A 72089-nucleotide genomic window follows, 5' to 3' on the forward strand; every position below is an offset into this window, starting at 1 on the left:
CATTTTACGCAAAAATACTAAATAAACGTTATTACCAAATTTATAAACTCTTAAAGTTTTTAAAATAACAAGGTTTTCATTACATATATAACATGCATATAAATTATAATATGTATAATTTATGGGCCAGTTCACAATATTTATCATTATAAACATGTATATGGAAAAATTACAGTTTTATTTACTAAAAGGTTTTTCACTATATTACTGGTGAACTCGTTGAGGCAATAAATTTGTGAGACACATCTTCGAGTACTTACCTAAGTACCAACAGAAGTCCTAGCTTATGAACCAGAGTCTCCTGGAGGGAGAGCGTGAGTTTGGGTATAGATCTATAAGGTACTGACAATCCTACACCTTGACTGTTAGCTATAGTTGTTGTAACACCCCCCTCTGGCACGTATCACAATATTGTCCGCTTTGGGCCACTCGGCACGAGGACTTCCCAGGGGGTCACCCATCAGAGTTCTTATGGGATCTGCTGCCCTCACGGCTTTAAAACGCGTTGTGATAGGGAAGGAAACCACACCCCTTATAAGGAATGCTTAGTTCTCCTTTCCAGCCGATGTGGGATCAGATCTAACCCACTTTCACCCCCCATTATAGGGTTCGACGTCCCCGTCGAACACATCGACCCGTGCCCTAGCTCTGATACCATTTGTAACACCCCCCTGGCACGTATCACAATATTGTCCGCTTTGAGCCACTCGGCACGAAGACTTCCCAGGGGGTCACCCATCCCGGTACTACTCCCGCCCGAGCACGCTTAACTGCAGAGTTCTTATGGGATCTGCTGCCCTTACGGCTTTAAAACGCGTTGTGATAGGGAAGGTATCCACACCCCTTATAAGGAATGCTTAGTTCTCCTTTCTAGCCGATGTGGGATCAGATCTAACCCACTTTCACCCCCCATTATAGGGTTCGACGCCCCCGTCGAACACATCGACCCGTGCCCTAGCTCTGATACTTAAAGTGGGTTAGATCTGATCCCACATCGGCTGGAAAGGAGAACTAAGCATTCCTTATAAGGGGTGTGGATACCTTCCCTATCACAACGCGTTTTAAGGCCGTGAGGGCAGCAGATCCCATAAGAACTCTTCAGTTAAACGTGCTCGGGCGGGAGTAGTACCGGGATGGGTGACCCCCTGGGAAGTCCTCGTGACGAGTGGTCCAAAGCGGACAATATTGTGATACGTGCCAGAGGGGGGTGTTACAAATGGTATCAGAGCTAGGGCACGGGTCGATGTGTTCGACGGGGGCATCGAATCCTATAATGGGGGGTGAAAGTGGGTTAGATCTGATCCCACATCGGCTGGAAAGGAGAACTAAGCATTCCTTATAAGGGGTGTGGATACCTTCCTTATCACAACGCGTTTTAAAGCCGTGAGGGCAGCAGATCCCATAAGAACTCTGCAGTTAAGCGTGCTCGGGCGGGAGTAGTACCGGGATGGGTGACCCCCTGGGAAGTCCTCGTGCCGAGTGGCCCAAAGCGGACAATATTGTGATACGTGCCAGACGGGGGTGTTACAGTTGTTTTGGGGTGACAAATATCATTAACGATACTGACTTCCAAAGAAGGTCGTATCACGTTATCCGTCATATTAGTATGGTTATAAGAACTTACATGTAGAAAACAACGACTCACTCACGTAGTAATATACTCTTCAAACAGTCTTAAGGGTTGGTAACTATATGATTATAGTATATACACCAAGGTTATATGCAATTAATGTGCAGTAGGCAGTGGAATGTGTGACTTTTGCCTCATTTCCTGTTCCTTGTTTGGTTATGGGCTTAGGGAAGAATCACTCATTCGACTGTCTGTTCCATCTTGATTTTAAATAACTCGTATGAACTAAGTGACCATAGGAGGGTATTAACATCTGTCACACCCCCAAACCTGAACGACGGAAACGTTCAGGGGCGGATGACTTCATGTGGTAACATAACAAGTGAATACATAGTAAAGAAAGCAATACAACCATCATATATATATAATTGAAAGTTTACATTTGTCAAAAGTTACATGTTCAAAACCAATTACAAATATGATGTCAAAATATGAGATTTAAATTGGCGCCGCAGCATCTCTTCATCAAAAGCATGATGATACCTGTAGTTACTGAATCCCTGGGACATACAAGTAATTTTGAAAGAGTAGATCAGCATTTAAGCTGGTGAGTTTCATAAGTATTTAATGACAATGTTTGTATGAAACGAAATATCTTGTCCTTGTTTGTTTGTGTTTAGAAAATCCTGTATTTTCAACTAGTATAAAAGTAGTCTTCCTTCCAGACCATAGTTTGTTTCCAAAATGTATGTAAGTGTAAAAGTAACCAATATGTTTGAAAACCTCGTAAATCAATGTATTTTTAATACCTCCTGTGAGCTTTATAACCATACTATTGACTCGAAATGCCTATACACAACGTTCTTCAGGCGTTGGAATGTTATGACGTTTGTCACCTCAAACGGTGGACTGTAGCTAACAGTCAGGGCGCGGGTTGTCAAGCCCGTATAAATCTATACACAAACACCATGCTCCCACTCCAAGGGATTCTGGTATATAATACAGGACTTGAAATGTGTACTCGAACGTACGTGAAGTAAATGTTTCACAGAACCGTAGTATAAAAACATATTTACGTGTTGAAATGTTCGTTTGTTATTGTTCATGAAAGTGATTTCTTGAAAATCGTGTTTCTAGTATGTAAAAGTTAACAATATCCTCATAAAACTATACCTATTATAGTTTTCTAAAAGTGTGCCTCATTTGTTTTAGAATATCTAGAAAATGAATCACTTGTTATGAAAGCATAGATTTTTGTAGAGTCTAAGATAGACACATATACATTAAATCTAGGAAAAATGTTTAGTTTATACATGCATTACAACAATTTATAGTTTCAAAGATAGAATGCTTTTGTAATATATTTTGTATACGGGAGTTCCCTATAAAGTTTATAAATCACCTATGATTCTACTTAATAAAAGTGTATAATAATCTTTATATATAACACCTGATAGTAGTCGTGTGTTTTACTTGTATTCCCCCCCTTAGAAAGCATATAAAAGTGTTTAGAATATTTAAAAGGGTTAATTAAGGGGTATGAACTCACTTGAAAGTTTGAAGATAGCGAGATGGAAAACCGGGCAGAGTTTCGTCTCGAGAAACGGATTTTTCTCGGGATTCTCGGGAATCTCGGGAGTAAAATCGACCTTCGGGACTTGCACAAAATGACCAGGGCTTCGGGGTAGTGCGGGCACGGAAAACAAGGTAAACGCAAGAAAAGTGAGAGAGAATGAGCAAATTTTCCGGGAACCCTCGCATCCTATTTATAGGAGGCTGGAACCGCCTCGGTACGCGGGGCGTACGCTCGTACGCGGGGCGTACGCGTACGTCACGCATGACCGAGTCCTCGACTGCCTCAGACTTCGGATGGGACAGGCTAGCTTCGCATAGACCGGGACGTGGACGATCCGAGGCCGTGGCCTTGAGTACGCGGGGCGTACGAGGGTACGCGGCACGTACTTCTTCCCTATCTGCTGACTCCTTCGGATAATACTAAGAGTTTATAATTAAATAAATATATAATTTATTTAATAAACTTCAAAAATTCATATCTTCTACATACGTACTCCGTTTTCGACGTTCTTTATATCCCCGCGAAGGTGAGATTACGCTCTACAACTTTCGTTTAGATTCCGTCGGCAAATTCCGAAATTATTTTTATTATTTATTTATTAAAATGACGTGATTAAGGAATTTCTTTAAAAATTCATAACTTCTTTATCTGACGTCGGTTTTTGCCAGACTTTTTACCGCTGAAAAACCATTGTCGAGATCTTCGATTCTCGTTTAGGTCATTCCGGTCAAAAGTCGCTCGATCTCCGATTCGAGTTTTCAGTTGTCTGTTGCTAAGCCGAAATTTGGAAAAATCTTAATTTCAATATACGAAGCTGGGTTTGGGCATTCTTTTTACGTACGATCCCGGTTTAATGATATAAAACATAGTATGTAGTTAAATAGAAACTTTTTGGACATTTTATTATTAACTCAAAAATGGTTACAATACTTGACCTATTAGGCCATTACAAAGAGTTGAAATATTGGGTTGTCACATCATCCCCTCGTTAGAGGGAATTGCGTCCCGAAATTTAAAGTAGTGAGGACACTAGTGAACATGAAAGAGATGAGGGTACTTTTCTCTCATCTGATCTTCGCGTTCCCATGTGAATTCAGGTCCCCGCTTGGCGTTCCAACGAACCTTCACGATGGGTATGCGACTTTGTTTTGTTTGTTTGACCTCTCGGTCCATGATTTCTACTGGTTCTTCCACAAAGTTAAGGCTCTCGTTGATCTCGATTTCGTCAAGTGGAATAACAAGAGTCTCATCGAAAAGACACTTTTTCAAGTTTGAGACGTGGAAGGTTGGATGTGTGTTACTAAGTTCACGCGGTAGGTTAAGCTTGTAAGCCACAGGGCCGATTCTGGCAAGAATCTCGAAAGGCCCTATGTATCTTGGATTTAGTTTCCCCCGCTTTCCAAAGCGTATTAAACCCTTACACGGTGAGACCTTTAATAAAACGTGGTCTCCTACCTGGAATTCCAAAGGTTTCCTCCTTTGGTCAGCTTAGCTTTTCTATCGGTCTCTAGAAGCTTTCAATCGTTCACGAATCTGAACGATCTTCTCTGTTGTTTCTCGTATGATTTCCGGACCGGTGAGAGTGCTTTCAGGAACTCTTCCTTTAGCTAACTGGGTATCGCCAACTTCAGTCCATCACAGAGGGGATCTGCACTTTCGACCATAGAGGGCTTCGAACGGAGCAGCCTTTATGTTGGTATGATAACTATTGTTGTATGAAAATTCGACAAGGGGTAAATGGATATCCCATGCCTTTCCAAAGTCAATCACGCAGGCTCTCAGTATATCTTCTAAAGTCTGTATCGTTCTCTCACTCTGCCCGTCTGTTTGTGGGTGGTAGGCTGTACTCATGTCTAACTTAGTCTCCAGGGAACCTTGTAGTGACTGCCAGAATCTTGAAGTGAATCTACTATCTCGGTCGGAGATAATGGATATCGGAACACCATGCAGTCGCACTACTTCCCTTAAGTAAGTTCTTGTAAGCTTTTCCATTTTGTCAGTCTCCTTGATGTGTAGGAAATGCGCGGATTTGGTCAACCTGTCGACGATGACCCATATGGTATCGAGTCCACCGTCGTCTTGGGCAACTTGGTTATGAAGTCCATAGTAATCCGTTCCCATTTCCATTCTGGTATCTCTGGTTGTTGTAGTAATCCTGACGATTTTTGATACTCGACCTTAACCTTAGCACAAGTAAGGCATTTACTTACGAAGGTAGAAATTTCTTCTTTCATGTTAGGCCACCAGTACAAGTTCTTAAGATCCAGGTACATCTTATCTGAACCCGGGTGAACGGAATACCTCGTGTTGTGTGCTTTAGTCATTACTACGTCTTTGAACCCGCCATATTTCGGCGTCCAGATTCGGTTCATAAGATAATATGCTCCGCCATCCTTGACTTCTAGATTCTTTTCATTCCCCGCAGGGATTCACCCGTCACATTTTCAGGTCGCAAAGCTTCCATTTGTGCCTCTTTAATTTGTGTGGATAAGTGGGAATCGATAGTCATAGTCAGAGATCTGACCCTCCGTCCAGTGTATTCCTTTCGATTGAGGGCGTCAGCTACCACGTTGGCCTTGCCAGGATGATAACGAATTTCACATTCGTAGTCATTCAGTAACTCAACCCATCGTCGTTGCCGCATGTTGAGTTCCTTCTGATCAAAAATGTGTTGAAGGATCTTGTGATCGGTGAAAATAGTGCTCTTTGTTCTGTATAAGTAGTGTCTCCAGATCTTCAGAGCAAATACTACTGCTCCTAACTCAAGATCATGTGTCGTATAGTTCACTTCGTGTGTCTTAAGCTGTCGGGAGGAATAAGCAATAACTTTCCCTCTTTGCATAAGAACACAACCAAGTCCTTGATTTGACGCATCGCAATACACTACGAAGTCTTCTATCCCTTCGGGGAGGGATAGTATGGGTGCGGTGCAGAAGGCCTGTTTCAGTGTTTGGAACGCCTTCTCTTGTTTTGCTTCCCAGTCAAAGGCCACGCCTTTTTGGGTTAATGTAGTAAGAGGTTTCACAATGCTAGAGAAGTTCTTTATGAATCTGCGATAGTAGCCAGCGAGACCTAGAAATTGACGAATTTCTGTAGGTGTCTTTGGTGCCGACCAGTTCTCGATGGCCTTGATTTTGGAGGAGTCCACATGTATCCCTTTCTCGCTAACCACGTGGCCCAAAAACTCGACTCTTCGAATCCAAAATTCGCATTTAGAGAACTTCGCATAGAGTTTCTCTGATCGCAGTGTTTCTAAGACTTTTCGTAGGTGTTGACTATGCTCTTCCTTACTTCGGGAGTAGATAAGTGTATCATCGATAAAGACGATGATGAACTGATCTAAGTAGGGACGGCATACCCTATTCATTAGGTCCATAAATACTGCTGGTGCGTTGGTTAATCCAAATGGCATTACTACAAATTCGTAGTGTCCATAACGAGTTCGGAAAGCTGTCTTGGGAATATTCCCCTCAAGTACCCGTAATTGGTGATATCCGGATCGTAGATCTATCTTTGAGAAGTAGTTTGCTCCTTGAAGTTGATCAAACAAATCATCAATGCGGGGTAGAGGATAACGGTTCTTGACAGTAAGTTTGTTCAGCTCTCTATAGTCGATTCACATACGGAATGATCCGTCTTTCTTCTTTATGAACAAGACCGGTGCTCCCTAAGGTGAGAAACTTGGTCTTATGAATCCTCTTTGCAGGAGTTCATTAAGTTGACTGGACAGTTCTTGCATCTCTGCTGGTGCTAGATGATAAGGAGATTTCGCTAGTGGGGTAGCTCCTGGAACTAAGTCGATTCTGAATTCGACTTGGCGTTGTGGTGGTAATCCTAGTAGTTCTTCTCGAAAGATATCGGGAAAGTCGCGTACTTCTGGAATGTTCTTGATGTCCTTCAGTTCCTGGCTTGTATCGACGATGTGCACTAGGAATGCTCGACAATCCTTCCATAAACACTTTCGAGCCTGGATGCACGAAATGATACGAAGGTTCGTACTTGATTTGTCGCCGTAAATCACTAATGTTTCGTTGTTAGGGAGATTAAGACGAACTGCTTTTTCAAAACACATGATGTCGGCGTGAAGTAGACTTAACCAATCCATTCCGACTATGACATCGAAACTCTTAATAGGAACCGGCATGAGATTGATTGGGAAAGAATGACCGTCTAAAGTTAACGTACAGTCCTTGTATATGTAGTTAGTGTTTTCGGTTTTTCTGTTGGCCATCTCTACAGTGAATGATTTTTCTAGTTTGCTAGGTTTAGGTTTAAGTAAGTGAATAAAGTTTTGACTCACGAAGCTTCTCTCCGCTCCACTATCGAATAATATGCATGCATATGAATTATCGAGGAGGAACGTACCAGCAACTACAGTTGGGTCAGCTATAGCTTCGTCGTGGCCTATAGTCAAAACTCGTCCCACACCGCCGGTGCCTGCTTCTTTAGGGCAGTTCCTCCTATAGTGGCCCACCTCGCCACAACCGTAGCAACTCTGGCCTATACCTGCACTGGGAACTTGAGTGATCGGCTTTGCGGGCTCCTTGCAGAAACGGGCTGTGTGTCCCTTTCTGTTGCAGTTGGCGCACTGCATTTCCTAACAAGGTCCATGGTGGTGGTAAGTGCATTTGGTGCACTTTGGACGGTTACCTTCATAAGGTTTTGTTGGGTAGGTAGTTGTAGGAGTTGTAGTAGGTACCGTGGCAGCATTCACCGAAACCAATTGTTTCTTTGCGGATTCTTGGGAGGACCCACCCTTCCCTTTATTCCATACTCTCTTCCTATTGTTGTTTTTGTTGTTGTTGTTGTTGTTGTTGTTGTTTCCTCTCTGTGGTTCTGGTCCAGAAACGGTTGAGTTCCGATGGCCTCCGTAGTCAATCAGAGATTGTGCTAGTTCCTTAGCACTTTCAAAGGTGTCAGGTTTGGAAGCTAACACGCTTGACCGTATTTGGGTCGTCAGTCCCCATATGTACCTCTCTATTTTCTTGCTCTCAGGAGCAATCATATGTGGGCAAAGGATTGCCAGCTTGCAGAATCTGTTGGTATATGCTGCGATGTCGGTACCAACCATTCCGAGAGTCCAGAGTTCATGTTCGAGCCTTTGAATCTCTCCCCTTGGGTAGTATTCTCTCATCATCATGGCTTTGAGGCTCTCCCAACTTATGGAGTTTGCCACAATTAGAGTAAGTACTTTAACGTGGCCGTTCCACCAAGTCAAAGCTCTATCAATGAGTGTGAAGGTTGCAAATTTGACCTTGCTATGCTCGGGGCAGGAGCAGATTTCAAAGACTGAATCTGTCCTTTCAATCCACTGTCTCAGAGCCATCACACCACCAGTTCCATAAAACATACGGGGTTTGGCATTAGTAAAGTCCTCATAAGTGCATTCTCGGGGTTGCCCATGACTCTCGCCATGGTTGGATAGGTGTGTGCCAGTTCTCGAGTCATTAGTACTCAAGTTATTTAGCTGTGACATGGCAGCTGCTACCGCTGCGGTGACTGCTGCTTGGAACATGACAGCATCAAATTGAGGAGGTGAAGGTGGTGGTGGTATCAGTGTTTCATTGATAGGGTTACGTTTGGTATTCCTGCGTGGCGGCATCTTTAACTATACGTTTAAAAGATGATGATATGGATAAGAATAAGTGACAAATGAATGTGTCTCATGAACCAAATCGCCATGGTTCAACAACAAAATGAATAGTGTGACTAGATGAAGGTGACAACATTTGGATAAAAATTTCCATATGATTAGATATCTGTCAATAATACTGGGATTACAGATGTAACAAGTTCAGGGAAAATGGCCTACGAGTAGGCCTTACATCAACCAAGATAGGAAAATTTTTGGCAAAACTATGACTAGATCAAGACCTAACAGGTCTAAGATTTACAAGGATAGGAAATTAGTCCAAAGTTTTTAGATAAACTAGGTTATATCCAAATGATGAGTTGACGAGATTCTATCGACGACGAGAGCTGCTAGCATGAGTCCTTGATTTTGATAGTAGACGTTCTATGTCCCTCATAAGCCTGCCAGTTCTTGCTTGCTGAGCTCGAAGTTCCCTAACATCAGCTCATGTTTCAGTAAGTTCCCTCTGCAGGGCTATAATGCGGGCTAGAGTTCTTTCGTAAGTAGACTCCAGTTAGCGAATGCGAACAGTGTTAACGCCAGAGTTGGCGTCAACCTCTAAGACTTGGTTGATAGTTGCTTGAACCATTATCGTGTTTCGAGAAATTCTACGAACCATGATTGGTAGGACTCTGTCAGCAATACCTCCTTTAATGAGGTTGTAGAAACTTCGGTCTCCATCGTAGGGAATGGGTTGACCTTGTTCCTGGCTCCATGTATTTAAGTTCGTGGCCCACAGAGGTGTGGGTCCTTGAAATGCGGGACGGGGATTCAGGTTTGGGTTTTGAGCAGCTAGGGGTAGGTTGTTGACTTCAAGCTCCGAGTCTGAATTATCGGAAAAACCCTCAGCATGGTGGTCATCCAAAGGGATTGGGTGATCATTTTCTGGTTCTTCCTCTAGCCATCCAACGTTGCCTTGTTGTGGGTAGTAGGGGTCTCCATGCAGGTGAAATCCAGCCATTTGACTATACGAGAATAGGGTCATAAGATTTGAATAAAACTTAAGACATGTAATACTAATTAATCTAGTGTATGCACCAAATACTCCTATAGTATTTAAATTCTTGTGTTTGATCTTCGTGATGTTTTTGGTAAGTTTTGACTTGTTGCTCACTACGAGCATTCCTCAATATACATTGGTCCAATTTCGGGCAAATATAGTTGATCACGCTATATTTGTCCCAAATCTGATTAGATATATCGAGTCTTAATCGTAGGGTCCAACTTGTCTAAATACTTGTTGTATAGTTAATAAACATGAAAATAATGTGTTGTATGCATGTATTTGTACTTGAATGAACTAACATTTTTAAGTTATACGAAACGCGTCTTAGGCGTAAATAAAATCGTTTTTTCAGAGAGTATTAGTCCCTTAAGCATTTATAGTTTGTATATCTTATGTGGTTCGATATACTTAGTTCACTATAAACATTTCTCTGATACAAATCTGTCAAACCCCCAAACCTGAACGGCGGAAACGTTCGGGGGCGAATGACTTCATGTGGTAACATAACAAGCGAATACATAGTAAAGAAAGCAATACAACCATCATATATATATAATTGAAAGTTTACATTTGTCAAAAGTTACATGTTCAAAACCAATTACAAATATGATGTCAAAATATGAGATTTAAACTGGCGCCGCAGCATCTCTTCATCAAAAGCATGATGATACCTGTAGTTACTGAATCCCTGGGACATACAAGTAATTTTGAAAGAGTAGATCAGCATTTAAGCCGGTGAGTTTCATAAGTATTTAATGACAATGTTTGTATGAATCGAAATATCTTGTCCTTGTTTGTTTGTGTTTAGAAAATCTTGTATTTTCTACTAGTATAAAAGTAATCTTCCTTCCAGACCATAGTTTGTTTCCAAAATGTATGTAAGTGTAAAAGTAACCAATATGTTTGAAAACCTCGTAAATCAATGTATTTTTAATACCTCCTGTGAGCTTTATAACCATACTATTGACTCAAAATGCCTACACACAACGTTCTTCAGGCGTTGGAATGTTATGATGTTTGTCACCTCAAACGGTGGACTGTAGCTAACAGTCAGGGCGCGGGTTGTCAAGCCCGTATAGATCTATACACAAACACCATGCTCCCCCTCCAAGGGATTCTGGTATATAATACAGGACTTGAAATGTGTACTCGAACGTACGTGAAGTAAATGTCTCACAGAACCGTAGTATAAAAACAGATTTACGTGTTGAAATGTTCGTTTGTTATTGTTCATGAAAGTGATTTCTTGAAAATTGTGTTTCTAGTATGTAAAAGTTAGCAATATCCTCATAAAACTATACCTATTATAGTTTGCTAAAAGTGTGCCTCGTTTGTTTTAGAATATCTAGAAAAGGAATCACTTGTTATGAAAGCATAAATTTTTGTAGAGTCTAAGATAGACACATATACATTAAATCTAGGAAAAATGTTTAGTTTATACATGCATTACAACAGTTTATAGTTTCAAAGATAGAATGCTTTTGTAATATATTTTGTATACGGGAGTTCCCTATAAAGTTTATAAATCACCTATGATTCTACTTAATAAAAGTGTATAATAATCTTTATATATAACACCCAATAGTAGTCGTGTGTTTTACTTGTATTCCCCCCTTAGAAAGCATATAAAAGTGTTTAGAATATTTAAAAGGGTTAATTAAGGGGTATGAACTCACTTGAAAGTTTGAAGATAGCGAGATGGAAAACCGGGCAGAGTTTCGTCTCGGGAAACGGATTTTACTTGGGATTCTCGGGAATCTCGGGAGTAAAATCGACCTTCGGGACTTGCACAAAATGACCAGGGCTTCGGGGTAGTGCGGGCACGGAAAACGAGGTAAAACGCAAGAAAAGTGAGAGAGAATGAGCAAATTTTCTGGGAACCCTTACATCCTATTTATAGGAGGCTAGAACCGCCTTGGTACGCGGGGCGTACGCGTACGTCACGCATGACCGAGTCCTCGACTGCCTCGGACTTCGGATGGGACAGGCTAGCTTCGCATAGACCGGGACGTGGACGATCCGAGGCCGTGGCCTTGAATACGCGGGGCGTACGAAGGTACGCGGCGCGTACTTCTGCCCTATCTGTTGACTCCTTCGGATAATACCAAGAGTTTATAATTAAATAAATATATAATTTATTTAATAAACTTCAAAAATTCATATCTTCTTCATACGAACTCCGTTTTCGACGTTCTTTATATCCCCGCGAATGTGAGACTACGCTCTACAACTTTCGTTTAGATTCCGTCGGCAAATTCCGAAATTATTTTTATTATTTATTTATTAAAATGACGTGATTAAGGAATTTCTTTAAAAATTCATAACTTCTTTATCTGACGTCGGTTTTTGCCAGACTTTTTACCGCTGAAAAACCATTGTCGAGATCTTCAATTCTCGTTTAGGTCATTCCGGCCAAAAGTCGCTCGATCTCCGATTCGAGTTTTCAGTTGTCTGTTGCTAAGCCGAAATTTGGAAAAATCTTAATTTCAATATGCAAAGCCGGGTTTGCGCATTCTTTTTACGTACGATCCCGGTTTAATGATATAAAACATAGTATGTAGTTAAATAGAAACTTTTTGGAAATTTTATTATTAACTCAAAAATGGTTACAATATTTGACCTATTAGGCCATTACAAAGAGTCGAAATATCGGGTTTTCACAACATCACATGCAGTTTACAGGGCAAACACGTCTTCAGCTAGTTTGAATAATAATAAAGCTACACATCATTAATTTAAGTATGGATAAATACTTTTACTTTTCGGTCTTGAAATATTAAAGACTACAACTCACTTTTATGGAAAATATAGGATTTTCCAGGATAAACATAATTATTTTACAAGCAAACAATTTACAATCCAACTTTCTGGAAACAAATACGATTACTTACTCTTCGGTAAGGACCATTAGGGTAATATATAAATAATATCTGATATGTAGTGGAATGTGTGTTTTCCGCCTTACTTCATGTTCCTTGTTTGGTTGTGGGCTTAGGGCAGATACACACATTTAGCTGTCCGTTCAATATTAGTTTATATATAATTAGTATACACTAAGTAATCATAGTAGGAACCAATATGGGTCACATTACTTATATAAATTCAAAGCATCATATTTCATTGATTTATGCATAAGAAACATATATATTTTGGTCTTAAGGCTTAAAGACTACATTCCATTTTACTAAGAAAATATAGGATTTTCTGAAGAAACATACTCATCACATCTAAAAGCATCATAATTGTGAACTCTATGATTAACTAGTGAATACGTTAGGGTTATGTATAATAAAGATCTGATAGACAGTGGAATGTATGATTTCCTCCTTACTTCTTGTTCCTTGTTTGGTTGTGCTTAGGGAAAATCCTCAAATTCAACTATCCATTCGATCTGGATTATATATAACTTGTATTCGCTAAGTGATCGTAGAAGGAACTGGTATGGTTACATTACTTATCATTACTCATTAAGAAAAATATAGGATTTTCTGGAGGAACACACAAACATTTTCAAGAAACAAAGAACTTACTTTCTAAAAACAAAATGATTATGAACTCACCAACTTTAATGTTGACACTTTTTCAAACCACTTGTATTCTCAAGAAAATTAGTAGACAGGTATCCTCTCAGGTGTTACGAAGACGGAGCATAGTAGCATTGCGTCTTATCTTTTGTTATAGCTTTAATGTTAAACAGGTAATGTTTTGAACACAATGTAAATTATATATTATCAATATAATGGTTGTTGTTGCTTTGATTACTATTATACAGTTGTTGTGATACTATACATAACGTCCTTCACCGCTGAACGTTTCCACCGTTTCGGTTTGGGGGTGTGACACTTCTTGTGGCCATGCTGACTGCAATGAAAGCAGATCAAGTCTGATCCCTAGGTGGTGGTAGCAGTACAATCCTTGCTATAATGACCGATCTGGCCGCACTTGAAGTAGCCAGAATCACCACCACTGCCACCCCTACACGCACCCTCGTGTGTCCTGCCGCACTTGCCACATCGGCTATGGTCTTGATGACTCCTCAATCTAGAATCCAATACCTTGGGCATCTTACCCAATCTCGTGGATGTCTAAACCCCGTCTGGCTTTCTCTTCCTTTTCGCCTCCAGTTTGATCTCCCTCTCTATAGCTCGAGCGATCATATCCTCCAGCATCTTGCAGCTGAACCGACTCACAAACAATCTGATGTCGCTCCTCAGCATCCCGTGATATCGGGCCTTCTTCATCTCCTCATCCAATACATATTGCGGGACAAGAAGGGCCCTCTCCCTAAACATAGCTGTTATCTCAGCCACCGTCTCCTTAGTCTACTAGAGGTCCTGGAACTCCCGTGCTAGTTGTTGCACCTCAATCACTGGTGCAAACTCTACCCTGAACCTAGTCGGGAAGTCACTCCATGTCATCCCATCAATAATGGCCTCGTCTCCAAAAGCATGTCCAACCTCCTCCCACTAATCACGTGCTCTGTCCTTCATAAGACAAGAGGCGAGTCGGACCTTGTCCCCCTTGGGACACCGGCTAGTACGAAAAGTGTTGGCAACATCTGCCAACCATTGACTGCTAGCAATGGGGTCCTTAGCCTCATGATAGTCTAGAGCTCCACAAGCTATGAACTCCCAGAATGTCAACGTGCACGACCCCATCATGGCCGCCATCTCAGTGCGGAACGCACTCAGCCTCTCATTAAGAATCTCCAAGATACCCTCCTTGATTGTACCATAGATCACAGGAGTCTGGTCAATGATACTGCATGTAATCTCAGTTGAAATAAACCCTCTCATCTAATTATCAAGTTGTCCGGCTCCAGAGCCCGAGCCTAATCCCTCTCCAACACTAGAATTGCCAATTGGTCTAGTACGTAGCATCACCATGCTGCAACATATCATAACAACCATCAGAAGACTCATCATTTTCGAGGGATCACACATGTACTACAAGTTTCCTGGTTTTATCTCAACCCTCCTTGACTCGAGTACGAATCCTCTACTTTCAGTAGTACGGGCCCATACTACCTTCTATATCTATCCATACTTTCCTCAAGAATTGACTTGACTCCACCAAGTCCCTTTCATAGAATAAGCCTTCTAGCTCATGTTTATGGCATATATTGCCCTAGATGCCATGCATGGGCATAAATTTAATGACTTTACGTGATGTCTAAGCCCCATGAGTGTAGATCTGGAGTTTAGGAAGAGCTCAGGCCTTAAAATCGTATGTATGCATGTGAGTCTGAATGGAATCGTCGAGTCCAGCTGCTGACTCGGCGAGTAGCTAAGGTTTGTCCCGAATACCCGAGTCGCGTAATGACTCGATGAGTTGGAGGGTTGACCCGTCGAGTTGGTTCAGCCAGAGGGCCCCTGAGACTCGATGAGACTCAGCGAGTCACTATATGCACTCGACGAGTTAGGTAAAAAAGGAATGTTGACCAAGTTTGACTTTCGTTGACCTTAGGGTTTGGTCAACATTAGTAATGGAGATTTCGGAGGAATAAAATGGTCTTTTATTTTCCCCAGGAGTTAAGAAGGAAGAGAGATTGGTCCTTGGGGTATTTGAGTAAGATCAAAGTAATAATTATAGATGTATAATCTTTGTGTTAGGCGAAGACTAGTTTGAGATGTCCGAGTACAAGATTACCTTGGTTGACTTATGAGGTGAGTCTTCTCACTATACTTTACCTAGAGTGGTAATTATGTGTGACCGGGAGGATGTTATATGATATGCAGAGTAGGGCTGTGCAAAAAACCGCACAAACCGCCCGCACTGCACCAAACCGCACCGCATAATGCGGTTTAGAATTTCGCGGTGCGGTTTGCGGTTCATCATTTTATCAAACCGCACTATGCGGTGTGGTTTGCGGTTTGTATTTATAAAACTGCGGTTCAAACCGCACCGCACCGCATGTTATATATATACTTATTTTTCTTTATTTTGTTATAACTTCAAATCACGATTTAGAAATGATGTATATAAATATATTTCTTACAATAACCAAATATCTATAACGTAACACTAAATCACTATTAGATCAAGATCTCATGGTTTACAAGAATATATCAATTATAACGGCAATATAAAGCAATAACAATGATACTTACAAAACTATAGTAACATGAGTTACAATTTATTAAAAACGATTTAACTCGAAAATTGTATTTGTTTTTATCAAATGAAAGCAATCATTTTTTTTAATCCGGTCAGGTTTTTGGTTTTTTGATAGATTTAATGTTAAACAACTCATCAAACCGCACAAACCGCAACTAAACCGCATAAACCTCCCGCATCAAACCGCACCGCATCATGCGGTTTTGAACATCTGTGGTGCGGTTTGTGGTTTCTAAAATATTCAAACCGCATATGCGGTGCGGTTTGCGGTTTGACTCGAAACCGCACCGCGCACACCCCTAATGCAGAGTATGTGATATATGTTGATATGTGATATGTATGTGTTATGTTATGTTATGAGTAACATGGAATGGACTGGAAGGTCATGATGATATGGACCAGGAGATCAACAGGGTATGGACCGGAAGGTCAATATGAGATGGACCGAAAGGTCATTACGGGTAGGACCGGAAGGTCTACCAGGGCTGGGATGGAAGTCCCCTGAGACACATGGATCGGAAGGTCCCATAGAGCTATGGCCTTGAGTGGCGTATGTGTTGTATGTGGTATTTTGGAGAACTCACTAAGCATTTATGCTTACCGTGTTATGTGATATATGTTTCAGATACTAGCAAGGATCGCGGGAAGGCGCTGACATGATCTGTACACACTGATGAAGATTTATGTACTTGGGTTTCTGGGATTGTTTATTGAGATAATATGTGATACAATGGGTTTTGGAAATTGTTCTTATGAAATTTATTATGATTAAAAATGAAAAATTGTTTTGGAAATTCACGTTATTACATTATTCATTCTGGTTTTTTTGGAACTTTTAAAAACACCACTCAATTATGGAAAAATATTGGATTTTCTAGAAACAAACTCGAATTTCTTTATACTAAAAGGCATACTATTTGTAGCACCTGGTTTCCGGTATGTGAATTTTATTTGAGCATTGCCCTATTTTGGCCTTGGACTCGGCGAGTCATAAGGTCCGACTCGCCGAGTAGGGACGAGACTCAGGACACGTTTAAGTGGGCGACTCAGCGAGTCCATATCCTGGACTCGGCGAGTCACCGCTGCTGGATGAAACCCTAAGTTTCAAGGGTTTGCACCCTATTTAAACCCTCATTCCGCCCCAACTCGTCCCCATTCACCCCCAGAACTCCTCCAACATCGTTTTCCCTTATTTCCTTAAGGTATTGAAGTGTTCTTGGTGTGTTGTTGAAGGTTTTGAGGAGAAAGAGGAGTAGATCAAGAAGAGGAGAAGGAGATCAGCCATCTTTGTGTCATTTCAACACTTTCCTTGAGGTATATCTCGTTTTTCCCCTGTTTCTATGCTTAAGATTCCATTTGAGACACTCTTGAGCAATTCTTCAAGCTTGTTTGTGCTTAATGTTTCGTAATAAATGGATTAACCTTTAGATCTAGGCAAGATTGAGCTCCAGGAGCTCAGATCTGGTAGCTTTATGGCCCCATGTGGCTTGTTCATCCTAGATCTACCCTTTTGAGGCATTTTGCACCCTAAAATCCACATTAGTGAATATCCACACGTAAAGTTGGAAACTTTACGTGTGATTTGTGTCCTAGAAGTCCAGATCTATGAATGGCATGGACTGAAATCGAGTAAATCGGTGTATTTGGTGGATGCATGGCGGCGAGTCGTATTGGCGACTCGGCGAGTCTGGTCGCGAGTCACCGATTTGGTCCCTTCATGATGTATCGAGTTGAGCCGTGAGTCACAGGGGGGTGACTCGGTGAGTTGGGAGCTGAACTCACCCATGTTAGGACTCGGCGAGTCAATGCCCTGACTCGGCGAGTCCAAGGCAATCTTCATAGATTAAGAACAGACTCGGCGAGTTGTTCATACAACTCGGCGAGTCTTAGCATAAAGTGTTCTTCGGATGAAGATGAACTCGACGAGTTGTTCATACAACTCGGCGAGTAGGATGAAGAGGTTGAACGTCAGTTTAGAAGGTGAACTCGTCGAGTCATAGCCCAACTCGACGAGTAGAACCAGGGACCCAGGACAATAGTTTGCTAGGGACTCGGCGAGTGGAGATCCACTCGGCGAGTCGGGTCAACTGAAAGTTGACTCTAGCTTTGGCTTAGAGCTAGACCGGGGGTAAAATGGTCATTTTACCTAAAGGACAGTTAGCAGTGTTTGATTGAGTATGTTGTGGGAATTGCAGCCGGAGGACTCCCGGAGCAGCAGCAGTCAGTTAGTTCCCGATCAGTTCAGCAGCTACTTTGAGGTGAGTTACCTTCCAGTAGCGGTGGGTCTAAGGCCACAATGCCGGCCCACCAGTAGGAGACGTATGATAGATGATTGTCTCTGTGAAATCATCTAGGTTTGCTATTACCTGTTATGTTATATGCTATCATGATACGTTATATGCAATAGTAGTAGAGTTCGGTTGTTAGGACCGATGGGTAGTCAGACACCCCAGAATTATCTAACTGTATGTGATGGTATGCTTGTATGATTGGTCTGTTATGTTATGCGATAGAGGTAGCGGGAGGGGACCAGTCCCCGAGGATCGGTTGTTAGGACCGATGGGTAGTCAGCACCCCAGAATGGCTTGACACGGGTAAGACGGCACCCCAGAATGGCCGTATGGGTAGGTCGGCACCCCAGAATGGCCGTACCGGGTAGTCAGGCACCCCAGAATAGCCTGGCAGTGCGTATATTATGTGTTTGTGTGGTATGTGGTACGTTGGGGGAACTCACTAAGCTTTGTGCTTACGTTTACAGTTTTGTTTTCAGGTACCTCCGCATCGAAGGGGAAGGAGCCGGCGCGGTAGCGGCACGTCATACACACACTCTTCGGTTTCCGCATTTACGAGATTCACTGGGATTGTACTCTGATATTTTGATGGGATGTATGGTTTGACCTTTTAGAACATGATTGCGATGTGTTATGGTGTGATCAAACAATGTTTCTATTTATTAATGTTTTCTAAAGTAATATTTTAAAATGAAATTTTCGGACGTAAAAAAATTGGGTCGTTACAAGTTGGTATCAGAGCCCTGGTTTGAGGGATTCGGACAAGCCTTCGGGAGTGTTTGGACTCAAATCGAGGGATTGAAAGATTTTCCAAAAGAAATTGTTTTTTTTAAAACCCGGAAAAGAGTCATAAGAAAGAGCAAAGTGTGTGACGTGCGCGACCGGCCGAGCTCAAGTAAGTATTCCCCATAGTACCCATACAAGTTTATGTTATGTTTATCAGCTTATGTAGAACTGCATGCTAGAATAGGCTAAGGATCTAGGAGTGATGCCTTATGTGCCTGCTTATGTGTTACAGCTTTATGAATATTGCATGCTAGAATTGAGTAGACAGCAGTAGGATAGCCTGTTTAGGTTATGCCTGATAGTATGAGCTTAGCATCCTATGTTAAGTGTCGTTTCTTGTTATAAGAATAGTTTTGGCTTGAGTTTGTTTTTCCCTTATCCGAATGCTGCTTGCTTCGTGCTTGGAGGGATTCTGAGTAATGGTAATTAGCCACTAGGTAAACACGTCACACCACATGTAATCAGGGTTGAATAATCCCAAACTGTTGGAACTGGCCCTATTGCGCAGCTCTTGTTTGAGTCCAACCGTTGTAGGGACGGATCTTTTACTTGAAGGATTATCTAATCCTCATCACATGTGATGGTGTTTAGGTGGTGGCTAACTGGCATTATGAGGAGACCTACAACAGCTGAGGACCAGTCGTGTTGAACTTGAGTTTTCCCTAGGGCAAGCCTAGGATGAGAATAACAGAGAGTAGCAGTAGTAAAGGGGAGCTGGTGGAGTCGAGGAATTCCTCGGAGAAGGTACGGGTAGATGTGGAAGGTAGTATGGGCCCGTACTACTGAAAGTAGAGGATCCGTACCCGAGCCGAGGAAGACCAAGACGAGACCAAGGAACCTGTAAGTAGTTGAGATCCCTCAGAAAGTCGCAGTACCACTAATGATTATTATGATGTTTTGCAGAATGGTGGTACTTCGACCGAGACCGACAGATGGCGGGTCAGGAGAGGGGTCGGGTTCGGGATCAGGCATCGAGCCGATTGATGAGAGGCTACGTGAGTTCATCACGTCGGAGATCACTAGGGGCATCCTTGAGTCGACCCCCATCATCTTTGGGTCGATCAAGGAAGGGATCGTGGAGTTGATGGAGGATCGCCTACGGGCATTCAGGAGCGACTTGGCCTCTAACCAGTCGGGATCTCGCACACTGTCCTTCAAGGACTTCAGGGGCAGTGGTGCGCCGGATTTCCATGGGGTGAAGGACCCCATTGTCGCCAGGCGGTGGATTGCTGATATTGAGTCCGCCCAGTTGACCAGCTTCTGCCTCGAGGGGTCGAAGGTGAGGTACGCAGCAGGGTGTTTACGGGACCGAGCCCGGGATTGGTGGGAGTCAGTGGGTGACTTGTTGGGAGCCTCGGCTATCGAGGCAATGACCTGGTCGGACTTCGTGGCTAGGTTCAGGGCAGAGTTTGCGCCAGCGGTCGAGCTTCAGCAGCTGGCCAGAGAGTTTCTAGACATGAGGCAGACGACAGAGACCGTGGCGGAGATCACCGCCAAGTTTCGGGAGAGGGCTTTATTGGTGCCCCAGTATGCAGGTGACGAGGATATGAGGAGGACTCGTTACCATGATATGCTACGAGCTGACATTCGGGAGCATGTTAGCTTTTCGGCTTGCCCTACCCTGGACTCCATGATTGCCAGGGCTAGAGAGAGAGAGATAGATTTGGAGCACATCCGGAAACGGAAACTTGAGGACGGTCACGCAGCAGGGGCTTCGGGGAAGAACCCCAAGGGATCAGATGGGAGGCCGAAAGGCCAGTCGGGACCGAGCCGCTGCAGGAGGTGCGGCAGGCCACACGAGGGGGCGTGCAGGATGGGATCGTCAGGCTGCTACAAGTGCGGCAAGTTTGGGCATATCAGCAGGGATTGCACTGCTCCTGCGACAGTTATTCAGACATCGGAGTTGCTGTGTTTCCACTGCAACCAGAGGGGCCACAAGAAGGCCAATTGCCCCATGTTGACAGTTTCAGCGCCAGTGAAGGCGCCAGCTCCAGCGACCCTGCGGATCACGGATGGCCGTCAGGGCAAGGCAGAGGCTCCAGTGGTGAGGAGTCGGGCATTTCAGTTGACTGCCGAGGAGGCACGCGCCGCGCCCGATGTGGTGACGGGTATGATTCCTTCCTTCTATCTTTTATTTTACGTTGTTATGATATTGATATGTGCTCCGTAAGTATACATGTGTATTAGGATCGTTCCATGTGAACGGCATCCCGGTTCAGGTACTGTTCGACTCGGGTGCATCCCGATCGTTCGTTTCTCTTGCTCTTAGCAAGAGATTTCATGGGACTTCAGGCGAGTTAGATTGCCCGTTAGAGGTAGAGATTGCTGACGATCGATCGGTGCGAGCATCGATGGTGTTTCGAGATTGTGTTCTGCGACTGTTTGAGGAGCGTTACCTGGTAGACTTGGTTCCCATTCCATTGCGTGGGAACAAGGTGATTATTGGTATGGATTGGTTGAGCCCTAATGGGGCAGTGATAGATTGAGCGCAGCAGCTAGTGCGAGTCAGGACCCTAAGCGGGGGAGAGATAGTGATTCATGGAGAGCGGCCGCAGTGTGGACCCACTGTATGTTCAGCAGCGAGGGCTAGGCGCTGCCTTCAGCAGGGATGCGTGGGTTATGTCGCGTATGTGATGGATACCCGGGAGGCGGGTAAGGCGACCGTGAGCGAGGTCCCGGTGATTCGAGATTTTGCTGATGTTTTCCCGGAGGAACTACCTGGGATACCTCCGGAGCGACAGGTGGAGTTCAGGATTGACCTCATTCCCGGTGCGGCTCCGATAGCCAAAGCACCATATCGGTTGGCTCCTCCCGAGATGCAAGAGTTGTCTATGCAGCTGCAGGAGCTGCTGGACAAGGGATTTATTCGGCCGAGCAGTTCACCCTGGGGAGCCCCGATTCTGTTTGTAAGAAAGAAGGATGGGTCGCATCGGATGTGTATAGATTATCGGGAGCTGAACAAGGTAACGGTGAAGAACCGGTACCCGCTTCCGAGGATTGACGACCTATTTGACCAGCTTCAGGGAGCATCTTGGTTCTCCAAGATGGACTTGCGTTAGGGTATCATCAGATGAGGGTTAGGGAGGAGGATATGCAGAAGACTGCGTTTCGGACACGCTATGGTCATTACGAGTTCATGGTGATGCCGTTTGGGCTCACCAATGCTCCTGCCGCGTTCATGGACCTCATGAACCGCGTGTGCAGACCGATGCTGGATCGGTCTGTGATAGTCTTTATCGATGATATCTTGGTCTATTCCAAGACTCGGGAGGAACACGAGGAGCATCTGAGGGAGGTATTGGAGACCCTGAGGAGGGAGAGCTTGTATGCCAAGTTCTCCAAGTGTGAGTTTTGGTTGCGCGAGGTGCAATTTCTTGGACACCTCGTCAACTAGAACGGGATTCTGGTTGATCCGGCCAAGGTCGAGGCCGTGATGAGATGGGAGGTCCCGAAGTCTCCATCCGAGATTCGGAGCTTCCTGGGATTGGCGGGCTACTATCGGAGATTTATCCAAGATTTCTCCAAGATAGCCGTACCCCTGACACGACTGACAAAGAAAGTCGTGGTCTTTCGGTGGGGACCCGAGCAACAGGCTGCGTTTGAGATGCTGAGACAGAAATTGTGTGAGGCACCGATCCTAGCCCTGCCTGAGGGCGTACAGGATTTTGTGGTTTACTGCGATGCGTCCATTTCACGGTTGGGCGCAGTTCTGATGCAGAGGGGGCATGTCATTGCCTACGCTTCGCGGCAGCTCAAGCCTCACGAGGCAAATTACCCGACGCACGATTTGGAGTTGGGGGCGGTGGTCTTTGCCCTCAAGATTTGGCGGCATTACCTCTACGGGGTTCGGTGTACCATCTACACAGACCACAAGAGTTTGAGGTACCTCATGGACCAGCCGAATCTGAATATGAGGCAGCGGCGGTGGTTGGACGTGGTGAAGGATTATGATTGCGAGATCCTTTACCACCCGGGGAAGGCCAATGTGGTGGCCGATGCGCTTAGCCGCAAGACGGTGCCGATCAGGGACGTCTGTTTGAGGATGACTGTGGTGACTCCCCTGTTGGAGCAGATTCGGGAGGCTCAACAGGAGGCTATCAAGGAGGAGCATCGGAAGAGCGAGCGTGTGGTGGGTCAGGTTTCCTCCTTTGATTATGATGGCAGAGGACTTTTTACATTACACCGTAGGGTGTGGGTGCCGTATCACGGTGGCGTGCGTCAGATTTTGATGGAGGAGGCGCACAAGTCCCGATTTTCTATTCATCCCGGGGCCACGAAGATGTATAGGGATCTTCGTCCGGATTATTGGTGGCCTTGCATGAAGCGGGATGTGGCATGGTACGTCGAGCGGTGTTTGACCTGCAGGAAGGTCAAGGCCAAACATCAGAGGCCGCATGGCAAGATGCGGCCGTTGGACATTCCACTGTGGAAATGGGAAGATGTCACGATGGATTTTATCACAAAGCTTCCCAGGACCGCACGGGGAGTGGATTCAATTTGGGTCATCGTGGATATATTGACCAAGAGTGCTCACTTTATTCCAATTCAGGAGAGCATATCGGCCGAAAAGTTGGCCGACATCTATATCAGGGAGGTTGTAGCACGGCATGGGGTGCCAGTATCGGTGATCTCGGACAGAGATGTGCGTTTTACTTCCAGATTTTGGAGCAAATTCCATGACGAGTTGGGCACTCGTCTGCATTTTAGCACCGCCTTTCACCCGCAGACATATGGTCAGAGTGAGCGGACCATCCAGACTTTAGAGGACATGTTGCGGGCGTGTGTGCTGGATTTCGGTGGTAGCTGGGATACCTATCTTCCCTTGGCTGAGTTCTCCTACAACAACAGCTATCACGCGAGCATTGACCGACCACCGTTCGAGATGTTGTATGGGCGGAAGTGCAGAACCCCGATATGTTGGGGGGAGGTGGGCCAGAGAGTCATGGGAAGCACCGAGGTGGTGCTAGAGACGACCGAGAGGATCCAGCAGGTTCGGAGCAGACTTCAGACTGCACAGAGTCGGCAGAAAAGCTACGCCGATAGACGTCGATCCGACTTGGAGTTCCAAGTCGGGGATATGGTCCTCCTGAAAGTGTCGCCTTGGAAAGGTGTCATTCGATTCAGGAAGCGGGGCAAGTTGGGCCCAAGGTTCATCGGGCCGTTCAGGGTTGCAGCCCGGGTGGGCAAGGTGGCGTATAGGCTGGATCTGCCAGCCGAGCTCAGTCAGATCCACAGCACCTTCCATGTTTCGCAGCTGCGGAAGTTCCTGGTGGACGATTCAGCAGTAGTACCGTTGGAGGATATTCAGGTTGATGACAGCTTGAATTACGTTGAGCGCCCAGTCGCAATACTTGACAGAAAGACCAAGACGTTGAGAAACAAGAGGGTAGAACTAGTAAAGGTGCAATGGCAGCACCGCAAGGGTTCGGAATGGACTTGGGAACCGATGGACGAGATGATGGAGCATTAGCCCGAGCTGTTTTAGGACCGGGCAGCAGACTTCGAGGATGAAGTCTAAAATAAGTGGGGGAGATTTGTAGCACCTGGTTTCCGGTATGTGAATTTTATTTGAGCATTGCCCTATTTTGGCCTTGGACTCGGCGAGTCATAAGGTCCGACTCGCCGAGTAGGGACGAGACTCAGGACACGTTTAAGTGGGCGACTCGGCGAGTCCATATCCTGGACTCGGCGAGTCACCGCTGCTGGATGAAACCCTAAGTTTCAAGGGTTTGCACCCTATTTAAACCCTCATTCCGCCCCCCAACTCGTCCCCATTCACCCCCAGAACTCCTCCAACATCGTTTTCCCTTATTTCCTTAAGGTATTGAAGTGTTCTTGGTGTGTTGTTGAAGGTTTTGAGGAGAAAGAGGAGTAGATCAAGAAGAGGAGAAGGAGATCAGCCATCTTTGTGTCATTTCAACACTTTCCTTGAGGTATATCTCGTTTTTCCCCTGTTTCTATGCTTAAGATTCCATTTAAGACACTCTTGAGCAATTCTTCAAGCTTGTTTGTGCTTAATGTTTCGTAATAAGTGGATTAACCTTTAGATCTAGGCAAGATTGAGCTCCAGGAGCTCAGATCTGGTAGCTTTATGGCCCCATGTGGCTTGTTCATCCTAGATCTACCCTTTTGAGGCATTTTGCACCCTAAAATCCACATTAGTGAATATCCACACGTAAAGTTGGAAACTTTACGTGTGATTTGTGTCCTAGAAGTCCAGATCTATGAATGGCATGGACTGAAATCGAGTAAATCGGTGTATTTGGTGGATGCATGGCGTCCACTCGGCGAGTCGTATTGGCGACTCGGCGAGTCTGGTCGCAAGTCACCGATTTGGTCCCTTCATGATGTATCGAGTTGAGCCGTGAGTCACAGGGGGTGACTCGGTGAGTTGGGAGCTGAACTCACCCATGTTAGGACTCGGCGAGTCAATGCCCTGACTCGGCGAGTCCAAGGGAATCTTCATAGATTAAGAACAGACTCGGCGAGTTGTTCATACAACTCGGCGAGTCTTAGCATAAAGTGTTATTCGGATGAAGATGAACTCGACGAGTCTTTCATACAACTCGGCGAGTAGGATGAAGAGGTTGAACGTCAGTTTAGAAGGTGAACTCGTCGAGTCATAGCCCAACTCGACGAGTAGAACCAGGGACCCAGGACAATAGTTTGCTAGGGACTCGGCGAGTGGAGATCCACTCGGCGAGTCGGGTCAACTGAAAGTTGACTCTAGCTTTGGCTTAGAGCTAGACCGGGGGTAAAATGGTCATTTTACCTAAAGGACAGTTAGCAGTGTTTGATTGAGTATGTTGTGGGAATTGCAGCCGGAGGACTCCCGGAGCAGCAGCAGTCAGTTAGTTCCCGATCAGTTCAGCAGCTACTTTGAGGTGAGTTACCTTCCAGTAGCGGTGGGTCTAAGGCCACAATGCCGGCCCACCAGTAGGAAACGTATGATAGATGATTGTCTCTGTGAAATCATCTAGGTTTGCTATTACCTATTATGTTATATGCTATCATGATACGTTATATGTAATAGTAGTAGAGTTCGGTTGTTAGGACCGCTGGGTAGTCAGACACCCCAGAATTATCTAACTGTATGTGATGGTATGCTTGTATGATTGGTCTGTTATGTTATGCGATAAAGGTAGCGGGAGGGGACCAGTCCCCGAGGATCGGTTGTTAGGACCGATGGGTAGTCAGCACCCCAGAATGGCTTGACACGGGTAAGACGGCACCCCAGAATGGCCGTATGGGTAGGTCGGCACCCCAGAATGGCCGTACCGGGTAGTCAGGCACCCCAGAATAGCCTGGCAGTGCGTATATTATGTGTTTGTGTGGTATGTGGTACGTTGGGGGAACTCACTAAGCTTTGTGCTTACATTTACAGTTTTGTTTTCAGGTACCTCCGCATCGAAGGGGAAGGAGCCGGCGCGGTAGCGGAACGTCATACACACACTCTTCGGTTTCCACATTTACGAGATTCACTGGGATTGTACTCTGATATTTTGATGGGATGTATGGTTTGACCTTTTAGAACATGATTGCGATGTGTTATGGTGTGATCAAACAATGTTTCTATTTATTAATGTTTTCTAAAGTAATATTTTAAAATGAAATTTCGGACGTAAAAAAATTGGGTCGTTACAAGTTGGTATCAGAGCCCTGGTTTGAGGGATTCGGACACGCCTTCGGGAGTGTTTGGACTCAAATCGAGGGATTGAAAGATTTTCCAAAAGAAATTGTTTTTTTTTAAACCCGGAAAAGAGTCATAAGAAAGAGCAAAGTGTGTGACGTGCGCGACCGGCCAAGCTCAATTAAGTATTCCCCATAGTACCCATACAAGTTTATGTTATGTTTATCAGCTTACGTAGAACTGCATGCTAGAATAGGCTAAGGATCTAGGAGTGATGCCTTATGTGCCTGCTTATGTGTTACAGCTTTATGAATATAGCATGCTAGAATTGAGTAGACAGTAGTAGGATGGCCTGTTTAGGTTATGCCTGATAGTATGAGCTTAGCATCCTATGTTAAGTGTCGTTTCTTGTTATAAGATTAGTTTTGGCTTGAGTCTGTTTTTCCCTTATCCGAATGCTGCTTGCTTCGTGCTTGGAGGGATTCTGAGTAATGGGAATTAGCCACTAGGTAAACACATCACACCACATGTAATCAGGGTTGAATAATCCCAAAGTGTTGGAACTGGCCCTATTGCGCAACTCTTGTTTGAGTCCAACCGTTGTAGGGACGGATCTTTTACTTGAAGGATTATCTAATCCTCATCACATGTGATGGTGTTTAGGTGGTGGCTAACTGGCATTATGAGGAGACGTACAGCAGCTGAGGACCAGTCGTGTTGAACTTGAGTTTTCCCTAGGGCAAGCCTAGGATGAGAATAACAGAGAGTAGCAGTAGTAAAGGGGAGCTGGTGGAGTCGAGGAATTCCTCGGAGAAGGTACGGGTAGATGTGGAAGGTAGTATGGGCCCGTACTACTGAAAGTAGAGGATCCGTACCCGAGCCGAGGAAGGCCAAGACGAGACCAAGGAACCTGTAAGTAGTTGAGATCCCTCAGAAAGTAGCAGTACCACTAATGATTATTATGATGTTTTGCAGAATGGTGGTACTTCGACCGAGACTGACAGATGGCGGGTCAGGAGAGGGGTCGGGTTTGGGATCAGGCATCGAGCCGATTGATGAGAGGCTATGTGAGTTCATCACGTCGGAGATCACTAGGGGCATCCTTGAGTCGACCCCCATCATCTTTGGGTCGATCAAGGAAGGGATCGTGGAGTTGATGGAGGATCGCCTACGGGCATTCAGGAGCGACTTGGCCTCTAGCCAGTCGGGATCTCGCACACTGTCCTTCAAGGACTTCAGGGGCAGTGGTGCTCCGGATTTCCATGGGGTGAAGGACCCCATTGTCGCCAGGCGGTGGATTGCTGATATTGAGTCCGCCCAGTAGACCAGCTTCTGCCCCGAGGGGTCGAAGGTGAGGTACGCAGCAGGGTGTTTACGGGACCGAGCCCGGGATTGGTAGGAGTCAGTGGGTGACTCGTTGGGAGCCTCGGCTATCGAGGCAATGACCTGGTCGGACTTCATGGCTAGGTTCAGGGCAGAGTTTGCGCCAGCGGTCGAGCTTCAGCAGCTGGCCAGAGAGTTTCTAGACATGAGGCAGACGACAGAGACCGTGGCGGAGATCACCGCCAAGTTTCGGGAGAGGGCTTTATTGGTGCCCCAGTATGCAGGTGACGAGGATATGAGGAGGACTCGTTACCATGATATGCTACGAGCTGACATTCGGGAGCATGTTAGCTTTTCGGCTTGCCCTACCCTGGACTCCATGATTGCCAGGGCTAGAGAGAGAGAGATAGATTTGGAGCACATCCGGAAACGGAAACTTGAGGACGGTCAGGCAGCAGGGGCTTCAGGGAAGAAGCCCAAGGGATCAGATGGGAGGCCGAAAGGCCAGTCGGGACCGAGCCACTGCAGGAGGTGCGGCAGGCCGCACGAGGGGGCGTGCAGGATGGGATCGTCAGGCTGCTACAAGTGCGGCAAGTTTGGGCATATCAGCAGGGATTGCACTGCTCCTGCGACAGTTATTCAGACATCGGAGTTGCTGTGTTTCCACTGCAACCAGAGGGGCCACAAGAAGGCCAATTGCCCCATGTTGACAGTTTCAGCGCCAGTGAAGGCGCCAGCTCCAGCGACCCTGCGGATCACGGATGGCCGTCAGGGCAAGGCAGAGGCTCCAGTGGTGAGGAGTCGGGCATTTCAGTTGACTGCCGAGGAGGCACGCGCCGCGCCCGATGTGGTGACGGGTATGATTCCTTCCTTCTATCTTTTATTTTACGTTGTTATGATATTGATATGTGCTCCGTATGTATACATGTGTATTAGGATCGTTCCATGTGAACGGCATCCCGGTTCAGGTACTGTTCGACTCGGGTGCATCCCGATCGTTCGTTTCTCTTGCTCTTAGCAAGAGATTTCATGGGACTTCAGGCGAGTTAGATTGCCCGTTAGAGGTAGAGATTGCTGACGATCGATCGGTGCGAGCATCGATGGTGTTTCGAGATTGTGTTCTGCGACTGTTTGAGGAGCGTTACATGGTAGACTTGGTTCCCATTCCATTGCGTGGGAACAAGGTGATTATTGGTATGGATTGGTTGAGCCCTAATGGGGCAGTGATAGATTGAGCGCAGCAGCTAGTGCGAGTCAGGACCCCAAGCGGGGGAGAGATAGTGATTCATGGAGAGCGGCCGCAGTGTGGACCCACTGTATGTTCAGCAGCGAGGGCTAGGCGCTGCCTTCAGCAGGGATGCGCGGGTTATGTCGCGTATGTGATGGATACCCGGAGGCGGGTAAGGCGACCGTGAGCGAGGTCCCGGTGATTCGAAACTTTGTTGATGTTTTCCCGGAGGAACTACCTGGGATACCTCCGGAGCGACAGGTGGAGTTCAGGATTAACCTCATTCCCGGTGCGGCTCCGATAGCCAAAGCACCATATCGGTTGGCTCCTCCCGAGATGCAGGAGTTGTCTATGTAGCTGCAGGAGCTGCTGGATAAGGGATTTATTCGGCCGAGCAGTTCACCCTGGGGAGCCCCGATTCTGTTTGTAAGAAAGATGGATGGGTCGCATCGGATGTGTATAGATTATCGGGAGCTGAACAAGGTAACGGTGAAGAACCGATACCCGCTTCCGAGGATTGACGACCTATTTGACCAGCTTCAGGGAGCATCTTGGTTCTCCAAGATTGACTTGCGTTCGGGGTATCATCAGATGAGGGTTAGGGAGGAGGATATGCAGAAGACTGCGTTTCGGACGCGCTATGGTCATTACGAGTTCATGGTGATGCCGTTTGGGCTCACCAATGCTCCTGCCGCGTTCATGGACCTCATGAACCGCGTGTGCAGACCGATGCTGGATCGGTCTGTGATAGTCTTTATCGATGATATCTTGGTCTATTCCAAGACTCGGGAGGAACACGAGGAGCATCTGAGGGAGGTATTGGAGACCCTGAGGAGGGAGAGCTTGTATGCCAAGTTCTCCAAGTGTGAGTTTTGGTTGCGCGAGGTGCAATTTCTTGGACACCTCGTCAACCAGAACGGGATTCTGGTTGATCCGGCCAAGGTCGAGGCCGTGATGAGATGGGAGGTCCCGAAGTCTCCATCCGAGATTCGGAGCTTCCTGGGATTGGCGGGCTACTATCGGAGATTTATCCAAGATTTCTCCAAGATAGCCGTACCCCTGACACGACTGACAAAGAAAGCCGTGGTCTTTCAGTGGGGACCCGAGCAGCAGGTTGCGTTTGAGATGCTGAGACAGAAATTGTGTGAGGCACCGATCCTAGCCCTGCCTGAGGGCGTAGAGGATTTTGTGGTTTACTGCGATGCGTCCATTTCAGGGTTGGGCGCAGTTCTGATGCAGAGGGGGCATGTCATTGCCTACGCTTCGCGGCAGCTCAAGCCTCATGAGGAAAATTACCCGACGCACGATTTGGAGTTGGGGGCGGTGGTCTTTGCCCTCAAGATTTGGCGGCATTACCTCTACGGGGTTCGGTGTACCATCTGTTGGAATAGTGTCTAAGGCTATAACTATATTTGGTGGTGCATGGTCCTTTTGGGTTGCCTTCACCATAGCAACTTGAAGAATGATTTATTAAGAGAGAGTGAATATTATAAGAAATAATATTTAGCTATTTGATTAATATAAGTCATAAATTAATTGGTATTAATTTGGTGACTTAAAGAGATTAATTAAATAAGAGGGTATAAACTGTCAATTGTTTGATAGTTAGACTTTAGACTGTAAATCCATTAGGATGGACCTTGGACGGATTCTAAGAGCTTTAGGATAGCTCAAAATCGTCCATAGGGTTATCTATGGAATGGATTTGGATAGCCTTAAGAGAAGATTATCCAATTAGGGTTTAGGGTGAAACCCTTAAGGAGTTTGAAGATATAAATAGGCCCTTGGGATGTGGAATTCGTGTACAACCTTTCAGAACCTAAAGCAAGGAACCTCTGGTCGAATTCCATCCCCTCTCCTCTCTCCTAAATCATCTTGCTTGCTATTGGTGTTTGTAAGCCATTAGAGGAGTGACAATTGTGACTCTAGAAGCTCCAAGACAAACAAGATCAACAAGGGATTCAAAGGTATGATTCTAGATCTGTTTCATCATTGTTATTTAACCTAATTAGCCATTAGAAGTCTTGGATTTAAAAGCATGTTTATTAGAAAGCCTAGATCCAAGCAATAGGGTTTTGCATGCGCACATAGGAAAGTTCTTATGGCTAAAACCCAACAGTGGTATCAGAGCCTACATTGGTGTTCTTTAAATTGTTGCTTGAATAACTGAAACAAACCTGCAAAATTCAAATTTTTGGGTTTTGAGTCACTGACTCGTCGAGTTCCAAGGTGGACTCGTCGAGTAAGCCTGACTCGTCGAGTCCCCTTGTGCACTCGGCGAGTCCAAGCGTCAGGAATGGCCAGATTCGGGATTTTTTCATAATTATCTTATGGAAACTTACCTTAATCATATTAGATCAATGTAAATCCGATTTTTTGATAAATATGACTGTTATCTTGATCTAATTAAAGATATTTATCATCTAATAAAATATTTAATTTCCTTATATGATAATAATTAATTATTTTGGTAATTATCTTCAAAGAAATCAAGATAAATCAAATAAAGATAATTAGAATATTAATTGTTAATTGGAATTATTTGTTATTTGATCCTCTATGCTTTTATATGTTTAAAACCTACCCTTAAGTTTTGAAATTTATATTTGTGATTAAAAGTTTTAATTTAGACAACTTAAATTTCAAACCCTAGATTTTGAAAAAGTTTAAAATGCAACCCTATACTTATATGATATTACTAGAATAATATATATATATGTATAACTAAATGCTAGTCTTACCACTAGTAGGCCTCATTCACGAAGCCGATCTATAAGGTGGCTATAAGGTTGCGGCCTATAAAATGGCGCTCAATGGGTGTACACTCACACCCACCGCTTGCTTGATTGGTGGAGGGTCGTTAGCCGAACGGGTAGGATAGGGCAACCTCATCCTCTCATTAAAAGTATAATAAGAAATACGAAGTAACTAAACTTTTTTTTAAATTTCCCAATCTTAGTTACTTTAGGAAAAGTGAATTGATGCAATCCCATGAAATTACACTTTGCACCTTGCTAAGATGTTACTGGAGCGTGTGTGGTTTACCGGCACACTAATTGGTTCTAAGCAAAGGTGGCAAAGGGTGATTCATTGTTTATCATAGTTCGATGGAGCGTGTGTGGTTTACCGGCACATCGAATAGGTGATCGTTACAATGAAGGCACCATGTAAATTTGCATGGTAATTCACACCCGCTTTGTGATCCTCGGCATCCCAGTCACAAACAAGAGGGGCATATCGAGATTTAAACATGCCATTGAATAGTTCAATGAATCTCATCCGAACCTAGGAATTCTCAAAAACACTTAGGACTAAAAGTTTAAGTTTTGTGATGGAGAATTAGTGAATCGTCATTCACTTACCTTCAATTTATTTGCATGTTGGATTACGGCATCCCTTTTCTAGTATGTAAATGTTATTGTTGGATCCTAGCCCTAATTTTTCTTATTGGGTGATAATTAGGGATTCTTGTTCTAATCAATCTTTGTCCTTTCTATAGATGTCAAACGCAAACAACGCTGCTGCTAGTTCTTTCACGTTGATGAGCCTTTGCCAAAAGGTCACCTTCGATGGAACGAACTTTGGCGAATGGATAAGATACATTCGCACCATTGCTCGCTATGAGGATAAAGAGTATGTCCTCGACGAGAAGCTCGAGAAAATCAACCCCGAAGTTGCTACTCCCGCCGAAATCGCCGCCTTTGAAACTCATGAGCGAGATGCGACGAAAGTACATTGCATCATGATCGCCACCATGAACTCCGAATTCCAAAAGTCCTACAAGGACATGTATCCATACGAGATGCATCAAGACTTGTTGGAGAGGTACCACCAAAACGCGAGACAAGAGCGTTACGAGATCTTCACTAACATGATTTCCGCCAAGATGGGTCATGGAGAATCTCTTACCGTGCACTTGCAAAAGATGCAAAGGTATGTCGACCGCCTTCGCAAGTTAAATGTTGACTTCGGCGAAGACTTGGCGATCGACATGGTGCTTCACTCTTTGCCTCCGATGTACAATCAATTTAGGATGACCTACCACATGAACAAAGAGGAGGTCACTCTAAGTAAACTCCAGGGTCTCTTGAGGGTTGCTGAGAGCAATTTCAAGGACAAGTCTGTTGCACCAACTCCCAATCCATCCGTTGCTCCTGTCTTGGCTATTGGTCAAGGGAAGGGAAAGAAGAGGAAAGCTTCTTCAAATAACTATCGAAAGGTTAAAGCCCGAGATGGTTCCTCTTCTAGTGGGACCAAAGTTGATCCCTCTAAGCCCTGCTCTAACCCGAAGGAGGCAGAGTGCCACCACTGCCACAAGATAGGACATTGGAAGAGAAGCTGCCCAGATTACCTGCAAGCCATCAAGGAAGGAAAGATCAAGCCATCTTTCGCAGGTATATATGCAATAAAATCTAACGATTCTAATCATGCTATTTCTTGGGTTCTTGACACCGGTTGTGGTTATCACATTTGTTCTAATGTGCAGGGACTAAGAAGAAGTAGGGATGTAGAGCAAGGAAGGATCAATCTAATCATGGGGAACAGAAGATCGTCGCCTGTGACCAAGATTGGAGTGTATTCTTTAGTGCTTAAGAATGGTTTAGTTTTAGATTTGAACAATTGTTGCTATTCGCTAGAAATGGCTAGAAACATCATTTCATTTCATGGTTTATATAGACAAGGTTTTAGATTTTCTTTTAATAATGAGAATGGTTCTATTTTGGCTTATCTAAATGGTGTCTTTTACTTTGAAGCTATACCATGTAATGGAATATATGAAACTGTTATGATTGTTGATAACTTAGGAAATGATGTTTTGAATATTGATTCTTCCACTAGTATGGATAAAGCATCCTTGTGGCATTGTCGTCTTGGACATGTCAACAAGAAACGCATAGCCCAACTCCAAAAGGATGGAGTGTTGGAGTCATTCGACCTTAGGGAAGATGACACATGCGAGTCTTGTTTACTTGGAAAGATGACTAAGTCACCCTTCACGAGTACTTGTGAAAGGGGTGAGGGACTATTAGACCTAATACATACCGATGTATGTGGACCTTTTAGATCAACCACGAAGGATGGGAACCGCTTCTATGTGACCTTTACCGATGATTATAGTAGATATGGGTATATCTATTTAATCAAGCAAAAGTCAGAAACCTTTGAAAAGTTCAAAGAGTTCAAGAATGAAGTGGAGAATCAATTGGGCAGGAAAATCAAGATGCTTTGATCCGATCGAGGAGGAGAGTACCTAAGTCTTGAATTCCACGATTATCTCAAGGAGTGTGGAATAGTTTCGCAATTAACGCCTCCTAGGACACCGCAGTTGAATGGTGTGGCAGAAAGGCGTAATCGAACCTTATTGGATATGGTTCGCTCTATGATGAGTCGTGCTTCACTACCTATCTTCTTTTGGGGGTATGCCTTAGAGACTGCCGCCCATATCCTTAACCGAGTCCCTACTAAGAAGGTTGCCAAAACACCTCACGAGATGTGGACGGGGAAAGCTCCCTCGTTGGCACATATCAAGGTTTGGGGTTGCGAGGCTTTCGTAAGACGAGATACTCACGACAAGCTTGAACCTCGAAGTGAGCGATGTATTTTCATCGGCTACCCGCAAACTTCCTTTGGATATCTCTTCTATAGACCGAAAGATAATGTTATCTTTGTTGCGAGGAGAGGAGTTTTCCGAGAGCGAGAACTCATAAGCCAAGGAGACAGTGGGAGGCAAGTCGAGCTTGAAGAGATTCAAGAATCGATAGATGATGGAACCTCTACCGCTGGCGTTCAACCCGAGGAGGAAACTCTGGTTGAACCGATTGAAGAATCCTTACCTCTTAGACGTTCCGATAGAGTTAGAGTTCAACCCCAGTTTTATGGTTTTCATATTACTACCGAAGGGGACACGTATATTAGTGATGGTACACTAGTAAATCTTGATGAACCTAATAGCTATAAGGAAGCCATGGCAGGCCCGGAGTCTGCGAAATGGAAAGAGGCGATGGATAGCGAGATCCAATCCATGTACGATAACCAAGTTTGGAATTTGGTTGATTACGTGCCCGAACGTAAGACCGTAGGGTGCAAGTGGATCTTCAAGAAGAAGACCGACGTGGATGGGAACGTACACACATACAAAGCGCGATTGGTTGCGAAGGGCTTTACTCAAACTCCCGGAGTTGACTATGATGAGACCTTCTCACCAGTTGCGAAGATTAAATCTATTAGAGTGATGCTAGCGATTGCCGCATTTCATGATTATGAGATTTGGCAAATGGATGTCAAGACCGCTTTCCTTAACGGAAAGTTGGCTGAGGATGTTTACATGGTTCAGCCAGAGGGGTTTGTGGATCCGAAGCATCCGAATAGAGTGTGTAAGCTTGAGAAGTCCATTTATGGACTTAAGCAAGCGTCTCGCAGATGGAATCTTTGCTTCGATGAGAAAGTCAAAGAGTTTGGATTTGTACGAAGCGAAGACGAATCTTGTGTATATGTCAAAGCCAGTGGGAGTATAGTAAGCTTCCTCGTTCTATATGTCGATGACATATTACTCATAGGAAACGACATCCCGACTCTGCAGGAGGTTAAGTCCTGGCTCGGGAAGTGCTTCGCTATGAAGGACCTCGGAGAGGCTTCTTACATTTTGGGAATAAGGATAGTAAGAGAAAGAAGTAAGAGACTAATTGGACTTAGTCAGAATACTTACTTGGAGAAGGTACTAAAACGTTTTAGTATGGAAAACTCAAAGAAGGGAGAACTACCGATACAAGGAAATGCCAAGTTGAGTAAGACTCAAAGTCCGAGTACCGAAGCTGAGATAGCAGAAATGAGCCGAGTACCATACGCTTCTGCAGTTGGCTCAATCATGTACGCTATGACTTGTACTCGCCCTGATGTAGCCTTCGCTTTGAGCATGGTTAGCAGATATTAAGGGAACCCTGGCAAAGCACATTGGGTTGCGGTGAAGAACATCCTTAAGTACCTTCGGAGGACGAAAGAATGGTTCTTAGTCCTTGGAGGGAGTGATGACTTGAAGGTGCGAAGGTATAGTGATGCCAGTTTTCAGACCAACAGGGACAACTACCGTTCGCAGTCGGGCTGGGTCTTTACCCTAAATGGAGGAGCAGTGACATGGAAAAGTTCCAAGCAGGAAACCGTAGCTGATTCAACGTGCGAATCAGAGTACATCGCAGCGAGCGAAGCGTCGAAAGAGGCAATATGGCTAAAGAACTTCATTGGTGATCTTGGAGTTGTACCGGCCATAAAGGAGCCCATGGAGATTTTCTGTGATAACGAAGGTGTGGTTGCCTTGACCAAGGAACCGAGGGATCATGGTAGATCTCGACATATCGACAGAAAATATCACTTCATTAGACATCGTGTAGAAGAAGGACAACTCGTAGTGAAGAGGATATCATCAGAAGATAACCCAGCAGATCCGCTTACGAAGGGACTGAGTAGGGTTAAGCACTTGCAGCATGCTAGGAGTATTGGGCTGAAGGATGATATTAGCATAGATTAGATAGTATTAGAAACGTATAATAGATAAATGTAATTGACATTTGATGATTAAATAAAGAAGTTTTATTTATGAGTAAAGTTACTATCGCATGTTAATCGTTTAACTATTGTTTCACTTTGCATGTTTTGACTTCCAGAATAATTGAGTTTATTAGGAATAATCGGATTATTCAAATGGTCCACAGTCGTTCATATGTTGGGAGTAGATATGAATGAAGATTGTCATGAATTGGTGTGTAGAATGTCTAAATGGTGTTAGACATAGCAAGGGTTGTTGCAACGTTCATGAGTGCTTATGAACTGGTTTTGAGCATTGGAATAAACCCGCGCTTGCTGGAATCACCTTATGGAATACGATATAAAAGGTGATCGCAAGACGATAATATCATATGGTCTTAAAACCTAGATATATGGTTTATTATTTGTTAATTGATTGTGCATTGATAATGCGAAAACGCATCAGTAACTCGATGTTATAAAACGCATTGTTGTGTATAGTTGGTTAATGAATAAGTAAATGCATATAAGTCGAAGTTTATCTGTAAATTTTATCCTAAGAGGGTAGAAGAGATATCTTGGCCACTCGATGATTTGATTTGACTTATGTGCCGGGCCCGGTCAGAACTGAATTGATGTGTTCGATTAAGTTCTATGTCAAATAAATCGGAGATCGAGAAATCTAAATGCTAGACTAACCATTCCATAGGATTGTCAGCATGATATCTAACAGAGGACTGTACGATCCCTTATCTGAAGGACAAGATTGATTAGATCAGAGTTGACAGCGTCTTTGAGAGCTACGATTGCAAACCGTATTGTACTTGTATAGTTACTAGACTTATCCAAGTGGGAGACTGTTGGAATAGTGTCTAAGGCTATAACTATATTCGGTGGTGCATGGTCCTTTTGGGTTGCCTTCACCATAGCAACTTGAAGGATGATTTATTAAGAGAGAGTGAATATTATAAGAAATAATATTTAGCTATTTGATTAATATAAGTCATAAATTAATTGGTATTAATTTGGTGACTTAAAGAGACTAATTAAATAAGAGGGTATAAACTGTCAATTGTTTGATAGTTAGACTTTAGACTGTAAATCCATTAGGATGGACCTTGGACGGATTCTAAGAGCTTTAGGATAGCTCAAAATCGTCCATAGGGTTATCTATGGAATGGATTTGGATAGCCTTAAGAGAAGATTATCCAATTAGGGTTTAGGGTGAAACCCTTAAGGAGTCTGAAGATATAAATAGGCCCTTGGGATGTGGAATTCGTGTACAACCTTTCAGAACCTAAAGCAAGGAACCTCTGGTCGAATTCCATCCCCTCTCCTCTCTCCTAAATCATCTTGCTTGCTATTGGTGTTTGTAAGCCATTAGAGGAGTGACAATTGTGACTCTAGAAGCTCCAAGACAAACAAGATTAACAAGGGATTCATAGGTATGATTCTAGATCTATTTCATCATTGTTATTTAACCTAATTAGCCATTAGAAGTCTTGGATTTAAAAGCATGTTTATTAGAAAGCCTAGATCCAAGCAATAGGGTTTTGCATGCGCACATAGGAAAGTTCTTATGGCTAAAACCCAACACCATCTACACGGACCACAAGAGTTTGAGGTACCTCATGGACCAGCCGAATCTGAATATGAGGCAGCGGCGGTGGTTGGACGTGGTGAAGGATTATGATTGTGAGATCCTTTACCACCCGGGGAAGGCCAATGTGGTGGCCGATGCGCTTAGCCGCAAGACGGTGCCGATCAGGGACATCTGTTTGAGGATGACTGTGGTGACTCCCCTGTTGGAGCAGATTCGGGAGGCTCAACAGGAGGCTATCAAGGAGGAGCATCGGAAGAGCGAGCGTGTGGTGGGTCAGGTTTCCTCCTTTGATTATGATGGCAGAGGACTTTTTACATTACACCGTAGGGTGTGGGTGCCGTATCACGGTGGCGTGCGTCAGATTTTGATGGAGGAGGCGCACAAGTCCCGATTTTCTATTCATCCTGGGGCGACGAAGATGTATAGGGATCTTCGTCCGGATTATTGGTGGCCTTGCATGAAGCGGGATGTGGCATGGTACGTCGAGCGGTGTTTGACCTGCAGGAAAGTCAAGGCCGAACATCAGAGGCCGCATAGCAAGATGCAGCCGTTGGACATTCCACTGTGGAAATGGGAAGATGTCACGATGGATTTTATCACAAAGCTTCCCAGGACCGCACGGGGAGTGGATTCAATTTGGGTCATCGTGGATAGATTGACCAAGAGTGCTCACTTTATTCCAATTCAGGAGAGCATATCGGCCGAAAAGTTGGCCGACATCTATATCAGGGAGGTTGTAGCACGGCATGGGGTGCCAGTATCGGTAATCTCGGACAGAGATGTGCGTTTTACTTCCAGATTTTGGAGGAAATTCCATGACGAGTTGGGCACTCGTCTGCATTTTAGCACCGCCTTTCACCCGCAGATAGATGGTCAGAGTGAGCGGACCATCCAGACTTTGGAGGACATGTTGCGGGCGTGTGTGCTGGATTTCGGTGGTAGCTGGGATACCTATCTTCCCTTGGCTGAGTTCTCCTACAACAACAGCTATCACGCGAGCATTGACCGACCACCGTTCGAGATGTTGTATGGGCGGAAGTGCAGAACCCCGATATGTTGGGGGGAGGTGGGCCAGAGAGTCATGGGAAGCACCGAGGTGGTGCTAGAGACGACCGAGAGGATCCAGCAGGTTCGGAGCAGACTTCAGACTGCACAGAGTCGGCAGAAAAGCTACGCCGATAGACGTCGATCCGACTTGGAGTTCCAAGTCGGGGATATGGTCCTCCTGAAAGTGTCGCCTTGGAAAGGTGTCATTCGATTCAGGAAGTGGGGCAAGTTGGGCCCAAGGTTCATCGGGCCGTTCAGGGTTGCAGCCCGGGTGGGCAAGGTGGCATATAGGTTGGATCTGCCAGCCGAGCTCAGTCAGATCCACAGCACCTTCCATGTTTCGCAGCTGCGGAAGTGCCTGGTGGACGATTCAGCAGTAGTACCGTTGGAGGATATTCAGGTTGATGACAGCTTGAATTACGTTGAGCGCCCAGTCGCAATACTTGACAGAAAGACCAAGACGTTGAGAAACAAGAGGGTAGAACTAGTAAAGGTGCAATGGCAGCACCGCAAGGGTTCGGAATGGACTTGGGAACCGATGGACGAGATGATGGAGCATTACCCCGAGCTGTTTCAGGATCGGGCAGCAGACTTCGAGGACGAAGTCTAAAATAAGTGGGGGAGATTTGTAGCACCTGGTTTCTGGTATGTGAATTTTATTTGAGCATTGCCCTATTTTGGCCTTGGACTCGGCGAGTCATAAGGTCCGACTCGCCGAGTAGGGACGAGACTCAGGACACGTTTAAGTGGGCGACTCGGCGAGTCCATATCCTGGACTCAGCGAGTCACCGCTGCTGGATGAAACCCTAAGTTTCAAGGGTTTGCACCCTATTTAAACCCTCATTCCGCCCCAACTCGTCCCCATTCACCCCCAGAACTCCTCCAACATCGTTTTCCCTTATTTCCTTGAGGTATTGAAGTGTTCTTGGTGTGTTGTTGAAGGTTTTGAGGAGAAAGAGGAGTAGATCAAGAAGAGGAGAAGGAGATCAGCCATCTTTGTGTCATTTCAACACTTTCCTTGAGGTATATCTCGTTTTTCCCCTGTTTCTATGCTTAAGATTCCATTTGAGACACTCTTGAGCAATTCTTCAAGCTTGTTTGTGCTTAATGTTTCGTAATAAGTGGATTAACCTTTAGATCTAGGCAAGATTGAGCTCCAGGAGCTCAGATCTGGTAGCTTTATGGCCCCATGTGGCTTGTTCATCCTAGATCTACCCTTTTGAGGCATTTTGCACCCTAAAATCCATATTAGTGAATATCCACACGTAAAGTTGGAAACTTTACGTGTGATTTGTGTCCTAGAAGTCCAGATCTATGAATGGCATGGACTGAAATCAAGTAAATCGGTGTATTTGGTGGATGCATGGCGGCGAGTCGTATTGGCGACTCGGCGAGTCTGGTCGCGAGTCACCGATTTGGTCCCTTCATGATGTATCGAGTTGAGCCGTGAGTCACAGGGGGGTGACTCGGTGAGTTGGGAGCTGAACTCACCCATGTTAGGACTCGGCGAGTCAATGCCCTGACTCGGCGAGTCCAAGGCAATCTTCATAGATTAAGAACAGACTCGGCGAGTTGTTCATACAACTCGGCGAGTCTTAGCATAAAGTGTTCTTCGGATGAAGATGAACTCGACGAGTTGTTCATACAACTCGGCGAGTAGGATGAAGAGGTTGAACGTCAGTTTAGAAGGTGAACTCGTCGAGTCATAGCCCAACTCGACGAGTAGAACCAGGGACCCAGGACAATAGTTTGCTAGGGACTCGGCGAGTGGAGATCCACTCGGCGAGTCGGGTCAACTGAAAGTTGACTCTAGCTTTGGCTTAGAGCTAGACCGGGGGTAAAATGGTCATTTTACCTAAAGGACAGTTAGCAGTGTTTAATTGAGTATGTTGTGGGAATTGCAGCCGGAGGACTCCCGGAGCAGCAGCAGTCAGTTAGTTCCCGATCAGTTCAGCAGCTACTTTGAGGTGAGTTACCTTCCAATAGCGGTGGGTCTAAGGCCACAATGCCGGCCCACCAGTAGGAGACGTATGATAGATGATTGTCTCTTTGAAATCATCTAGGTTTGCTATTACCTGTTATGTTATATGCTATCATGATACGTTATATGCAATAGTAGTAGAGTTCGGTTGTTAGGACCGATGGGTAGTCAGACACCCCAGAATTATCTAACTGTATGTGATGGTATGCTTGTATGATTGGTCTGTTATGTTATGCGATAGAGGTAGCGGGAGGGGACCAGTCCCCGAGGATCGGTTGTTAGGACCGATGGGTAGTCAGCACCCCAGAATGGCTTGACACGGGTAAGACGGCACCCCAGAATGGCCGTATGGGTAGGTCGGCACCCCAGAATGGCCGTACCGGGTAGTCAGGCACCCCAGAATAGCCTGGCAGTGCGTATATTATGTGTTTGTGTGGTATGTGGTACGTTGGGGGAACTCACTAAGCTTTGTGCTTACGTTTACAGTTTTGTTTTCAGGTACCTCCGCATCGAAGGGGAAGGAGCCGGCGCGGTAGCGGCACGTCATACACACACTCTTCGGTTTCCGCATTTAAGAGATTCACTGGGATTGTACTCTGATATTTTGATGGGATGTATGGTTTGACCTTTTAGAACATGATTGCGATGTGTTATGGTGTGATCAAACAATGTTTCTATTTATTAATGTTTTCTAAAGTAATATTTTAAAATGAAATTTTCGGACGTAAAAAAATTGGGTCGTTACACTATTCCTATACAAAAATGCTCATGAACTTACCAACTTAATTGTTGACGGTTTTTTATAACTACTTGTATTTCTCAGGAATTCAGTAATGCATGTAAACACCAGCTTTTGGGGAAGTGACGCTAAGGCGTCAGTTTCAAAACTTATTAAATCATCATATTGTACTTTGTTTTGAAACATGTATTACATTCAACAATGTAACTTTTAAATTATATTTATGATGATTGTATTTACTTTCTTTACAAATACTCAACTGTTATGATACTACATGAAGTCATCCACCCCCGAATATTTACGCCATTTTGGTTTGGGGGTGTGGTATTTAGAGGTTAAGGTGTTTAAATATGGTGCTAAACCCTGAAAATTAGACTTTCAATCTGGCAGCGTTACTCTTTGAGTTGAGTACCTCAACTTGTCGAGTAGACTTTAGGTTCCGCGTCCAAATTCCGTTCCTACTCGATGAGTTTGGGGCCTCCAACTCGTCGAGTTCCTGTACAAAAATGAATAAATTTATGTAAAATACATCCAGGAACCGGATGTTACACTTTATATGCAAGGAAATGTATTGACAAGCCCCACAATCCTATGTAGTTACCTTTTGTTTAACACATGTTGAACTAAAACCATAATCCATGCAAGAAGCCCGACATATAACTTTTTCCGTTTTACCCTTTGGTTCCGGATAAAACCTTTTTCTGGCCACCATATTGCCACTCTACTCCGATCTAGCACATTCACTACAACCACAAAACACCGTCGAACCATTGCCACCAGATCTACGATTTCACAAAGCTCTTTGTTGCCTCACACCATTGAAGATGACACTCTAAGATTTGCCAATTCTGATGTGTATGATGTGATTTTATACACAAAACTATGTGTTTGGTACAATTTCACATAAGCAGTGGCGTCAAGTGGTTGTCAGTGGTTCCACTGCTTCATTAGATATGTTCCACCACCACCACCACCTCCTCCCCTCCTTGTTCTTTTTCTCTCCGTTTTGTTTCACAATACAGAGTTTAGAGATAAAGATGTTCTTGATGGTGTTTTCTTTATTTCTTGGTAATATGTTTGGATGTTTAGAAATAAGACCACTTTTGGTAAGGATCATCCAAAAAAAGAGTCTTATTTTTTATGAGATGGTTTCTCCGTCCTATCTTTAGTGCTCAAGTAGGTATAAGATTTATTTTGATTGGGTGTTGTGGCTTCAACATCAATTATTGTGTCTTGTAATGATTTTAGGTTTTTCTTTTGTTCTTGCTTCTTGCTATCATTTTTAGTTATTTTATTGTCTGTTGTTTTAAAAAATATCAATGGAAATCAACGCATATAAGTTGCATTAAAGATATAAACAAACACACAAATATTAATGTAGAAAACTCAAAACGGTAAAAAAAGCCATGAGGGGAAGAGATCAACGAGAGAGATCCACAAATGTCACAAATGATTGATGACGTTATAATACAAGAATAATAGTGTAATATAAGTGTTTAATGGATGGGTTTTGGTGAAGTAAATTTAAGAACCTAAGCAACACACATAGACATTTGTGAAATTTTGTCATAACTTGCTAACACTTCTCTGAGTTTGTATTTATTTCTCCTTAAGAAAAGAAAGATAGCAAGGAAATCATTCACTAGAGTTGAAATTTGGGGATGATTAGATGAAGAGTTAAATCAACTTTAATAATGTGGGGTGAAAGAAATTTGGCATCGCTCACGAAGTCTTGTTGTTTGATAATGACACAACCAACCCTATATTATACGGCCTCTATTATTCCTTCTTCATGCTTTACCATCTAATATACATGTGCCATAAATTCTTAAATTCACACGAATATTTTCTTTTTCAATTGATTTTAATTTTAATTTTTTTTTAAGAATTTTCTTTTGAACGACTGAATTTTTATTAAAAAAAAAAAGCCTTAGCAAGAAGCTAAAGACGAAATGAAACAATTAAATCCTAATGTTCAAAATAGGGTTTTGAAGCCATAAGCTCTAGAATAAATAATTTATGCTTCCGATGCACCATCCAATTAAAAAGAAAAAACAACAATATCAACAAATAACATATCTTGTTTAGGTCTCGATTGATCAAACACACATTTATTTCTGAAGTTTCATAGGAACCACTAGTTCATGTACATAATAGTTTCCAATATAACATTCATATTCATACTTAAATGAATAGCCTCCAAGAACAAAGATATCTCATCCACCAATCTAACAAAGAAATATCAAGATCACGACTCAGTTTCTGAAGCAAAGCTTTTGCAAGCGTACACTCAAGAAAAAGAGTGATCCCCACTTGCAAATAAGATAAAGAGAACTACAAACATTAATACCTCTAGGGATTAAATTAGATTAATTATTCTTGATGGGATACATGTTTTTATCATTAATAATAATAATAGTTGGATATATATATATATATATATATATATATATATATATATATATATATATATATATATATAATTTAAACTTTTTATTTATCAATTTAAAAAATTAACCTAAGTTGATGAAAACAAAAATTATTTTTTACATCCATATGTACCTATGTATATTAGCATATACAAGGGCTTGAACTTTATGAACTTTATGAATATGAAAATTACAACTCGAGGAAATGCAATCGAACAAATGGTAGCATACTAGCATGGGTGTCTGTTGACCTGGCAACAACCATCCTACATGGCATGGGGCCTATCATGACAGCTCGGTGCCATGTGGATATTTATATTTTGTCCATTTTGAAAGAAAGTGTGTGAGTCATGTGATTACACATACCCAACAACCTTAATTTTTATTTAATTTCGTTTCCTCTTTCCCACTTATAATTCTTAACCTGATTTGACTCGCTTGACCTTGACAAAGTAAAAGTCCATTTTGCCCTTCAAACAATCGTAAGTCACCTTGTTTCCCATGTTACATGTTTGATTTCAGATAATGTTTATAAACTAAATCCAATGAAAATAATACAAAACGAGAAGAAAAACAGTCAGCAGGAATTTCTATTTCTGTGACTATAAAATCAAACCAAATCTCAATTTCTATATTCTATATAATTACAGTCACACATAAAATCAAACCAAAGAAAAGGAATACAAAAATATCTAACGTTTGGGGGCAGTTTTGTAATTTTGACAGATTATTCCTCCATCTCTCATAAAAACCAAATGTCCGAAAGCACATCTCAAAAGTGAGTCTGCCTTCTGAATTCTGACGCTCTGCAACAATGGCTTCGGATAACGACACCGGCGAAAAACAAAATGGGCCACCACCACCGGCGGCGGCGGTTGCAGAGTGTACCGTGGAAGAGGTGGCTCTGGTGGTGCCGGAAACCGACGACACATCACTACCGGTAATGACATTCCGGGCATGGACACTGGGCGTTGGGTCGTGCGTTGTTCTAATATTCCTAAACACTTTCTTCATATACCGAACTCAGCCTCTTGCGATATCAGCCATTCTTATGCAGATTGCAGTTCTTCCGATCGGAAAATTCATGGCGGCGACGTTGCCGACGAAGGAGTACAAGTTAATGGGTCGGAGCTTTAGCTTGAATCCGGGTCCGTTTAACATGAAGGAGCACGTGATAATCACTGTGTTTGCAAATTGTGGGGTGTCTACAGGTGGGGGTGATGCGTACTCCATTGGAGCCATTACTGTTATGAAAGCTTATTATAGACAGAGCTTGAGTTTCCTCTGTGGTTTGATTATCGTTTTGACTACTCAGGTAATTTTATTTTATGTGGTTTGAATTCAAATTATATATAATTATAATAAAGAAATACTTTTGTTTGGAAACTAATGATGTTATTATTATTATTTTGAATTTTATTGTTAGATATTAGGGTATGGATGGGCAGGAATGCTGAGAAGGTATCTGGTTGATCCAGTGGAGATGTGGTGGCCAGCAAACCTAGCTCAGGTTTCTCTCTTTAGGTCAGTACCATTTTTATTTTATTATTTGTAATTAACTAATAAATATAAATATTATATAATAATTAATGATTAATCAGTTAATGTATGCATATTCTACTTTATGGTTTGGTGGAAAAAAATTACATGCTATATTTGTATGCCTAATATTCCTTTTGAGAGCTTGAAAAGTTTATATACTGAAATTGAAGATACGTGGACGTCATTTGGAGAATAATAATTAATAACCATAAAGGGGACATATATGAATATGTGCCATTCATTGCACACTGGTTGCATTATGTATTTATGGATCAATTACAAAATAGTCTATTATTGCATCTTATTTTATATTATTTTATTTTATTAAAAAAATTGATTTTTAATTCTTATAACATAGTTATTTTTAGAAATCTATCTGATTATAATATTTGCATTTTAAATTATTTTTATTAATATCGAGTATTTTGAAAATCTTATTCAATTATCTCAACAGTTAAATTGTTTTGTATTTAGATGTCATTATTATAATTAAACATGATTTTGGGTAGTGATTCGTAGTCAAAAAAATTTCTCCATGCATAACAATTTATGTTTTGTGGAGTTTACGATACAACATTTTAAAACACATATTGTTGAGTAAGGGAAAAAAAATTGTGTATGCATCAGTTCCTTTTTAAAAGAAATTGCAATATATAGAAAGAAAAGTAAGATGATTTATTAACAAATCATTATATAAATATGCAGAGTAATAAAAATGATCATGTGGTATCTAATAAAATGTTCATATGTTTTACCATTAGCACAAAATGACGCTAACATTTCATAACTGCTAGACTTCCAAATTTTAAAATTGTTTCTCAACAAAGATATCCTTACAAAAGCTGAAAGCATCATATAGCACACAATTACATTTATCCCACAAAAATACATTGCTATTTAGTGCATTTATCAATTTATTTATGGGCTAAATCTGATATATAATAACTTAGTTTCGTTTATTTTTATATTATAGCACCATACTTCTATTTCTTTCTATAACAACATTGTATTTAAATAAATAACAAAATTTATTAAGGCATAGTGGTTGGGAAAATCTATTCAATTATAACATTGCATTTTTAGTTTTTTTTTCTATTATTAGAAATTATAAGTTAAAAATCCCTCATAGTTATAACACCAAAAATTTAGATCATGCTAATTTGGTAGATCCCTCAAGGTATTATTGATATTATAAGAAGCAACAAAAATATAATATTAAGAAGCAACAAAACTAGAATGTGATGATGAACAAATCAATGAAACTAGGTTAGTCCTTCTTTCGCAGAAATAAGCTAACTTATTGTAATTTAGCATTTGGTAAAACCATAAAATTAGATTATAAACTAACTTTTTGATGAGCTAGTTTGAAATGACTTATTCATAACTTATGATTTAAAATTTAGCCTTTCAGCTAATGTGTCAAACGACCTCGTATATTTTTGCATCTATCTGTTTATTTACTTATTTATGCATTAATTGCAATAAATAGCAACGAATACTACCAAATCATGGATTATACTATGCCACTTTTACATTTTACAAATAATAACAACCTACTTCCACTTTCTTCCATTCTTTAAATTTTACTTATTATAGCAACCCATAAAGATCAGAATATGTAAACACAATTATGTTAATTAAAATAACTCTTTGATTATTGTGAGAATATCACTCAAAACTCACGGTGTTTACAATGCTTTCCGATGATCATAACTCGACCTAAAACAATGTATATATACTCCTAACTACCGACTTGTAATTAGATTACAATTAGGAAACTAGAAACCTACTTGTTTATGATTTCCTAAAAACTAGGTTGCTATTACTTGGTCTCCAAGTCCTACTCGACTTAGGATTCCAACAACCCACACTCAATATAACTATAGAAGTATCAACATGTTTTTATAAAAATTCACGATTACAACAACAATTAACGGTATTGGTTATTATTATAAGTAAGAATACATTAAAAGTAGGCTGTTATTATAAGCAAAATTTAAATCAAAAGCAATAATTACGGTAAAGTGTGTAGTTTTTCTATTTTTCTTTTTGTAATTAACCTTTTACAGTTTACTTATTTATTTACTTATTTTAGGGCATTGCATGAGAAGGAAAACAAAGGTGAAGGCATGACAAGGATGCGATTTTTCATGATATTCCTGGTTTTAAGCTTTGCGTATTACGCACTTCCAGGCTACCTTTTTCCCATTTTGACCTTCTTCTCATGGGTTTGCTGGGTTTGGCCACACAGCATCACCGCCCAACAAATCGGCTCCGGCTACCATGGGTTAGGAGTCGGCGCCTTCACCCTCGACTGGGCTGGGATCTCCGCCTACCATGGCAGCCCATTAGTCACCCCTTGGACTTCCATTCTCAACGTCGGAGCAGGCTTCATCGCTTTCATCTACATCATCGTTCCGATTTGTTACTGGAAATACGAGACATTTGATGCCAGAAAATTCCCGATCTTCTCCAACAAGCTATTCACCGCCACCGGCCATGAGTACGACACCACCAGAATCTTAACCCCACAATTCGATCTCAACATCGCTGCTTACAATAGTTACAGCAAGCTCTACTTAAGTCCTTTGTTTGCGCTTTCAATTGGATCCGGATTCGCCAGGTTCACCGCCACTCTCACCCACGTTGCCTTATTTCATGGCGGGTAAGTATTTTGATTGATGTTTCGGTTGATTGATCGAATAAATCGTCTAGGGTTTTGATTTGATTGGATTTTGTTTTGTAGGGATATATGGAAGCAGAGTAAATCGGCAGTGAAGAATGCTAAGATCGACATCCATGCGAAATTGATGCAGAGCTATAAACAAGTCCCGCAATGGTGGTATCTGGTGATGTTGGTAGGAAGCATCGCGTTGTCTCTGGTGATGTGTTTCGTTTGGAAAGAAGATGTGCAGCTTCCATGGTGGGGTTTTCTCTTTGCTTTTGGTCTGGCTTGGCTCGTTACTCTCCCCATTGGAGTCATTCAAGCTACTACAAACCAGCAACCTGGATATGACATCATAGCACAGTTCATAATCGGGTATATTTTGCCTGGAAAACCGATTGCGAATCTGCTGTTCAAAATCTACGGAAGAATCAGTACAATTCATGCTCTTTCTTTCTTGTCGGATCTGAAGCTAGGGCACTACATGAAGATCCCACCTCGATGCATGTTCACAGCTCAGCTCGTCGGAACCCTAGTTGCAGGGACGGTGAATCTCGCGGTGTCATGGTGGATGTTGGAGAATATCGAGAATCTGTGTGATATCGAGGGGCTTCATCCCGAAAGTCCATGGACATGCCCCAAATTCAAAGTTACATTTGATGCTTCTGTGATTTGGGGACTCATCGGACCAGAGAGACTCTTTGGATCCGGAGGTTTGTATAGAAATCTCGTATGGCTGTTTCTAATCGGAGCTTTCTTGCCGGTGCCGGTGTGGATAATGAGCAAGATTTTCCCGGAAAAGAAATGGATTCCGTTGATTAACATACCTGTTATATCATATGGTTTCGCCGGAATGCCGCCGGCGACTCCCACAAACATAGCAAGCTGGCTTGTCACCGGAATGATCTTTAACTATTTTGTGTTCAAGTACCGGAAACAATGGTGGCAGAAGTACAATTACATCCTTTCGGCGGCGCTGGATGCAGGTACGGCGTTCATGGGCGTGCTGCTGTTCTTCGCCTTGCAAAACGAAGGGGTTAATTTGAAGTGGTGGGGGGCAAAGCCTGATCACTGTCCTTTGGCCACGTGTCCAACAGCTACCGGAATTAATGTCACCGGTTGCCCGATATTCTAGGCGCGGGTAGCAGCAGCAGCAATATATTGTAGCTAGCTAGAATACGAGTGTTTGTTACTTTGTTTGCAAGCATAAACTTGTTAATATATGGGTCCTACTTATTCTATATACCATCATACACCATTAGGCTTTACCGTATGGATTGGGTTTGGTTACGCGTGGTGCCTATGTTGCCTACGTGGCACCTCTACCCACGCGTGAACACTGCCCCAATGGGGAATAGGTGTCTTGTAGCATGAGGTTGGCTACGGACGAAGACTACTAACGTGATTGATAGACCATTTTTTGATCATTCCTTTTTCTTTCTTTTCTTTTGACCGTTACCAAGGTAAAAAAAATCAAACAAAACTTAATACACATATATAAATACATATACAACATATAAACAAATACATTTCCATTCATATCACAAATATTTTTCTATTCCCCCTGTCAAACACACTTTCAAACATAGATATGAATAATTTTGCGGGTTTGATTGTTTCTTCTTCATCCGATGATGATAGCTCTAATGAAGATGACTTGGTGTTGCACAAGTTGTCGACTGCGGCATGCAATAGAGTGCAGCAAAGAGGCGAAAGTTCAAATACCGAGAAGAGGCATAGAATTTTGATAGTTTAGGATCGTATGGCGACACAAGAGTTTTTGGTACATGATTACTTTGTACCTGATAGTTTGTATGACCTATCAAAATTTGAAGACCTATTTTGTATTAGTAGAAAATTATTTTTACGTATTGCTAGATATTTGGAAAACAATTATGATTTTTTCCAATTGCGATGGGATGCAAGAGGTAAACGTGGTTTTAGTACCCTACAAAAATGCACAACAACCCTTAGACAATTGGCATACGGCGTAGCAGCAGATGCTTCAGATGAGTATCTGAAAATGTCTGAGAGGACTGGGCTAGAATGTGCTTGTCTTTTTTGTGAGTATTTCATAGAGTTTGATGGTAACATATATTTGCGGCATCCAACTAGAAATGATATCGAACAATTGTATGTCGCACATGAAGCTAAACATGGCTTACCAGGAATGCTTGGTAGCATTGATTGTATATAGTGGGAGTGGGCAAATTGTCTCAATGCATGGCGAGGTCAATTCACTCAAGGTGATCATGGCATCCTGATATTTATACTAGAGGTCGTTGCATCACATGACCTATGGATTTGGCATGCATTTTTTGGTATGGCGGGGTTAAACGACCTGAATGTGCTTGGAGACTCTCTAATATTTAATGATATTTTGCGGGGTAAAGCATCAAATATGTCGTTTGTTGTGAATAAACATCAATATAATTGCGGGTATTACCTTGGTGATGGGATATATCCAAAGTACGCTACGTTTGTCAAGTCGTTTTCATTTCCGGGCGATGAAAAACGAAAATTGTTCAAATTAGCACAAGAATCGGCAATGAAGGATGTGGAACGGGCGTTTGGGGTCCGCAAACAAAAGTGGCACATTATCAAACATCTGACACGGTCATGGGATAGATCGAAATTGACGAAGGTGTTGACTACTTGTGTTATTTTACATAACATGATAATTGAAGAAAATGGTATAGCTATTTGTATATATATAATCCGGTAGATATTCTTAACCCACCGGCAGCAATACAAGTCGGCAGCCCTGCATACTTCACACGATTTTTGGAAATACAAAATAGTGAAACACATCACAATTTACGTTATGATTTGACTGAGCATGTATGACAAAAGCAATTCCAGCAACACGGTGGCTATGACAACGACGGGGATGACGGCGAGTAATATTTTATATGTTTTTTTTTTTTGTACTTTAGGTTTTAAATTATTATGTTTTTTAAGTAATGTAGATTTTAAATTTATGTTTTTTAAATTAATGTAAAATGTTTTTAGCTAATATTTATGTTTTTATTTTTGTTTAATAATTATTTTTTAAATAATTTTAATGTAAAAAAATAAAAAAAATAAAAATAAAAAATGATTTAAAGTGGTGACCATTTCCAAGAGATAGTAGGTTGGTAATAGGTTTGTAGTGGAGGTGATGTAATGTTGATATGACGTCACTTTTTGAGTAGGCTAGGTGTAACCATAACCCTTAGCCTTAGCCTTACTTTTTATAACCTAATCAATAAACATTTATTATTTAACAATTATATTTTATTATTAAGTTTATTAATATTAATAATTTCAAAGTTATCTTTTATTAAGATAAAACAAAACAACAATAATAATGTTTTCAAAATATAATAATATAAATAATATTATATTATTATAATATAATATTATAATAATGCTTGGCTGCCGGTTGAGACTGTGTTGGCCGCCAATCCATCCCCTGAGACTCAACCTCCTCCCTTGCCCGAGTCTCCAACTTAATCTCCCTCTTCCGGGCATTTGTCTGGAGCTCAGCAAATGTTCGGTAAGTCGAGTTCGACACAAACTCCTGAATATCCCTCCTCAGAATGCCCAAATACCGACTCATGTGTGCCTGCTCGGTAGACACCTACCCAGGGCAGAACATTGCCCTCTCATGAAACTTCGTGGTAACCACAGTAACAGAATCAGTGCCCTGCTTGAGGGACAATGTAACATACACATTTCGAAATCGTGTTTTGTAATGAATAAAATTGTGAAATACCATGTGAAATTGAGTGTTGAGTTCTAACAAGATGGTTTTTACCAGAAATGAAGTAAAACTATGTTTAAAATCACTCAGAAAATATTGGAAGTCTTATGAGATTTCAATTAATAGCCAAATAATGAAAATTTAGCGAAAATATAAAATTTTAAATAAGTAAAATTTTATTATTTGATGTTGTAGAGAATCTCGTTAGAAGTGTTTAGGCGAAAACCTCGTCGAAATCCGATTATAACGAAGAAGTTATGACCAATCGAAGATCCGCGACAAAACCGGCACGTCACCGAATGACGTAAAAAGTGAGTTTTTGATAAACTACTTTTTAGCCTTAGTGATCTAAATGAAAGTCATAGTATTCGTTAAACCGGGAAATTCGATAAAAAGAACGCCAAAATTTGACTTCGTATGAGGAAGTTATGATTTTTCGAAGTTTCAACTTAGCAGTACACAGCTAAAAACTCGAATTTTAGAAGCGATATTTGACCGATACATCCTAAACGATAATCGAAGGTCTCGTCATTTGTAGTACAACGGTAAAAAGTCTGAGGAAAACGGATGTCGGATGAAGAAGTTATGAATTTTTAATGGATTTTCTTGTCCCGGTCTGTTAAAAATAATAATATTAAAAATAAAGTCAAAATTAGCCGACGAAGTCAAAATGAAAGTTGTAGAGCGTTATTTTAGCTACACGTGCATATAAAGAACGTCAAAACGGAGCTCGTATGCGAAAGTTATGGATTTTAGAAGTTCGGGGCTCAATTTCCGAGAAATCTCGCATGAATAGTACCGGCCACGTCACCTCGCACGAAGCAGATACGTCACCGGAGTCGTGGCACGTCCGAAGAGCGACGTGTTTCGCACGCGTGTCCGAGCCTCGCTTCGCCACCGCCGCCCCCTCTCGCATGCGAGCCACGTGCTTCGTTTCGCAGGAGCCACGTCCGAGCCACTCAACAACCTTGTGCCCCTCGCTGTCGATGCCACCGAGCTGCTTCGCTGCCTGGTTCCTTCCCAGCCGACTTCGGTCTCGCACCCTATAAATAAGGGGGTTGCGAGACTTGCCGATTAACTTTGAATTTTTGATACTTTTCACCCCTTTTTCCATATTTTCTTCATTTTGACTTTCCCCGAAGCCCCGGTATCAATTTTAGCACCTGAAACACGTCCCGAAGCTCCCGAGAAGCCCGAAAAATTTATCTTTTCGGTTTTGAAGCCTACCTTCGCAAAGCCCAGTTTTTAATTAAGCTCCATGTTTTCAACATAGAAAGTCATATTTAAAGCCGAAGTACTGTCCAAATTACTATTTTAACCCCCGGTTAATTTAAGGTGAGTTCAATATATAGGAACAATTGTATGCTATGTGTTATATGTGCTTTTCAGTGTTATTATTCTGAGTTATTTTCCCGTGTTATTTTATTCTCTATGTTTATAGCAAATGTAATACCTTTGACCATGTGATCAGTGAAAGAACTTAGATTCACATTGGTACTGGTACGTAGCCTCTGGCCATGTAGAGCATGTCTCCGTAAGAGAATGACTTCTATTCTATGGCATTAGAAAATGGTTAGACAGGACTATAAGCCTGAAATCTAACAAGATGTTAATCAGAAATTGCATGTCTTCTATGCCATTTGGGCCAAAGTTTTATTAATGTATATCAAGCATTGAAAAGTATATCTTTGAATAAAGCATAGGCGGATCCAAGGAGATCCCAGGGTAGCCCGGGATACCCCTCAAAAAAATTTCGGTAGTGTAATTTCTGTTTACGAATCTTTTAATTTTTTTTCGATATAATGTATATATATGCATCCATTCAATTATAACACAAAACAAATAGGAGAGCTACTTGTTAATGTATTGGTTTATTGAAGTAAAGCTCTCAAGTTCAATTCTTTCTCCTTACATATCCTTTGTCTATTTTTTTCCCAACTATACTATCCCACATCGCCAAACATATGTAAACTCAACCATTTTTGTCTATTATATAAGTCTGCTATCCTCATACTTCATTTGATGTCTACTTTGAATCCCACATTGATTCAAGTATCAAAATATACTTCAACTTCATGTTTATATAACAATACTTGAGGTTAGCTAAGGATTCGATTAAAGTTAGGGTTTAAAACCGAAATGGAACCGGGGAAAGCCAAGTACTCTGATTTTTTTTTTTGGATTACCCTCAATATAAAATTAGGATACCTCTTTACTTTGGTCTTGGCTCTGCCACTGGAATAAAGTCTTTGATTGATATGAACGCTTGTCACATGATTTCACATATGTCTTGTTGTTCCTCTTTGATTTTGCCACATTGAAGTATATATATGGCATAACGTTATATTGTATCTATTATTGAACTCACTAAGCGTCACCGCTTACCCTATCAATGTTTAAAAACTGCAGGTGATAAGTAACTAGTATGATCACATACTTTTGAAAGATTTATAATAGTTTGTAATAGTACTTTTGTACTTCAGTTTATGTTTGTATAAATTACAATATCCTGGGTAGTTATATAATATATAACACTTTGTAATAGTCGGTTTGTATCCAGTACTTTGTAATCCCTTTATCAATGTAAAATATTGCTTTTATGAATATGCAAGTAGCATGTTTTGGAGTAATAATATTGTGAAGTATGAAAGTTTGGGTCTTTCAAAAATACAAAAGTTGGGGCCTTTCACGACACCTCCCTGAACTCCCTTGAATCAGTCTTGACCAAAACCCTAAGGTCAACGAAGGTCAACGGTCAAACTTTGACCCGACTTGTCGAGTGCACATGGGCGACTCGGCGAGTCCATGCGGGTCCTCTGAATCCTTCTTGCCTCTCTTGGCTCGTCGAGTCATCCTTCCACTCGACGGGTTCCTCCTGTCACGAATCACGGGGCAACCCCAACTCGATTCGTCGAGTCCACTTATGAACTTGGCGAGTTGCTTCCATGATCATACTCAAATGACCTTCTGAGGTCAGATCTGCTTCTCTAACCTATAGATCTGACCTTCCCAAGCACGATAATCACGTAAAGGTCGAATCTTGGTACACATGCAACACACCCAAAGCTTCTTTTGGTGAAATAACCTCTAAAATGGCCTCTTAAGCTCATAACTCAAAAAGGTATGGCATAAAGCATAGTGGAAAGGACTCTCTGGACCTCTTAAGGTCCAGATCTATGAACCATTTTGCCTTAGGACCTCACATACTCCAGATTCAACTAAAAGAGGCATAAAGAAAACCCTAGATTCCACTAGAATCATTATAAACACGAGGATGGCACAGATTGTTACCTCCAACAGCTTCCTATGATCAAATAGAAGTGGATCCAAGCTCCTCAACCCGCTTAGCTTGTTCTACCTACTTCCTTCTTGCTAAAACACACAAGAAATGGTGAATTAGCTTGCACCACAAACGATCTCTCTGCTCTCTAGGGTTTCTCAGGGGTGTAATGGTTGCAAATGCAGGCTATAAAGGTCTTTAAATAGGGCATAGACCCCAAGAATTAAGGTTTCAATCCACGACACGGACTCGTCGAGTCCACCCTTTCCGACTCGTCGAGTCCATTCATTAATCCAGTCAGCAATCGCGGTCCTACTCGACGAGTCTACGCCTCAACTCGTCGAGTCCCTCTCTTTTACTCAAAAAAATAAATGATCAACATAATACCTGAAAATTTGGATGTTACACCTGTTGGATTAGTGTCTAAGTCCATAACTGTTTTGGTATGTACTTGACCCGATTATGAGCATGGTCCTTTTGGTTGCCTTCACCAAAGCAACTTGACAAGGTAATTTGATATGAGAGAGGAGATATTATGATTTATTAATATATTATAAGAATAATATATTAAAGGAGAAATCATATTTATTTAATTAGTATTAGTCATAAATTAATTAGGAATTAATTTGGTGACTAAAAGAGATTAATTAAATAAAGGGGTATAAACTGTCAAATGTGTGATAGTTGAGTTTTGGGCTAGGAAACCTAATGGACTAAGGGGGAACGAAATTATGATGAAGGATCATCATATTTTCGTCCAAGGCCTCATTCCATAAGGTTTCTTGGGCTGCTTGGTGGCTAAGCTGTCCATTAGGGTTTAGACTAAAACCCTAGCACCCTATAGTATAAATACATGCCCTATGCTTTAATTTGAGGCCACTTGATTCCAAGGGAACCCTAGGGCCGAAATTAGCATCATTCCCTTCTCTCTCTTAGTTGCCTTCTTGCTTCAAGGTGTTTGTGAGCCATTAGAGGCACTACAATTGTGGTGCTTGCTTTCAAGAGTTTAAGAGAGTTCAAGAGATCAAGGAAACTAGTTGTTATTTCTATATAACAACAAAGGTATGTCTACTACACTTCTATGTAATTTTCGAAAATTATAGTAGCATGCCAGGTTTCTTTTTGTGTTCATAAAGTTGTATAACTAATAGTGAAAACATAGATCCAATACTAGGGTTGCATGCACACATAGGATTGTTTGTATAAAACCCATCAGTGGTATCAGAGCCATTGGTTTTTGTTTTCAATTAGCTTTTATTCAAATTTGTGAACTTGACATATTAGGGTTTATGGCTAATAAACCGTAAAGGCTAGGTAATTTTCGCAATTAGGGTTGCAAAACCCTAGATGGCGATTTTTTGCTAGGGTTTCCCAAATCCTTTCCTTAGCCTCCAAGATTTTGAAATCTAGGGTTATCCAACCCTTGGATTTCGAAATTACCTCCTTCCCCAAGGTTAGATCCTAAATTTTAGGGATTTGGATAATCTCATATCTTGTAATTATCTTTTAATTGTTAAATATGGTAATTAAAGATCTTGAATTATCCCATCCCTTATTTTCGAGATTTAGAGAGGGATTCAAGGGATTAGGATATCTTAGATGTATAATTGGTAATTATCCTCATGATCTAGATAATCCCTTGTGATTTAATAATTTAAATTAATTGTTTAATTTATGGTAATTATTAAATCAAGAGTTTTAATATTTAAAATTTTAATTTAAATGTCTTAAATTCGAAAATTTTAAGTGAGATTAAAACCTAATTATTTTGAAGAGTTTCAAAACTTGCTCTCAAGTTTTGGAATTTAAATTGTTGATTAAAAGTTAATTTTGAAACTCTAAATTCCAAAACCCTGATTTTGAAAAGTTCAAATTAAACCCTTATGGTTTTATTAAATTAATTAAGTGTATAATTAAAAGAGATTTAATAAATCCATAATGATTTTGGTTAGTTAAAAGTATAATTTAAACCACCTAGTATTTTAAAAGTGTAAAATACACCCTTATACTATATATAACATTAAAAGTTTAATATTATATATGTATAACTAAAAGGTCAGTCTTACCGTTAGTAGGCCTCATTCACGAAACTAGTCTATAAGGGGTGTTTAAGGAAATTGCCTATAAAATGGCGATTGAATGGGTATCCACTCTTACCCACCGCACTCTTGACTAGTGGAGGGTCGTTAGCCGAACGGGTAGGATAGGACAGAAACCTTCCATTATAAGTATAATGAAGTACAAAGTAACTAAATGCTTTTACAAATTCCCAAATCATAGTTACTTTAAGAAAAATGTGAAATTATATGCTAACCCATGGAATTACACTTCGTACCCTTGTCAAACGTTAGTGGAGCGTGTGTGGTTAACCGGCACACTAATTTGGGGATGACATTGGTGGCGAAGGGTGGCTCGATGCTTATCATAGATCAATGGAGCGTGTGTGGCTAACCGGCACATTGATTAGGTGATGGTAGCATTGGGTGCACCACGTGATTCGTATGGTTATTCACACCTTGTTTGTGATCCTCGGGATCCCAGTCACAAATAGTAGGGCATAATCGAGATTAAACATGCCATTGAAAAAGTTCAATGAATCTCAAAAGATCTAGGAGTTTCAATTCATTTAAAACTTAATCTTCCTTTTCGTTTTTCATGGTGGAAATTGGTAAATCGACATTTACCTACCTTCAAATATTCTGCAACTAGATTACGACATCCCTCTTCTAGGTTGTAGAGTATTGTGTTGGATCCTAGCTTGATGTTTCATTTGGGTGTTGCATCAAGAATTCTAATCAACTTAACTTGAATTTTCTCCCGTTTTGTAGATGTCTGAATCTTACAATGGTCTTCCCAAATCCTTTGGAACAAGCTTTCCAAATGAAGATGACGTTCCGAGATACGATCAAGGAAATGAGAGTCACGCTTCACTTCCTCCACCTCCTCCAATTATTCTCCCTGACCCACGAGTTCAAAAGGCTTGAAAAGTTCAAGCTCACTCAATACCTTTTGGCGAGTAAACACGAAGATGGGAAACCTGTGTGTGCACACGTCTTAGAGATGAAGTCACACATTGATAGGTTAAGCATGTTGGGTGTCGAGATTTCAAGCGAGTTGGCTGTTGACTGGGTTCTTCAGTCACTTCCTAAATCATATAGTGAGTTCGTTAGAGAGTACTATATGATGGACCACGACGTGACCCTAATTGATCTCACCTATTTGCTTATAGCTGCTGAATCAGCAATGATTTGGCGTGTTGGTCAAGCAAATTTGTCTAGTGAATCAAACTCCCAAACTTTAATGGACACTGGCAACATTGGAAGTCTAGAAAGAACTAAGTCTGTGATTGTCCGATGTGTTGTGCCAAAGGAGTCCATTTGCTTTTATTGCCAAGAGAAGGGGCATTGGAGACGAAGCTGCCCTAACTACCTGAAAGATCTAAGAGATGGGAGAGTCAAGACGTATGGCTCTACTACAGGTAAAATCCATTATCTAACTCTTTTGAGTTCCTATTCTAGATTCTTAATACATGATGTGATAAGATTACATTTTGATGTTTTGTAGGATCGAAGAAAAGAGAGGAAGCTTGAGAAAAGAAGTGAGCTGAATCTAATCATGAAGAAATGGATTTCGATCGCATTACTTGAAGAATGGATTCTTGAGCTACTACATGGAGTTAGAATAGATTGTTAAGAAATATGTAATAACATAGTTTTTCAATTGAATTACATTGTAAGGAAAAAAAATTTCCGCAATAAAATGAATTTTGATTTTATCTTATTTATTTATCCTTGCAATGGCATGTATGAAAAATTAATGTTTGAATGTTTCTATTATTAGCAATAATGGATTTGATTCTTAATTGTATTATTTGTGGAAGTGTCAAGAATTTACCAAGTAAGGAGAGTTTCTCATCGCCCAAGTTTCAATTGGACAGAAACTTGGAATCATGCAATGTGTATTGTATGATGAATGGAAAACTTTCACATTTGGGAAACTTAGACTAATTCTTTGGCAAAGTGTCAGTTGAAGGACTAGGAGATCAAGTACACTAGGTTGTGCGTTGATCAAGTCCACCACAAGAGTGACAAAGATATTCGTCATGATTTACTAAAGTTTAGTAAATGTGATTACACTTATAAGATTAAGTGTAATTCTGAGATTGATTGAAAGAGTTTCAATGAATAGTAGAACGAATAAAGAAGAATCGAGTAGGCAGAAAGATAAAAGTTTCTCTTTTCTAGGAAAAAGGGAGAGTACCTTTTATTGTGTTTTATGATAAGTCTTAAAGATTAAGAACCATGTCTCAATAGATCCTCTAAGTGAGTCTTAGTGCAATTGCATGTCTAAGAAGAGGAATCAAGTATTGTAGAAATGGTTAAATCAAGAAGTCAATCATACTTCGTTCCAATATCAAGTCTTAGAGTCAAGATTGTGACATTGAGTGAAAAGTCTTAAGTAGGTTTATAACACTCATCAAATGTGGAATTTGGAAAAGTTTTTTTATTCTTGCACATTTGAAATTGGTAAGTTGTGCTGTCTTGGATAAGACAAAGACCAACTAAGACCAATTGTGTGAAGTGTTTTGTCTTGATAAATGCTTCACTAACTCTTGAATATTTGTTTGTCAAGAAATGTTTCTTGACAAGAGAATCTTATATGTCAAGAAGTCAGTGGGAGTCTTAATGGTCTTGAAAAGTTTCAAGAACAAATCAAGAATAAACCTTATCAATCATCACTAGCACACGACTTGAGGTTTACAACCTATCGTGCTGACATTGTTTTGTTTCTGTGCCATTCCAGTTGAGTTAATTGTGTATATGAGTTCTATGAGTTCTCATTTGAATACACACTAAAGCCTTAGTCGATGGAAAGTAAATTGATATGTAAGGACAAGTTACTAAACTACTTGGAAGGCATGGTGGGCACTCGTGTTACCATAGGGCAAGAAATCAAGATTAAGAAAGTTCAGTCCATATGAGTTTGGATTTGTCGCAAACCTTGGTTTTGGCAAATTCACATGGATAGGAACTCATACACCATAAAATCTAAGTGTCATAAGATTCCCTCCTTCATGAAAATGACTGTGAGGAAATGCTTTCACTAAGAGAGATTTTAAGAAGATAGCAATTGTGAAAATTGTATTCTCAAATTCGATTATGGTTACGGCATCCCTTTCCATAGTTTGAATTGTGAGATTTGGCAATTAGTTTCAACATTTGGAACTTAGTAACATAAGTTATGAATTGTTTAAACACACATATGAGCTATCTAAGGCAAAGGTGTATAAGGTTAAGAAGCTTAGATAAAGGCTTATCGAAGCATCTGGTATTAGAAATATGAATTTCAGAAATTCAATAAGCATTGTTTTCTGGAAGTTCATTTGTTTTCTGAATACATGTCAAAGCTAGTGGGAGCATAAATGTTATGCTTATATGATAATCATCATGATAGTGGGAGCATAAGTGTTATGCTTGTATGATTGTTATGGCGAGTATTGCAAGTTAGCAATATTAATTATAGAAAAACAAAGATTTCATTTGCAAAGTTGCATGGGTTGAAAAGTTGTTTTGCTATAATTAAGGGAGAGAATATTATACTCCGTTTCAATATCTAAAGCTTAGATTAAGAAATTTTAATATTTTCAGTCAAAGGATACATTGTGTGTTCTTAAAATTCGATTATGATTACGGCATCCCTCTTCATAGTTCGAATTGTGAGAACATGACACATAAAATATTATGGAAAAAAATTGGTAAAGTATCATATCTTTATGTAAGACATTATGCATCGTGTCCCATACGCTTCGGGTATAGGATCGATTGTAAATGCTATAGTATTTTACCATTCTAAAATTTTCCAAATGTCTAGCGCATTAAGAGGGAAAAAGGAATAGAATTGGTTTTGACTGAAAGAATTTAACAACTATCAAAGGACGATCCAAAGTTCGCTGAGGATTGATCGCTTGTAAGTAGTTGGAAGTATGGTATTGGATGGACCATATCGACATTATTATGAATAGATAAGATTCTATTAAGAATGAGTTGTCATATGGCAAATGTGGAAATGTTTCCATATTGGGAGTTGGATATTGAGAGTCTATGCCTAGATTAGAAACTTTTATGCAAGAAGGATGTTCAAAGGAATGTACTTTGAATGTGAGACTTCACATCTATGGAATTGTCTTGTAACAATTTCTAAGAAAGTACTTTGTAATTTCATTAGCTACGTCTTGGTGACTTTTGTGCTATGATTTTGCAAAGGGATCGTTGCGTAAAATGTTAGAATCTAGCATATTCTAGTAGTGGCAAGAACCTTGTGTTCTTACACTAATAATTAGGATTAAGGAATTGTGAAATGAGCATCATTGGAAAAGTTTTCAGGTGATCTATTTCACAAAGCATGGACCATAGGAAACAAAGTGTGCATGTTTAGAGCATGGGACAATTGTTGTTGTAATTCAAGTAATAAGTTGATTATCCGAAACAATAAATGATAAATAATGAGTAATCAATATGGTGGATAAATAGAAGGGTTTTATTTACTCTCACAAGTTTAGGGCCATATAGGATTAAGTATTGTTGTTATGTTTCAGTTTGCATGTTTTGACTTCCCGAATAACTAGGTTATTCAAACATCCGCAGTCGGTCATACGTTGGGAGTAGGTATGAATAAAGATTTTCATGAATCTGTCTGTAGATTGTCTGAAGTGTTTAGACATGGCACAAGTTTGCTGCAGAGTTCATGAGTGCTTTGATAAGATTAGAGTATTGGATTAAACCCACGCTCACTTGGATCACTTCATGGATTTATCACGAGTGATTAGTGAGACGATAATATTGTATATTCTTGAAACCGAGACGTGTGAGTTGTTATTTGTTAATCGGTTGCACATTGATAATAAGTAAACGCACCAGTAACTTGGTGTTATAAAACTTATTGTTGTGTGTGATTCGATCAGTAAATGCAAGCGAGCATTTGAGTCAAAGTTTATCCATTTCTTTTACCCAAAGTGGGATAAAAGCGATATCTATGGGCCTCTCGATGATTTAGTGATGACACCTAAGCGCTTGGCCAAGCCGGGACTAAGTTGATGTGTTCGATTGTAGTCTGTTATCGGTCGTCATAAATCGGAAGTCGGGAAACAGTATAGAGAGAATGATTGAAATTCATGTCTTTTGTCTATACGATATCTTGAGAATGGAGGAATATATAATCCCTTATCTAGAGGACACGCTATCTGATAAGATCAGAGTTGACAGCGGCTTTTGAAAGCTACGATTGCTGATCAGGTTCTGAAGTCATACGGAAAATAGTTATTATACTTATCCAAGTGGGAGACTGTTGGATTAGTGTCTAATTCCATAACTGTTTTGGTATGTACTTGACCCGATTATGAGCATGGTCCTTTTGGGTTGCCTTCACCAAAGCAACTTGACAAGGTAATTTGATATGAGAGAGGAGATATTATGATTTATTAATATATTATAAGAATAATATATTAAAGGAGAAATCATATTTATTTAATTAGTATTAGTCATAAATTAATTAGGAATTAATTTGGTGACTAAAAGAGATTAATTAAATAAAGGGGTATAAACTGTCAAATGTGTGATAGTTGAGTTTTGGGCTAGGAAACCTAATGGACTAAGGGGGAACGAAATTATGATGAAGGATCATCATATTTTCGTCCAAGGCCTCATTCCATAAGGTTTCTTGGGCTGCTTGGTGGCTAAGCTGTCCATTAGGGTTTAGACTAAAACCCTAGCACCCTATAGTATAAATACATGCCCTATGCTTTAATTTGAGGCCACTTGATTCCAAGGGAACCCTAGGGCCGAAATTAGCATCATTCCCTTCTCTCTCTTAGTTGCCTTCTTGCTTCAAGGTGTTTGTGAGCCATTAGAGGCACTACAATTGTGGTGCTTGCTTTCAAGAGTTTAAGAGAGTTCAAGAGATCAAGGAAACTAGTTGTTATTTCTATATAACAACAAAGGTATGTCTACTACACTTCTATGTAATTTTCGAAAATTATAGTAGCATGCCAGGTTTCTTTTTGTGTTCATAAAGTTGTATAACTAATAGTGAAAACATAGATCCAATACTAGGGTTGCATGCACACATAGGATTGTTTGTATAAAACCCATCAACACCGCTCCTGGTCTGCTATTGAAGTAGTGGAACCCCGTCCATACTCCTACTAGTAGTGAGATACGGGCCCCTGCCTACACTCACATCCTTCCTATCATGGGCCTCGCCCCTACTCTGCTAATATCGAGACATGGAATCCCATCCATACTCAGCTAGTGATGAAATTCGGGACCTTGCCCACACTCACCTCCCTACCAGGCACATACTAGTATCACAGAGACACAAGTATAGTCAAACATACAACATAAGAATCTTCCTCGGGATTGCCGTGACATCGGACCCCCGGTCCGGAGACATACTATCATCTAACATACCTCGGTCTTAACCCGTCATCGGATCCTCTGTCCGGAACCTATTGTATCATCACATGCAAGAATCACAAAGACCTCTATCGTCCTAACATTCCTCGGGCCTCACTCGGCATCGGGTCGTAACCCAGAACATATAACCACAAGTGCCTAGGGCTAACCCTCGGGTCTTCATTCTATACTTAAACATAAAAATGAACATAATAATAATGGGCCGACATTGTGGTCGTAGACCCATGCACATAGTGAGGAGACTCACCTCACAATACTGAAAACTCGTTGAACACTTCTGAATGCTAACCGGTAACTTCTGAACTGCTGACCCTTCGTCTTCCTGAACTATCAATACCCAAAATAACATTTAGACCACAATATTCCCAAAAGTCAACCCAGGCTAAAGTCAACCTCCAGTTGACTTGATTCGTCGAGTCGATCTACCAACTCGTCGAGTCCATACTCCTCCAACCCCATACAACCCCGACTCCACTCATCGAGTCTAGCAAGAACTCGACGGGTTCTCCTTCAACCATACCATTGGGACCATCTTCATCCGACTCGCCGAGTTCGACCTTGAACTCATCGAGTTCATCATCCACATAAGAATGTGTCTAGGCCGTGACTCGCCGAGTCCATCTTCATAAACTAAGGAGATTGCCTTAGAATCGCTGAGTTCTTCCTTGAACTCATCGAGTACGAAGAACTTCATGACCATTATGGACTCATACTGGCCGAGTCCCTAACCACTTAACTCATACCCTTTTACATAAGGGTTTTGGGGCAATAACTGTCCTGACTCGCCAAGTCCCACAAGTGACTCGCCGAGTCTCTCTATGTCCAACTCTATTCAGATGATTTTGGACAAGTTCAAGGCATCCCAGACCCATATCCAATCTCCTAGGGTCAGGATATTACACGAAGCCACTACCTTTGCACTCACACATGGCCCTTTTTGCTCAAAAGGCTAAAAAAACTCCTTAAACTTTGCATGGGGAGTTCTAATGGCATAAAGTTTCCACCTTTATGCTTTTACTAGTCAAGACACTCCTAGATCTGAAAGGATCTGGCTTGGGGACGTCCAAATCCCACAAAAAATCACCCTTGGTCCATAAACTTCATAAAAAGGGACATAAAGAGATCTAACAAACTAGAAGTCAAGGAAGTAACTTGATTACCAAAATGAGCAGCAAATGGAGTGAATCTACTAGATCTACTCCTTCCTCCTTAAACCTCCAACCTTCTTCTTGTTCCTCCAAGCTTCAAGAATGCTCCAAAACTCTCAAAATGACTCATAAGTCATAACTCAACGGAGGCTCTAGGGTTTTCATTCTGGACTTGAGAGAGTATCAAGGGGGCTGATGGAGGCTATAATGTTCCTTAAATAGGGTACAAGGCCCGCATTTAGGGTTTTCCCCAAACCTAGCCAACTCGTCGAGTCAGTCTTCTGACTCGTCGAGTAGGTTACTAAACCCGCGACAAAATCGCGCTCCAACTCGTCGAGTCACCCATCTACTCGACGAGTCACTTCCTCATTTGAGGTTTTCTTCTCTTTTCTAGCCTCCTGAATTCAGGGTGTTACAAATACCCTTGAAATGCAACAGAATAATAAGCCACCAAAAAATAATAATGACAAAAACTCAACCTTTTGAGATGTATTTTCAGGCACAGGCGTAGAAGCCGTACATGACATGTGAAAGGTTGAATTCAACATGTTTGGCTTATCTTGTTTAGAAGATGAGCTATTTGCAACTGCCAACATTTTCCGGTTATCAGACACATTTATGTCTGCTGACAAATAGCTTTGTGTTGGACCAGAACCACAGAAAAACAAAAGGTATCAAGAGTAAGTATAATTATTCGAATTTAAAGAATCGTTCCAATATAAACAAAATCATAATATCTTCGTTGGACAATACATATGTCATATTTTCTTTAAATGTTACGTACAACTGTAAAGTTGATCTTAATTTGTGAAGAAATTTGAGCTAAATATGGAGGTTGTCATCTCAAACTTTGAAGCTTTTAGTATTGTTTGTATTGACCTTTTGATTTACTATTTTTTTGGTTTATAATTATTTTACTACCCGTAATTCATTTATGATGACTTCCGTTAATTTTGATTGCTAATTATGAATCAAGGTTTTGAATCTTGAAACAGGTGCTTCAGGAACGCCCTCTCTCTTTTTAATCTAAACCTGAAAGAGGTAAATTTATTTGTTTTTTTAATTCAATCTTTAATTTGTCTATTTTTTTTCTGATGCTCGTTGCTAAACATGAAAACGCTGATGTCGTAAAAACCCTACTACTTGACACTTGACATTGGTGGTCCATGGAACGCCCTCTTTTTTAATCTATCTTGAAGGACGTAAATTTGTTTCATTTTTTTTTCAATTGAAGACCACCTGCTCGACAATTAATCTATCATCTTTCTAGCTGGTTGTTAATTATGTTGTGTATGTTTGTATTGAGAGTTAATTGGTCTGTGTGCTTTATGATTTTTACTGTGTTTAGTCTAAAGTTGAAAGTATTTCAGTTTTGGACAGAACATGATAGAAACCAAAGTATATGAAATTGAGTTGATAAATTTGAAAAAATTATCATTTCTATTTGTTTCATCTGTTATATAGTTTATTTGACTACAAATATCCCAAATTCAATTTTTATTTAAGTTATTTTTTATTTATTTTATTTTTAAACTTGGCGTAATTTTCTCCTTCATGGATGCTCTTGAAACACAGTCCATAACACCATTTGATTATACAAAAAAAGATAGATAACATTTCATAAATATTTCCAACCCCCGCAATACAGGGGGCCTTCTCTAGTTTTTACTGAAAAAGAAAAATTACAAGTGTTCTTGATAGAAAAGTTTAAGAGCTACAAACAAGAAAAAAAATAGTAAATAGTAGCTAAGAACCAAACCATAACGAGCTAAAGGCTAAAGAGCTCATAAACATATAGGCAATAACATATGAGCTAACATGGACATTTTGGTTGCTTGGACTAAAAGGAGTCATATGCGTTAAGCCTCACAACAACCCTCGCCAAGGGAGATTCATCGTCCGACCAACCAGAAGAGAGAGGAGAGAAAAAGTGGTAAAGATGGGCTATAATTTGTTTATATTTTTTTTAATCTTCTTTCAAAATCAAACTTATTTAAATGACATCACCACCACTCCACAACTTTTTCAACGTGACCATCTAACCACTTAAAACAACTTAAAAAAATAATAATATAACACACCACTTCCATTTAGTCCTCTCACCTTAAAGAATCAATTTGTTTTTTTTTTTTTTTTTTTTATTCTTTCACTTTAGCAGCACACCACTCCTACATTTAGTCCTCTGCTCTTCTCACGTAAACATTTTTTTCTTTCACTTTAAAAAATTAAAAAATCAAATAAATGGATGGATCAAAAATTTCATGTATGAATACGACAATGACCCATTTCCAAAAAACAGAATACGACAATGACACTGTTTATTGGCCCATCGGCCCAATCTCACCTTTTGCGAGGGTTCTAGTTCTACTGCCACCGTCGAATTCCGCACAACCACCACCAGCCGCCAGGTTCTTATTTCATATTCCCATCCACCTCTCTATTTTAATTGATCTGCAGGTGAATCTAACTTTCTACGATCAAACTGTTTGTTCGATTCCATAGCTCCAAATCACCTTAGATCAATATGCAAAGCTTAAGAGATTCTATGCTTAGGCATCTAAGGATCACATTATCTACAAGACAACTTATCTTAACCAAAAGTGTCATCAATCGACAACTTTGCACATCCACCCACACCCACTCCAACTCCAATCATGATCAGGTAATCGCTCGAGTGATTGGGCTCGTAAAGAAATTTGACAAGATCGATACCACTAAGGTACCCTCAATGCCCCCCATTTTTATGATCGAGTAGATTGTTCTTTTGTTTACTAAATCCCAATTTTCAGTTTATATGGTTCTTGAAATGTGCGATGGAATAATTGCAAAGAAACAAAACCATTTCATAATATATGTATCTATTCATCTTTAACAGGTTACTGGATTAGCTGATTTTCAGAAAGATTTAAGTCTTGACAGCTTGGACAGGGTAGAGCTTGTCATGGCTTTCGAGCAAGAATTCTCCATTGAAATCCCGGATGAAGAAGCAGATAAACTCAAATGCTGTGCTGACGTTGCCCAATACATCATTTCAGCCGCTAAACAGGATTCTTGATCAATTGTTTCTCACATTTGTTTATGACTTGTTGATTATACTGTTTAAAACCTTCAACAAGCCAAGGTGGTGTTTTTGTGTACAAAATATCTTAAAAGTATCTATGTTTGATAATCTCATTGTATTTCGTTTTCACTTATTATGAGAAATGAGAAATAGGGTATACGCATGGATTTTCACCTCTTTAGTGGTAAAACAAGGGTTTCGGGACACCAACTAATGATAAAAAGGTTGTAGTTTATGATCAAATACGTATAAATTGTTTCATTATTCAACAACTATTCCCAATTCTCATAAGCCATAAGGTCAAGAACCGTTACATTATGTATGTACATCCTCCATAAACATGGAGAGTTAGTTAAATCACAATGAAACATGAGACCTTTCACTTATGGATTGACATCTTACAATTTGGAGGCAAAGTTACTTATAAGCATAAAACAAGATAAAGATCCACAACTCTATGCTGCGACTAAAGCGCCTTCTAACATGAGGAGTGGCTAATGTCCAAGTATCTTGCTAGAATGTGTGAACCATGGGGTTCACTTCACATGGCTTTGTTTCTTGATGCATGCTTTTTAGGCCTCAAATGAATATGATGAGTGGTGTATGTTCGAAATCCATTCTTGACTGATGAAAGCTTTATCCTTGTGTGGTGACCATTGAGAGCTAGGTGGCAAGGAGAGGTCTTTGGTAGGTGAAGAATTCTCACAATGCATCTTTTTTCCATATTTGGAACTGCATGGAGATGGGAGGGAAGATCGATGAGGAAATCTCCATATTCATCGGTCCTCCCTTTTGTCCAATCCAATTTACTTGTTTTCTTGCCCGTGTTACACGAAACCACCATGGATGCTCCTGATATTTCAATATATGTTTCATAACAACTCATACAAGTCTATGACATGATTTATAGAGTTTCTTTTGTTGGATGAAATGGAAGATCGATAATTAAAATGAACAGCCTAATGAGATAACAAAATCTGTCGCTACAAGTGTATGTATGATCATGTTTGATTGCCCTATAGAAATTAAATAGAGTTTATTTCTATATGATGATTTTTTTTATATAATATGTAAGTGCAATATATAGTTTTAACTCTCTTAGATAGATGCATTGTCCAACTACATGCCACTCAAGATTGAAGCCTTTTGGAGTGCTTATATCCCAACTACTGTATTGTATTTTTTATTTACAAAAATAAGAAATAAAACATATATTCATTAAAACCCAATTAAAATAACAAACATTGTTTTCACGTTACTTTTTAGAAAATAGAACTTTAGTTTAACTAAAATCATAAATGTTTTTCGAAGGATTTATGTTAGTAAAAATTACATAAATACTAATGATAGCATTGTAATTTTCTTTTCATTCCATACCATGATAAAATGGAAAATAAAACAGCACAAAGCTAAGGAATGAAACTTAGCAAATAGCATCCGTGGAATGAAATCTAACAAAATGGAAGGAATAAAGTTGGTTCTATTGCATTATTGGAAAAACAAACAACATTTTTGTAATGAAGAATTCCATTTCTTTCTTGATTCAATATGACGGGAACTAGCATAATACAAAAGCATACCAGTGATGGGATTTGATTGAAGATTGGAAATTCCATCCAAAAAAACATCACAGAGAAGAGAGCCACCAACCACCACCGTAGAGAGCTTCTCCTCACCATATCCGGCTGCACTTCTTAAGAAATCATCACTAGAAACCTCCGCCAATGGGTTTCTGGCAGTGGTTGTGGGTGGCCGGAGAAAAATGAAGAAGATGAATAACATGATTGCCATTAAAAAAAAAAAAAAAAAACACACTTAGGAGGGACGAAATGGGGGAGACAATGAAAAGCTACCAGCCTATTATTTATACTGGTAATGCTATGCTTGTGCATGGGGTTTAATCGAGATTTATTGCTTTGTTAGACTTTGAATAATAGTAAAGATATGAAGTTTGTGGGGTTAGAATATAGTAAAGAAATGGTTTTTCGTAAATGTTCTTGTGATTGTGTACCTACTATGACATTTGACCCGATTTTGATATGTAATTTTCCATAAAAGAAGTACCATCTAATTCAACATGTGTGTGAGAGAGAGAGGGAGTTGGGTAGTCAAGTTTTAGCAAACCATTAATTAATGAGGAACAATAAAGTTTCCTTTCCTTTCTTTTTAATCTTCGCTTATCAAACATAAATAAAAAGGAAAAAAGAAAGTTAGTTTATGTATCATGTGTTGATTTAAAGCATTGTGTAATATTGTTGTTTATTGGTTTAGCTTTAGTTAACATAATGATAGGGAAAATTCGAGATTATGTATGATGTTGTGGCTATTAATTTCTTAGCATAAGTGGTACAAATTTTGGAAGCAATAGGTTAGCCACAAAAAGGAAGGGGGAGGTAGGCAACCAACCAAGTGATATTGCAATCCCAAAACACTAGCAATCAAGTAATCTCATAACATTTCTCTTAAACGGGTCTTAGTTTTTTTTTTAATAAGAACAACTGGTTTTTTAGTTTCGGTTTGATTTCGTTATATATAAAAACCAAGATTCTTGAAGTGGCGTTTTATTTATAAGTTTAATTGTTTAAGTATGCTAAAGATTATAATAACAACATGTACTTATGGTTTCCATTGAAAATTAAGACAATAAACATGTATTTATGTTCTTTTGTATTGTATCTAAGTGAAATTGCTTATATTTTGTTAAATTCCATCGTCACGGGTAATGTAAAAACCCAAAAAATAACAATAACAAAAAACCAAAACCAAAAAAGTTTGGATTTGGGCAAAAACCAAACCAACTAAATGATGATGACCAATGGGTCAATGGTCTAGCGGTATAGAGTGATCATCATGAGAGACCAGGGGTTCAAATTTAGATTGGGACATAAGTGATTATTTAGGACTAGATTAATTAGTTTGCCGTTTAAAAAAAAGGTAAATGATGATGCCCCATAATTAATTCCACACAATAAATGGACTTAAATATTACAAAGTAAGTTTTTATTTCTTTAAACATTATGATATTGATTATGACATTGAAGTACACTATAAATTTTAATTTCTCAAGATGAGGATGTTGTTGTAATGTTATTTTCTAATGATATATAAACTTAAAATAATGCAAAGCTAGTTCTCTAATATTTAATACTAGTATTATCTGTTAGAGAAACCTGTTATTGTAGGCCCCCATAGTTTCCATCTCTCTTCTTATGTATATCTTCACCATATACTTGAAAAAAAATCATGTTTCCACAAAAAAAATTGATCAGCATATTCCTCAAATGTTTTCACTGAAACACATTATGGTAGTTTTAAAATACTTTTCAAATCATTAATTTGAAGTCCCAAAATATTTTTAAGTTCAAAAAGTGTGGAAAAACAGTCCCCAATAACAAAAGCAAGAGTTTAAACTTTAAAGTTAAAAAATAAAAATAAAAAATAAGGTCATAACAATTCAATATCATAACATAGTTCAAATAAAATATCATTTCTAGTTTCTACTCAATCTTTGTCTTGTTCAATCTAAGCATAAGCATATATATATATAAGTATAGTTAGACAATGAAACGCCTAGTGATGTGACATCCCTTGTTTTTTTTTTTTTTTTTTTGTCATTTTTATAACTAGATTAAATCAAATTTAAAACAAATCATTTATTTTAATACGGAAATTCCCAGTTAAAAAACATTTTAAATTTTAAA

At 40.9% G+C, this 72089-nt stretch overlaps 3 protein-coding genes across 4 annotated transcripts; 2 read left to right on the plus strand and 1 right to left on the minus strand.

Moving 5' to 3' along the window:
* The first annotated feature begins 45193 nt into the window (after positions 1-45193).
* On the plus strand, positions 45194-49926 carry OPT3 (oligopeptide transporter). Its single transcript, XM_078995400.1, has 4 exons — positions 45194-45791; positions 45903-46000; positions 48114-48683; positions 48765-49926. The coding sequence occupies exons 1-4, from the start codon at positions 45291-45293 to the stop codon at positions 49816-49818; spliced, it is 2223 nt and encodes a 740-aa protein (XP_078851526.1). The 5' UTR covers positions 45194-45290; the 3' UTR covers positions 49819-49926.
* Positions 49927-67609: 17683 nt separating this feature from the next.
* On the plus strand, positions 67610-68496 carry MTACP3 (mitochondrial acyl carrier protein 3). Of its 2 annotated transcripts, XM_078995416.1 has the most exons (3): positions 67610-67735; positions 67830-68046; positions 68203-68496. In XM_078995416.1, the coding sequence occupies exons 2-3, from the start codon at positions 67852-67854 to the stop codon at positions 68380-68382; spliced, it is 375 nt and encodes a 124-aa protein (XP_078851542.1). In that variant the 5' UTR covers positions 67610-67735; positions 67830-67851; the 3' UTR covers positions 68383-68496. The 2 variants fall into 2 exon arrangements, with proteins under 2 accessions (XP_078851542.1, XP_078851535.1); XM_078995409.1 differs by having other exon boundaries at positions 67648-68046.
* Positions 68497-68628: 132 nt separating this feature from the next.
* LOC145047189 (uncharacterized) lies at positions 68629-70324 on the minus strand. The gene is made up of 2 exons (XM_078995423.1): positions 69969-70324; positions 68629-69240 (listed from the first exon to the last, which is right to left on the minus strand). The coding sequence occupies exons 1-2, from the start codon at positions 70177-70179 to the stop codon at positions 68930-68932; spliced, it is 522 nt and encodes a 173-aa protein (XP_078851549.1). The 5' UTR covers positions 70180-70324; the 3' UTR covers positions 68629-68929.
* Positions 70325-72089: the final 1765 nt, after the last annotated feature.

The sequence above is a fragment of the Lactuca saligna genome, chromosome 1, assembly GCF_052625555.1.
Source record: "Lactuca saligna cultivar CGN05327 chromosome 1, ASM5262555v1, whole genome shotgun sequence".
Taxonomy (NCBI): domain Eukaryota; kingdom Viridiplantae; phylum Streptophyta; class Magnoliopsida; order Asterales; family Asteraceae; genus Lactuca; species Lactuca saligna.

What these genes read in the sequence shown, in the direction of transcription:
- LOC145047189 (XM_078995423.1), bottom strand. Translation starts at nt 70,179, where the DNA reads ATGGCAATCATGTTATTCATCTTCTTCATTTTTCTCCGGCCACCCACA. An exon ending in TCAATCAAATCCCATCACTG is followed by an intron (nt 69,241 to 69,968) that starts GTATGCTTTTGT and finishes TTGAAATATCAG; the next exon opens with GAGCATCCATGGTGGTTTCG.
- OPT3 (XM_078995400.1), top strand. Translation starts at nt 45,291, where the DNA reads ATGGCTTCGGATAACGACACCGGCGAAAAACAAAATGGGCCACCACCA. An exon ending in TTATCGTTTTGACTACTCAG is followed by an intron (nt 45,792 to 45,902) that starts GTAATTTTATTT and finishes TTTTATTGTTAG; the next exon opens with ATATTAGGGTATGGATGGGC. An exon ending in GTTGCCTTATTTCATGGCGG is followed by an intron (nt 48,684 to 48,764) that starts GTAAGTATTTTG and finishes TTTGTTTTGTAG; the next exon opens with GGATATATGGAAGCAGAGTA.
- MTACP3 (XM_078995416.1), top strand. Translation starts at nt 67,852, where the DNA reads ATGCAAAGCTTAAGAGATTCTATGCTTAGGCATCTAAGGATCACATTA. An exon ending in ACAAGATCGATACCACTAAG is followed by an intron (nt 68,047 to 68,202) that starts GTACCCTCAATG and finishes CATCTTTAACAG; the next exon opens with GTTACTGGATTAGCTGATTT.